The sequence below is a fragment of the Canis lupus genome, chromosome 11, assembly GCF_048164855.1.
Source record: "Canis lupus baileyi chromosome 11, mCanLup2.hap1, whole genome shotgun sequence".
Taxonomy (NCBI): Eukaryota; Metazoa; Chordata; class Mammalia; order Carnivora; family Canidae; genus Canis; species Canis lupus.
Genome location: NC_132848.1, coordinates 42,051,534 through 42,118,588, shown reverse-complemented (window position 1 = coordinate 42,118,588; position 67,055 = coordinate 42,051,534). Strand labels below are relative to the sequence as shown.

The 67,055-nt window shown below is 36.0% G+C and overlaps 1 long non-coding RNA gene across 1 annotated transcript; it reads right to left on the bottom strand.

The window, feature by feature from the left end:
* Positions 1 to 22,388: 22,388 nt before the first annotated feature.
* Positions 22,389 to 25,556, bottom strand: LOC140642270 (uncharacterized). Its single transcript, XR_012038759.1, has 3 exons — positions 25,421 to 25,556; positions 24,099 to 24,250; positions 22,389 to 23,164 (listed from the first exon to the last, which is right to left on the bottom strand). It is a non-coding gene; the product is annotated as an uncharacterized lncRNA (long non-coding RNA).
* Between the last annotated feature and the right edge of the window lie 41,499 nt (positions 25,557 to 67,055).

Here is a 67,055-nt window from a genome sequence, read left to right as displayed (position 1 = left end):
GGGGATACGTTCTCGGTGAAGACAGAATGAGTCATGTTGTAGCGGTAACACATTTTGATCCTACAAGTGAGGATGCTGACTTTCCCAGGAGACAAAGTCATGAAATGGGGGTTTGGTCAGTGAGGTGGTTGGCTGCCAATGTTTTGAGCCTGGGTAGATGCATTGGGGAGTAAGGTTGAAATTAGGATAGTCTGCATTTGAGGTTTAACTGCATTTTTGATTCAGTGTATGGCTTAATGTGACCCTCTACCTTTTCACTTTCCAACAATCTCTACACTTGGGGGGAAATGTGTGTCACCTGTTTGAGTCATCACCAAAGAATTATGAGCAAAGTGAAGAGATGGGGCGTATGAAAAATAAATTTTGTTATGCTTTCTTGTGGAATACAGTATAGAAATATGAATATTTTTTGCAGAAGGTATACTTTGATTGGAAGTCTGACATTTGTGCTTCATTCCCCTTCCCTGTCTGTAGATTATATATATATATATGGTTGGAGTAGTCCCGCCAAAGGCTTGCTTTCCTTCCTTTGGCTGCTAACCTAATCAAACATTCACTCTGCTAACAAAGGTGGAACCAGGAAAGTTTTTCTTGTATTTCAATTGCCACTTGAAATCAAAGACACAGCCTCCCTGGGATCATTCAGAATGCCTTGTTTACAGTTGGCATTTGCCCTAATGCATAGGTCTTGAAAGCTTTGAAAAATATACCAAGTCTTTATCTAGAGTAGGGGTTTCAGTTTCTGAATTGGAGTCTGCAAATATGCTCCACACAGTTCATGGTATTCACCAAATATGGTTTATAAAGGGTTAGGTTGGCACCATTTAGATGTGGCATGGATGCAAAATGTTCCTGAAGCTCCCCATCAAGGATGCAATTGTTTCTAAGTTTCAGAACTGAATGCTTCATTAAATGCCGGAGCATGTGACATAATGGGGTGCCCAGTTGCTAACTTAATATTTAGCTACCCAAATTCACAGACAAACACCTTGATGCTCCCCTCAGGTCTCCACAATTAGCCACGTTTGTTCATCTTTCCCAATACGTCTCAGTAGACAGAGAAGAATGCAGAGTTTTAATTTGCTAATCACCCAGTTGGATAGGGGCTGTGGGGGGAGATGCTAATCGTCTGCAGACATCTGTAATGACCCTTGGACAAAACCGAGGAAAACTAAATCAAAGCTTTGACAAGGGCAGGAGAGCGGAAACAGAAGCCCTAATTGTGGCCATGTGAAGTGCACTTTCCCTTTTGTATCTTTTGTAGTAGGATCGTACAATACCGTGTCAAGTAACTTTTATGGACAGCACCAAAAATGACTTTTTCCATCTTTTGGGATAAATGGTCAAACCCCATCTGTGAAATATGCGAAGAGAGACCGACATTATGGTGCAAATGTAGCAGACAAAGGGGTTTGGGCGAGCTTTTGCCAGTTAATTTTGGCTAACCTGCAGAAAGCCTATTGTCAAGCCAGCCATGCTTCACTGAGCTCCTTCCACTTTTGTTGTCATGTTTCCTCTTTATGGTTAAGTGAACCTCAAAACAATGACAAAGAAATATGCACTGAGTCACATATTCTAAGAAATAGACTGTACTCTCTTCAAATCGAAATAACGGCACCTTAATTCTTGGATTTTCCACATTTTCATTGGGAAAGCTCCTATTTGGTTTCTTTGACTCTCTATCAGTTCATGCAGTTCTGCCAAGGGGGGAAGCTTTGCGGGACACTGGCACTTTAGCACTTGAAATATTAAGATGAACAGAACAAGCAAAAAAGGTAAGCTTGCTTCCTTGCAGTATTTTGAGTGTCTGTTTCTTTGCTGGTGAAGGTTTAAGTTTTCTTGGTGGAGAGAAGTTTTGTTTACTATCCATCCTGCGTCAAATAAACTATTCTTGTTGCTGTTTTTAATGGCTAAAGCACGGGAGGGGAAAGAAAGAAAAGGAAAAGCTAACGCCACTCCACTTACAAAACAGAGTAAAAAGCCATGGGTTTGCACTTCAGTCTAGTGGTCTCCTTATCAGAGGTGAGTCTTGTGTCCTCAAAAAAGCATAACTTACTGAATTTCCTAGGTTCAGGATTTATTATTTTTGGAGAGCTCCCAGTGAACTCGTTTTTGAGGACACAACTCCCGTTAGGTAATTCGATCACGGAAAAACATAAGCATGATCTAAATAAGCTTAGACTAAAATCAAAAGAGCTGTCAATTATGTGACTATTTCCGATTCTTTGTTGCACTTTCTTGTCGTGACTCAAATAACCCTGATAAATGGACGTTTTAAAGCATTTTACTTTAGAATGCCCTACAAACAGCTAAACTTCAGAGATGGCTTTTTTTTTTTTTTTGTAAAAGTTGCTACGTCCTCTCAGGGTGGATGGCTGACATTTACATTATGTAGCATCTAATAATTGCCCTTTTCAGGGTTGTCTCGTAGAGAAAGGATCTAATGGAGAGACGAATCTTTTTTACTTTTCTCCCCACAGCAAGTTCTCCGTTTTCAGCCCTCCAAAGTCTCCAGTATTGAGTTTTCTTGCTGGAGGAAAGGCAGGCAACTTTCTCTAAAACACTTTCTAAAAGCCCTCCATCAATACGTCGGTCCGTACCCTCCACTGTCTGGACAGCTCCTCGCCCTGTCCCTCACTGTGTTCCACCCCGGATGCTCAGCAGGTGCCTCTCCACATGCATCCTGAGCCAGTCGTCTTTTACCATCCCCAGGGAAATGCAAAATGCATCGATTTCTCCAGCTCTGTGTTATCTGCCCTACTCACGCAGGAGTAAATGGAGTTCTTAGGTGAAGGGCTCACGTTGCAAAACTTTTCACCTCTCCAGGAGTTGCACATGCCCATTTCCTTAGATGAGCAACAACAACAAAAATAGAAACTCAGTTTCTATCATAAGTATTTCAAAGGTTGCTTGGAGTATTTCTGAATTAGGAAAAGAAAGTTTTTTTTTTTTTTTAAAAACAAGTCTTAAAGACAAAAGCCGTCAAATTCAGATTTTGCAGCAAGTAGCTTTACTTTCCTGAGAGTATCTGCTTTGTGAAAAAAAAAATCGATATACAACTGGCAAATACCTATGAGGACAGCCTCCCAAAGAGATGTGGCACCCATGTGACCAACTGCATCTACTTTTGAGGGTGAAGAATCCAAACACAACATTCAGCATTACCATGTTGGTAGGCTCAGAAAAAAGGCAACACATTGTCTTTAAATTTCATTTGCTAATCTCTTCTAGGAAAGACATAGATTCATGTGGAAGTAAAAGGGCTGATAGCTTACTGAAGTCATGTTTTGAACTCAGAGGATGCTGCCATAGAATGGCAGTTCAATCCCTTTTAAGAATATAGAAAATAAAATATAGAAGGAAATAATATTCATAATGTTATTGTTTGGAAATGATATTTAATAAGACTACAGATACAAAGGTGTAATGAATACATATTTTTAATAAGGTTACTATGGATATATGTCATGTTTAATAGGATTGGAGAGTTCTCTGGTCCATGAACATGAGGTAACTAGGAGGGAAAATTCACACAAATGATCCATGACTTCTTATCTTGGAGTCAGAAATTCAAGGACTGTCCTGGTAACCTTTTTAGTAGCTTTTCTCATGATTATTTACTTTGAAATCTGAAATTCTATGTTTCCCGATAAAAAAAATGTACATAAAACAATATCTGAGCTAAAAACTGTTTGATGAACTGTCATCTGCAGTATTATTCTTTTCATAGTTTCTAGGTGTATCTGATGGAGATACAAAGTGAAATTTCTAAATTGTACTATGAAAAGATTTTAGGGAAGCTTTATACTTCTCTAAAATATGGAATTTCTACAAACTTTGGTTACTATGAAATTTAATTAACAGCTTCTTTAAATTTTAGGAACATCATTTGTATTTCTTTTTCTATACCTCCTGTATGCAATACTCCATGGTAATTTTCTAAGTGTTGTAAGTTTATGTGTTGGGGTTAATTGAACCTAGAGTGCAAGAAGGAATCAGGGGAAAAAACTAGGTTAAAAAAATGTCAATTTCACTTTTCAAAGGGACTTAGCATTAGTTTATAATAGGGAAAGCATTACAAAATAGTGGAAATGAAAGTACTGTGAAGATTGTGGAGCTGTACTGGGTATGGTCCAGCATCATCTGCTCTTAAGATCTCACATGGGTAATTCTTTCCTGGTCCAGCTCACACTGTACACCCTCTGACTTTCCAATATTTGACCAGAGTTGATCACATTACTTTTTTGATGAATATTTAGGGTTTTGACTGTTTTACTAGATAACTGACTTAAAATAATAAAAGTTAATTTCTGATTTCTTTTTCCACTAAAAGCAATACCTGCTAATAAAAATCAATGTTTTCTTTTTTCCAAAGTCAGCTTACTTAATCTGGAACTTAAAGAGAGGGTATGAATATTACTTAATTAACTAGCATTCTATACGTACATGTGTATTAATATGAGAGTTTATACAGAGTATTATATTTGGGCAAAATATAAGCAATTGTTATATAATATGTATTTGTGTGTGAGCATATGAATTTGCTAATAAAGTGTCTCTCAAAGTTTCATACACACACACGTTTCCTAAGGTTTTAATAATGATTACATACAAAGTCAATGATCCAGACCAAATCACTATTCAATGTAGGACATGAGGGCATCCTCTTGTATTTAATTATTATCATTGGGAATAAAATTAATCTAGAATGAATAGAAATGTGGGTTTTGTTTTTTATTTTGTAACTTGTATGTAATTTTCCATAGATTCCATCCATTACCTTACTTTTATAAACTATATCTTTATTGCTCTTAATTTGTTTTTATACAATAGGAAAAGATATAAATACTGGTATGAGTATGATTTTGATCTGGATTTGATTATATATCAGTGTGGCTATCTGATATAAAGATGAGAGATAAACACTGTCATCTTTAAAACTGTACCTATTGTACAGAAATTTTGTTACCTATAATCTTATTAATACACTCCAATTATACATATGCTTAAATCTCATTAGTTAATTGTAAAGATTTAGACTTTTCTGAGCTTTGATTTTTCTATCATTTAGCTTGTGTTATTGATACTCTAATATTTAAAAAATCATAGAGTTTACACTTTTGCTCCTGAATATTCACTTAAGTAAAATATAATCATTGAAAATTAATTGGTGGAACCCAGCTATTCCCACCATATATGTAGGTATGTATAAAACTATGTACCAAGACTTTCAGTAAGCAAAAGGTAATGCAGGAAACCTGCTTTAGGGAATAGGAAATTAAATGGTTAAAATTAACTAAAAAGTAATTTTTGTTTCATGGGACCTGGCTCTCCTGATTTCAACTTTCATATGTATTTTGTCTTTCAAAGAAGGCTTACTCTATGTAGTATTTAAATGGTCTAATTCATCTCCCTTTAACCTATTGTTCATTTATTTTATTCAATTTATTTTTATAATTATTTTATAATTAAAAGTACTCCCGCTCTATGTGAGAGTGTTATAACTTGAGTAAAGCAAACACTAACTCAAAGAACAACATTAACTTTGGACTGAAACTAATCATAGAACATTATAATCTCGAAGCATGATTCCTAAGGAGGTTATTACAGAATGAATAAGTTGATTATGATGGAAATTTCCCTCCTGGTGTCATTCTGGTCCTCACTTGCATACACTGCAATAGAACCTCACTAGCACTCATGTTCTTCAATATTTGCTGGTGTAACAATTCACAATCGCAGTCTCAACAGTGATGGTAACACTCAAATGAAATTGTTCTACATAATTTCATGATATATGAAAGAGATTAAAATAATTGAATTGCTTTAATATATCCCATTAGTGCTTGAGATATCTTGATTCGCATTTTCTTTTTAAGCCATATAAAGGGTAGTTTCTGTCCTAGCAAAGCAGTCTTTCATGAAGTTGGGGGTTGGGTAGAGTGAGTCAAGACACTGAGAGAGAGGGTGTGAGGAAAAGAGAGAGAGAGAGAGAGAGAGAGATCAGAAGTTGACGTGTATTTGAGGGGAAAGAAATGATAGTCTCTGGCTCTTTATACGAACCTGTGGGTTTGGATGAAAAGACATCGTCCATGCAAAACTTTAATTTTACACTTTAACTATTAATTAAAGTACAAAAAGCCAATTTTAAGGGAAAACAACCCACTTGTTTTGCCCTTTCATATCTGTGTTTGGGGAATATAAATGTCAAGGAAAAGACACATACTATTCATCCATCTTTTGAGATTACTTGACAATCTCAGTGGTATTAGCCAGTGCATCATACACCTGGGCAATGTTTAGAACTAAAATAATGTGTGTTCTTCATTCAGAAAGAGGGTCCATAATGAAAGCTTTGTCTCCTTTTTAACACAGAGAGATTACAACTGAGTGACTATTTGCTAGTATGATAATTTGGATTTAAGATCACCCCACTGCACCAATATCAGGATGCAATTAATCACATGACGTCCAAAGGAGACTCAGCACAAGAGAGAATTGAGAAATGAGTACATTGTAAGTCTTGCTTAATGTCGGGGGAAAGAAATGTGGTGGGACTCTACTCTCTATGACTTGGCTTAGGAATGTAGAGCTGCTATGGCGACTTGCTGCCAGGATCATGTCGCATTTACAACACCCACAATGTTGTCTTGACAGAGTTTGCCAGATGATTCTGACCCAAACTTCAAAGGCTAAGAAGTACTCTCAATCATAGTAAACAGCATTAATATCCACACCGCCCCCCACGCACACACAGAGGAAATCATTACATGCAAATGCATCCAATTCTTCTCCGAAGATGTTTCTAACCACAATGATTACATGGCAAAAATCAGAATTATCTTAAAATCCAGCCTCTGTATGGTAGAAATCGGATGAGACACACATTTTTCCTCCAGGTGAATACAGTCTTGACATTACAATTTTCTCTTTGAATCAAAAACTTCTACTGAAAAGAAATGAACCCATGTGAGCCCGACTTGGGTGAAGAACACTTTACCTGAACTTTGCTCTAAAAGATTATTCAGCATTTTGACTGTGATAGATAACTGTTCTTGGTCAGGCTTCCTGTGTTTGCATGACACCCTTCTAGCAACGGGAGCAGGACAGAAAGTCTCCATGTCCTTCCTTCCAGTCCTTGGACAATAGAACTGCTTCCATGACATTTTGAAACATTTAATGTTTTACTACTACCACCACACATTTTTCTTTGAAATGAAATCAGATTCAGAAAAATTGGGTGAAAAGAACTCAAGATGTGCATACCAGACAGCGAATAAAGTAATTCCCTTTAAGTCTGTGATATTGCCACTTACCTTAGCAGTCTTGATTCTCCTTCATAATGGTAGTTGCTTAGGACTTAAAGCCACAGAAAATATAAAATACCTATGGGACATATTCCAGTACTGTACATTAAATTTGAGGATTTTACATGTGATAAAGTATGTCAGTGTTGCTTACAGGGAATTCCAGTGATACCTCAGCTTTCTTGGACTTATTATAAATCCTTTGTTGGAATTATTGTGGCTGGTTCAATAATTCAGATTAGCCCTCATGTTTATTAATGCACTACATCTGTGCAAACAACATGTCAAGCAGAGAGTTTATTGTAATTGCCTGAGCAAACAGAACCTGAAAGAAGCAATTTCCAGTTACAATGTGCTATGACAAGTAATGAGGTAATTGGCATTCTGTCCTGATTACTTCCACCTTCTTTTTCATCAGGTCTATATTGTGTGTGATAGATAGTTTTATAAGAAATGAAGGTGTTTGATAATATGGTTCGCTGCTGCTTAAGGTTAGTGATTAAAGACAATCATCATTTTCTCTCAGAGATCTTATTAGCTTTAACATTATTTATTCATATGTGTAAGAATGTGCCCAGGACCCAGCTCCTCGATGCACTGCATGCTGTTAAAATGTAAACGCAAACTGCCACCAAGTGAATGCAGAGCATGTTCTAGGTTTCCAAGCATGATGGGACACGGCAACTTTTGGCAAACGGAATCGACGCACTAACAGTGTGGGTTAGAATAATGGCTTCGAGCCTGCATCTGTAGCCAACATTCACCTGCTTTAGAATAACAGAAGCAGAATGATATTTAAGGGCAAGATGGCAATGTGGTGCTGAATTCTCATTTCCAGGATTTTATAACTTTCTATAAACATTACCCTTTGCTTCTAGCCCACAGTGAGGAAAAAGATGGAATGCATCCCATTTCTAGACCCAACATTAATAGTTTAGAAAGTGTCAGTCTCAGATTTTTTAAAAGAAAAAAAAGAAAAAAAATGAGCAGAAGGTATTTTTGGGAGAAAGGAAAAAAAAAGTTTTATTTTTGTTTCAAGGGAGTTTTCCCCCTCAATTTAGAATGTTCGTTCTTGGCACTCTCAATCTCTGGAGGAAAAAATAAAGTACAGTCCGTTTAGTTGAAGAAAATGCCTTGGGAATGACCCACATTTACTCTCCTTATGCCATCACTTCTATGCTATCTTTACATGTGTGTTTTCCCAGCTAACTTACCTCCCGTCACCTTCCAAGCTTCCACCTGGGCACCCTCCCTGTGCACCCTGATTCTGCTCTCAGGCCTCTGCCCATCCTCTACCCACATCACAGGGACAGGGAGATCCTCATTCGCATGTCTGTCTTTCTGGCCAGAGACTATGAACTCCATGAGGACAAAGAGATCCTGTCTCTAACCTGCAGGCAGTGTAGCCTGTGGACAGTGATGTCAACTTTGGAAGTACGCTGTCTGGGATGGAACCTCTAGCTCCGTCACTCACAAGTGACATGGAATCAGACCAGTGGCACAATTTCTCTAAGGTTTTATTGATGCATTTGAAACTCTATTCTTTTTTATTATTATTATTTTATTTATTTATTCATGTGAGAGAGAGAGAGAGATGCAGAGCGAGAAGTAGGCTCCATGCAGGGAGCCCGACATGGGGCTTGATCCCAGGACTCCAGGATCACACTCTGGGCCGAAGGCAGGTGTTAAGCCGCTGAGCCACCCGGGAATCCCCGAAACCCTGTTCTAAGGCTCTTAAAACTGTGCCTGGCACATGTAGACTACTCAGTTCATATTTCATGAATGAACACATGTGGATTTGAGACAATTCATCTTTCAGATTTCATTTTCTAGAAATACTCTGTGTTCCCTGATATTAGTAAGTCAAGCAAACACAAGTCAAGCAAACATGGGACGTGAAATGTTATTTATAAATATTGTAGATTCTGAATATACTCCACTCTATAAGGTTGCTAACAGGAGACATAATGAAAGTGGGAGAATGTGTATATAAAGAAAAATAAATTGTAGCATTTCTGTGGTTTACCTCCTTACCAAGGACCTAGAAGGCATCCACACTCTGGGAAGCTCGGTGGCTTATCAGGCTAGAGTTGAAAATCACAGGAAACCTTCAGCAGCTGATGACCTCTCATTAGCAAGATCATAGGCTGCACCACCTCATGCGTGTCTTCTACTGGAGAAGGGATCTTACTTCTGTCCCTGGTACAGACGTATAACACAATGACTATTGGGGTGAATGAAGGAAGGTCTGTATGAACATCTCCATCCAAATATCTGCTGGTCAGTAACTGATAACAATCCATATCTTCTGATGTGAGGGGCCCCATCCAGCCACTAGCAATAAAGAGAAGTCTTCCACTCACTCATTTGCACATTTCAGTACCAACTGAAGTAACTTAGTCATTTTGCATACATTTTCATTTGTCCTAAAATGCAAAGAACTCTACAGAAAGAAAACTAAGAGAAATCACTTCTGCCTCAGGAGGCAGAGGGACAGGAGAAGGGAGCCAGCTTATAGGACAAGACTGTAGAGGTGGAATAAAACCCTAAGGAGGACAGGCATGGTTACGGAGGGTGAGAAACCACACCTGTACACACAGCCTTGTTAGCGCTATCTTTTCAATTTATTTTTAATTTTTTTCTCTCTTTTATCAATATATTTTTAAAGATTTTATTTATTTATTCCTAAGAGACACGCAGAGAGAGGCAGAGACATAGGCAGAGGGAGAAGCAGGCTCCCTCTTGGGAGCCCGATACAGGGATTCCATACGAGGATCTCAGGATCATGACCTGAACTGAAGGCAGATGCTCAACCACTGAGCCACCCAGGTGCCCCTATCAATATTTTTTTTGAAAGTTTGCCATGTGCCCAACCCAGCACCTAGCAATAGTACCTACTTAATAAAAAGCTGTTTTCAACGAATGGATAGGTGGATAGGTAATAGATAAAGGTTGTGCCAGGCACTGGTACCCAGATATCTTATTGTTACCAAAGACGCTCAGAGGGGAAAAGTCCAGAGCTCTGTTTAAAGATACCATTGATTGCCTGTTAAAATGCCGTGTGGTCCTTTATTAGTGTCCACTTCTCTGATGTAGGATAATAGTAGCCACCTAATTTGGAGATTGCAAACCTAAAAGGAATCCGTCCATTGTTCCAGTAGAATGGTAGCTGAAAAAGAACTGGCCAGCCTCCTTCCCTGTGCCACTAAGAAAATGCTCAATTGAGCTCTCCCAGCCTAGAATTGGAAAATCAAACATGGAATGCTGACTCTTGCTTGAGAAAACTGGGGATGGTGGGGAGGACCCTCCACAGGATGGAAGCTAACTTGTGCTCCATTTTTCAAAAGCTTTGAGAATATATGATGCATGAGGTGACAGGGCCAATGGAAAGTGTAGAAAACTTTGCCAATTTAGACAGATTTCATTGAAGTAGTAAAGAGTTGTGTTAAATATTTTGATAAGATAAAACTATCAGTCCATATTTTGTGGCTAACACTATGTGCATCCCAGAGGAGAGGCACACAAAAGAGAGGGAGGGTTCAAATTAATTAATTAGTAAGTGATTAATCAATTAAGGAACTGAGAGGCCAAAACAGTGGGCAAAAGGTGTGGTCATTTGCAGAGAGTGTGGCTGGCCCTGGGCAAGTGTATTATCCAGCATTTATTTACCACTTATTGTGTACTGGAATGTTATGTTTGCACTTGCTAAAATGTTAATTCTCACATAAAGTCCTGTAAAAATTGAGGCTAAGAAGGTCTGAGATGGAAAAGGCTTTATCCATCCCCAAAGTCCATGCATTTTGAAGCATTCCGCATTTCCCCTTTGGAGGCGTGTTAGAACACTAGAGGAATAGCTGGTCGGTACATAAAGGACGGGAAGCAGAAAAAGCAACAATAGATGAGTTTGTACAGAGGCCTGGCCCACACCAGCCCTCCGTGGGGATCTGAGAAGGGGCCGCGGTGCAAGGTGCAAAGGTGAGCCGTGGCGGGGCTTTTGCTGGAAAGAGACTTTGACAAAGGTAGTGCCTCAGCTCAGCAGGGTCTGAGTGCAGGGAGCTTGAAAGCAGAGATCCAATGATCCCAAAATAAAAGAAGTGAGCGAGAGGCCAGGGACACAAAGAAAAGTGACCTCGCCTAGAAGTAGCTCTGTAGCAAGAAAGGACACAAACTTGACCTCACAGATCCTGAGGCTGGCATTGATCAGAAAAAGGTCTACAGCCTCCAGAATGGGCTGCTGTTTGAGCTCAGTGGGCCACTAAATGCAGCAATGAGTCTGAAAAGACACAGACTGCCATTGATTACAAGAAGCATGCTGCGTTGGCACATATCATTGCAAATTTGGTGGAATTGGAATTAATTTCTGCAAAAAGGACAATTTAAAAGGGAGCTGTATCTATCCCATGCCCAAGAAAATTGCTTGGGGAAAATTTGAAAGATTTTCTATACATAGAATTAAAGGAATATAGCATAAGAATACATTTTATTAGTTCAAATTTCCAAGCCCTTGATTCAGCTAAAGAATGAGTAAAAACATTAGTTCTGGCTATTGTCTGCAATAGTTAGACTCCTTAGTGGAATCATGAACTAAAATTGTATTTAAACGGTGATATTCTTCTTTAGTTGCCTGTGACTAAGTAAAAAGTAGCTTTAAATGTATTTTAATTGGATATTAAAATCCACTAAATACTTCAAATGTTGAAATGTACAATCAGGAATTTTCTTTAAAAATGATTAGCACTAGCCCTAAAAGTATATACAACGAACTTACTAAAAATTCTGTTCTAACAGGTATTACCTTTTTAGAAACATTACACTGTCAACCCTGGCTACATACAGATTCACTCAAAAAAGAATACAGTGAAAAAAAAACTATATAAATAAACAGGTTTGACCAAATATCTACAGCTAAGCCAGCCGAATTGCCAAAACAGAAGAGCTGTTTTATTTATTGCCCACTTTTTCAAACACTCCTTTAGTCAGTCAACAAACATTTTGTAGCATGTCAGTAAGTTTGCTAAAGGAAGATAATGAGATCGACTCTCATCTACTCACTGTCTCACTTGTTCTTATATGTCTACTTAGTCCAAAAGTCCCACAGAATGTATGTTCTTCATAATTCTCAAATGATCTCGTCATATTTCCGCACTCACTAAATTAGTAAGTCATCACTTCTTGTCTAGAGTTCTGGCAGCTTCCTAACTAAACTAACTAAACTACCCTCATAGCGGAAGAGAGGAATGACAATACAAGATGGCATGAATCCATCTTTGAATTCCACACGATTCAGTATGTCTGGAAGAAGAAGACAAGCAGGCTGGTGGTGCAGCAAGCTCTGCAGAGGTAGAAGGGGGCTAAGTAGGCAAGTATTGTGTTGGCGAAGCTAGGAAGTTGAAGTTCTATTTTGGATGGCATATGAAAACACTGAGGCTTTTCTCATCAAAAAGGATGAATCTTGCCATTTGCAGCAACATGGATGGATGGACGATATTATGCTAAGAGAAATAAGTCATACAGAGAAAGACAAATACTGTATGATCTAACTTATATGGGGAATCTAAAGAACAAAACAAATGACTAAACAAACCAACCAAGAGCAGAATCAGACTCATAAATGTGATGGTTGCCAGAGCAGAGGGGGTTGGGGCATGGGCAAAATGGGTGAAGGGGAGTGGAAGATACAAGCTTCTAGTTATGGAATGAATAAGTCACAGAACGAAAGGCACAGCATAAGGAGTATAGTCAATGGCATTATAATAGGATTGTATGGCAATAGACAGTAGTTAGCTATACTTGCGGCAAGCACGTGGTAATGTATAGTTTTGAATCACCGTGTTGTACACCTGAGACTAATGTAACATTGTGAGCCATCTATACAGCAATTAAAAAATAATTTAAAAATAAAAAGAATGCTCTCAGTTGAAGACAAAAAGAAAACACTGAGGATTTTAAACACAGGAGTGGAATTATACAGCCTACGTTTAGAAATTCACATGGTGGATCTCTGGGTGCATGATGGAGTTTTTAATTTTTGAAGTATCATACAAACTCAAGGTATGATTAATATTAACTTATTTTCCTCACTATTCTCTCTTGAAGTGAGGCATGCTGTCCTTTGTATTATTCCATTTTGTTTTACTTGATTTTATAGTGGTGTTTCTAGTATGAGTTATAATGCATATATTAGGTGGGCAAAATAAAGAAGATCCTTACCTCACATAAATATCAGTTAATATGAGTTAAAAAGTTAAATGTGAGAAGGGAACACATTACAACCTCTAGAAGGAAGTCCAGAATATCTTTAGGTGTGCAGAGTGAGGAGGTTCATGTGTAATCCACAGAAAGCACTAACTTACCTTACATTAAAATCAAGAACCTCTATACATCAAAAGGATAACCATAAGAAACTGAAAAGAAAAAGGATAATAATTATACGGTTTCACTCATACAGGGAATATAAGAAATGGTGAAAGGGATTATAAGGGAAAGGAGGGAAAAAGAGTGGGAAAAATCAGAGAGGGTCACGAAACATGAGAGACTCCTAACTCTGGGAAACAAACAAGGAGTAGAGGAAGGGGAGGTGGGCAGGGGGATGGGGTGACTGGGCGACGGGCACTGAGGGGGGCACTTGATGGGATGAGCGCTGGGTGTTGTACTGTATTGGTAAATCGAACTCCAATAAAAAATATATATACATATATATGTATATGTATATATAAAGAAAAAGGCACAAACTGAGAGTTGATTTTAGACACATGAACTAGTACGTCAGAATACCTGAATAACTCTAGTAAATTCACATAAAAATCCATAGAAAAATAAGCAAGAATGTAAGTCAGTCAGCATTTCAAAGGAGAAGAAATATGAAGATCAATAACTATAGGTGAAGACATTTGATCTCCTTAATAATTGGGTAAATTAAGTCACAAAGAGATACAATTTGCAACCACCAGATTGTTAAGGAAAAAAAATAAAAGTCTAACAATGCCAAATGTTGGCAAGGATATGGAAAAACCAGAAATTCTAAATGCTGCCAGTGGGAGTGAAAATTGGCATAACCTCTGTGGAAGCAAATTGGCATTATCAAGTTAACTCCCACACATGCATGAATTAACATGCTAGAAAATGTTTACAGCAACATTGTTTGTGAGACCAAAAATAACTAACTCACTCCTTGAATAAATAAATGCATACAATTTCTATAACTACATCATGAAATACAATATAGCTGCGAAAACGAGTGAACTAGAGCCACATGCCACAAGATGAATCTTAAATACACAAAGTTGAAAAAAATTAGCAAGTTACAAATTATTCCTCATTACAAAAGGATGTAAATGGATAACATCTTCTACGAGCTTCAGAAACAAAGTAAGTAATACATGACTTAGGGACATCTGCAAGTTTCACAAATCCATCAATGTATGCCATTATTATTAGTAGTAGTATTAATTTAAATTAAGGATTACATTTACCTCTCAAGGAGAGGTGAGAGTTTGGGAATTGGTCGGGGAGGGCCATGAGGTTATCAGTGATAATAATAAGTTTCAGTTTCTAAAGTTGAGTGTTTTAGTATAGCTTCATAAATTACATATATGGCCCCCATATTCTTTCACATGGATCAAATTCTTCCCAGTAAAAATATAAGGATAGAAAAAAGTGAATGAACGAGTGATGTTTAGTACTTCTTTTCTTCTTTTTCTAAAAGATTATTTATTTATTTATTTATTTATTTATTTATTTATTTATTTGACAGTGAGAGGGAGAGCATGCACACACACACGCATACACACCCGAGGAGGGTGGAGGAGCAAAGGGAAAGGGAGAGGGAATCTCTAGTGGACTCAGTGCTGAACTCAGAGATGGAGTCGGGTCATGGGCTCAATCTCAGGACCCTGACGTCAAACCTAAGCTGAAATCAAGAGTCAAAAGCTTGACTAAGTCACCCTGGGACCCCAGTATTTCTATCTGATAAAGAAAGTAGTGGCATCACAATTTAATCTGAGATATGGAAACAAGTCTATGAGTTTATGTCTCAAATGACTAGCCAATTCTCAGTGATTTATCACCTCTGTCTCTTCACCATTGTCTTGGTTTAGATGTCATCATTTTGTTCACAAGCCTGATATAGCTTTGCCTCCGATTCCAACAACACCAGAACCAAACACCTCTTTAAAAGGTGCAAAACTGACGATGACCTCTCTCTGTCTCTCTCTTTTTTCTTTCCCTTAGAGAGAGAGAGAGAGAGACAGGGAGAGAGCATGAGTATGGTGAGGGGGCAAAGAGAAAGGGAGAGAGGATCTTGAGCAGACTGTACACTCAGGGCAGAGCTCAATCTCATAGCCCTGAGATCATGACCTGAACTGAAATCAAGAGTCAGAGGTTTGGAATGCCTGGATGGCTCAGTAGTTGAGCATCTGCCTTCAGCTCAGGGCCTGATCCCGGGGTCCTGGGTTTGAGTCCCTCATCAGGTTCCCTGTGGGGAGCCTGCTTCTCCCTCTGCCTATGTCTCTGCCTCCTTCTCTGTGTCTCTCATGAATAAATAAAGTCTTAAAAAAACAAAAAGAGTGAGAGACCTCACCAACTAAGCCATCCAGGTGCCTCCCATCTCTTTAAAAGTCTTCAGAGTCTCCATGGCCCTAAGAAGGAAGCCTAATCTCTATAACATGACATGAACCATATCTTTCTCCCAGAACCCAATTTCCACTCACTCTTCTAGCCTCATTCCCATTCCCCACATTTCACTGGCAAGGAGGCTCCAGCTACAGTGATAACATTGTTGAACACTTGTACATTGCTTCCAAAGCCCTGGATACCCTTCCAAGCACTTTATGTATATTAACTCATCTAATCCTCGAAACAATTTTACGAGGTAAATACTATCATTATACTCATTTCACATTTAGAAAACAAGTCCAGAGAAGTAACTCATCTAGGCTGTAATCGAAAGTTAAATGGCAGGGCTTGGATTTTTCTGCTTGGAATGGTTGACCCTTTATTTCTGACAGTTTGCCTGCTTGATTCCTACATGGTCATCCAGACTTACATTAATTTAAGACTTTTCTGATCCCACCCTTAATACAAGAGCAGATGTTTTGATGTCTGTGTGTTCTTGCAGCACCTAGTACGTGACTCTGACACAAAACTCTGTCATAAACACCTCTCCAAGATTTCACTTGCACCATTATTACATTGTCAATTCCTGGCACACGGTTGTACTCGGTACACACTGATTAAATTCATGAATGAATGAAGGCTTTCAGCTAAATTGTGACCCTTTCCAAATTTTAGAGAGTCTTATCTTTTCAAAAATAGTATTTTCTGAATTTCCTATGACTTAGCAGTTCTAAATGTTATTATTCTTATAAAACAATAAGAAGAGTAAGGCATTTAGAAGCCATGCAAGCAAGTTCTATTTGAACGTGTTCGTGATTCACTGTGTTCATATCAAGTTATGAGTTAAAAACATCATAATAAATAAAATAAGCTTGAAATGATAAAAAAGGGGACTTAAATTTTCCCTTAAATATATTTAATGTGGTCTATTTTCTGCAGGTAAGTTTAGTACTAAGTGACTTAAGTTATTAATTATGGCCAACTGAACTCTCCTAGAGAACTAAGTCATCCACTCTAGCTGTAGAGAAAAGGTTTAAGATCATAACACCAGGAAATAAAAAAAGGTTATGAGTTTGCTCAAGTTCATATCACCTTAATTGGAGTATTTGGCTGACTGTGTTCTGTGTAAGGGGCCTCCTGGCATTGAGTGAGAGGATTTTTGAAGCCATTTAACACTCACAGAAGTCCTTGGTAATGGTTATTGTAAGTAAAGGGATAGAAACCTGCAGTGTTAGTCACAAGGCTTCAGACCTGATGCATTTGCTGTTGTTTTCTATCATTTCAATTTAGTGTAGTATTTTCTGATTCAAGGAATTATCAGTACTTTCAAGAGCCTGGAAAATACCACCATGCCTGGAACACAGAATGGGCTGTATCAACAGCAAAACACAGCCCAGTCTTCTTGGGTAGGGATGCAAAAAATTACCATGGAGATAATGAAAATCAGGCAATCCACCTAATGTAATCTTTTGGTGATTCTAAAATTAAGAAGTACCCTATAACTATTCCCTCAGGTAAGTGCATATGTCATTACGAGCTCTTTGTAAAAATCATCGAAACATTAAAAAACAGAAAAGAGTGAAAATCAATCTTTTACTTATTCCTTGAAGTCAATGAGGCAATAACTTTCTCTCTCTTGCTCCCTCTCACATCCTTTCCCCTTCCTTTGTATTCTTCTTGTCAAGAAATTTAGTTATTTAGTTCCATTGGATCGTGTTCTTGTTGCCTGATGTAATGATATGGAAAAATGGAAAGATGGAGGGGAGCATAGGGGATATTGATAAGTGTATGGAATTTCTTAGAAAACATCTAAGGGGAAATATACTTTCAAATGAGTTGTAAAAAGAGGAGCATAGCTATTCACTTAAAAGTGTCCACTGGAAGACGTCAAGCAGGTGGGGGAAACAGGCAAGGAATTGCTAGAACTTCATCTGTGCTCACATGTGCACCGACAGCTGGGCTAGTGGGAGATCAAGAGAACACATGTCTGCAGAAGAGACTGAGCAAGTACATCAACATGACCTGCAGACCCATGTGCCCCATTTGAAGAAACTCATTTGCAAATCTCTCAATAGTTTCATGCCTTCCTAAGGCGTTAAAATGCTCCATTCAGGATATAGAGGTCAAGGAGGGAATCCAGGTGGAAAGCATGTGCCAAGGGCTTTTGATCATTTCTGATAAAGAAGTAAGAATCACTGGTGATTGCATTTAAAACATTAAAACTATATCAAAGCTTCAAATACCTCTTTATCTAAAACTATAGGTCATTGCAATGAATTAAAATATTCTTTACATTTAAAATATGTTTCTTGTTTAACTATTTCTGCAGTTTTACAATATGTAATGTATTCCAAGTACTTTGGCGATCTTTATTCTTTAACATTTCTAGACACGTGACTCTATTAAAATTAGGATAACATCATCAAAAAAGTCTTTACTTTGTACCTACCAGGTGCATGGCACTTTGCTGAGACAGAATTTACTACTATTTATAGTGTGATATTGCATATAATATATTTTTAAGGTCCACAGATAACTATGCTGCCTGCCTGTGTTGTCAATAATAGAAGTTCATGACATTTGATTTGAGTCTTTGTAAGAGGCAATGTTATTCTGATTTAATAGCTTCCATCTGTTCTTCTCATTTTCATTGCTCCTTTTACAGTTTCCAAATTCCACCCTGTACCCTCCAGGGAAATTTTCTCAAGCATTGATTCTATTCATCTATGAATTGGAGGAGGGGGGGAGCATTCTTCTGCAGCCTTATGGTTTTGTTTATTGATCTTGATTGTTAGGCAACTTGTTGACATGCAAACACTTGCTTTTTTATTTCTTATATATATATTTTTGTGTGTTGGTAAGTGCTTGGTGTAATTGCAAAGACTTGATTCCTGGACAAAAGTTGTGTTGCAATGTTCCTTTACAAAGTTTAATAGAGAAACATTCCATGAATAAAGATACATAGAAAAGAGACCCCTCCTATATTATTGTTTACTAAGTAAACAAATAATCTACAACCATAAAACAAAATTACATGTTTAAATTTGTCTGAAATCAAACAATTTGAATCTAAAGCTTAATTTACAATTATTAAAATGTATTGCAACATTGGTCAAATATTAGCCACTGGGAAGGCTCATAGCCATATTGGCAACATGTGGCATTACTTTTAACCTTTTCATTTTGTAAGTAGATACTATATTTAAATTAAACTGGATAAAAATAAGTGTAGTTCTACCTCGACATTATATGCCATCTGATTTCATGCTAGATCTCTGAAGTAAAAAATTGAATGTACATTATTTTTACTCTGCTATAGCAAAGGCTTTACAATTGAATTTATCTCCCTATGGTTAAGAAGTAAAGGAAAATATGATAACGAATATTTTACAATGACCTATTATTTCTTTTTTGAGAAGCCATGTTTTATGATATACTGATGCTTGAAATGCTTTTGGTCTCAATATAAAAATCTCAGGTGGAGAGGTGCCTGGGTTGCTCAGTCAGTTAACCATCCAAGTGGTGGTTTCAGCTCAGGTCATGGCCTCAGAGTTTTGGGATTGAGTCCCACATTGGGCTCCGCACTCAGTGCAGAGTCTGCTTGTTCCTCTCCCTCTGCTCCTCTCCTTGCTTGCTCTATTTCTCATATAAATAAATAAATAAATAAATAAATAAATAAATAAATAAATAAAATCTTAAAAAAAAAAACCCTCAAATGGAGGGGGTGTATAGGTATATTTCAAATTAACAGTTAAACGTGCCATTAATCTCTACCTTTGGTAAAGCATTCCCCATATTTATTGGCTGCAGAGTAAGATTAATATTTTCAGGCACACATTTTGGAGAAATTTACCAGAATACAAAAAGAGATATGACACATGGATGAAATCGACTGGGTTTAGGTGATAGGAACTGTCTTTGTGGAATCGTGGAAGAACCACAGATCCATATGGAGACCTGGACTTTGAAGTTCCTTCTGGGCTTCTCTGATTGCCATTTTCATTCCTAAGGGTCATTTGAAGTCTAGCCTGGCCTGAAGCCCTTTCACCCTAGCTTTCTAGACTCTGACAATAAATAGTTGTATAACCTCACAAAGTCAGGTTTTGCTTCACCTGCTTCATCTGAACACTTCCTTTCAATTGAGAATTTCAAAATTGAAAATCAAATTGCTGCTTCATCTATTATTTTGCAGTGGGTTCCATTTTTATTTTATAATATTATTCTCCAGATATTTTGATAAATAAAATAATTGTCCTAGCAAACCATCCAGGGCATTTCTAATCCTGTATGTTCTCTAATATGTCCTACCTGTGCTTCCATTTCCTTGCTCTGCATTTATTTACTATATTAACCAAACTAGATTATTTCATATATACTTTTACCCTTGTCATCTACTTAAGTAGATTTTAAGTTCTTTGGTGCAGAAGACATGTCTTTTTCTTCTCAAAACACGAGGCATGGTGCCTTATACATAGTAGGCTTTAAATACTTGTTTACCATGAGGAAGCTGCAAAACAGTCATTTGTGTCTGCATTTATGAATGTATTCATTCATTCCACCAACATAATGAAGACCTATTATATGCCTGCCATAGGCAATGCTTGAAATGTAAATAGATACAACACTAAATCCAGAGAATCCAAACAGTTTACACAAAGTTTGAGGTTGTAGCTCCTGAAACAGTGAAAATATTATTCTAAAATAAAAGCTGTAATAGATTCTAGTTGAATGGATGTTCTAAAAAAAAAAAAAAAAGAAATTTAGATACCTAAATCCTCCCAAATCAATTTCACACCTCAGCAACTCCTACAGGTTACGCCTGATTAATTACTCAACTAGATCCTCTATTAATCAGTTATTTCTCACATTTTGAGTAAAAGATTTTTAAGTTCAACTATAAGTTTCTCTAAATAATTTAATTTTTGAAGATTGGTTTTCTTTATCGCTAGCATGATGTTAAACTACTGTTTTTCTTTTGTTTGTATATTAGTCATTGTTGTGGTAAATATTGATTATACATTTCTCTGCCTTAAAGCAGTTTTTTCTTTCTCTAGTACAGATGTTTTAGATGCTCTTTTTTGAGCTAATTGATGTGTGTGTGTATGTGTGTGTGTGTTCTTGGACTCACTGTTGAGTCATCCATTAAAATACCCCAAACAACAAAACAAATTAAATGTATTATAAAAGCTTTACTTTCAAAACTCACCTAAAGTACAGACCTAGATACTAAGGCAATTTGTTGTATAACAAAATTATAATCATTGCTGTCTGATATTGACCACCAATCTCAAAGTTCCATCAATTTTCCAGCTCATTCATATTTTATTTCATTTTATGGATGGTATTTTCTGAATTTAAACACAATTTTATTTATTTAGATATTTAAAAACATTTATTTAGTTCCATTGAATTTTTTTTCTTTTTTCTTTTTGTTCCATTGAATTTTTATTCCTGTTCATGCCAGGTTAGTAATACACTCAAATTTTAAATTCTAGCACATGACATTTCCCTGTTATTCTTATTCTCATGTTATTTTCAAATAGGTAATGAATAATAATTTTAATAAAATACCAATTGCTTTGACTTTCTACTGGAAGATCTACTCTAAGTTACCTTATAATACTTTTTGAAAATAATGTTTATTTTTTTAGATTTATTTATTTAGCTTGGAGAAAGGGGGACACAAAGTGAGGAGAGACAGAGGAAGAGAGAGAAGGAATCCTTAAGCAGACTCCCCATTGAGTGTGGCGCCTGATGGAGGGCTTGATCCCAGAACCCTGAGATCATGACCTGAGCTGAGACCAAGAGTCTGACACTCAGCCAACTGAGCCACCCAGGCCTCCCTGAATATGCTGTTTTATACTAATTCATATCACTGAATCAAGTTTCTCACTAAGATTATTAGAATAAATTTACATAGTAATATTTATGAGTCGGCATTTAAAAAATACGTATTCATTTATTTCACAGTTAACTTTATGACTTGCTGGAAATAATAGCCATTCTTTCAAGAGTGGCACACATTCTTTCAATGGCTGATACACATTATGTTTTGTTGGTATGCTATGTTTAAAACCAAATTTTTTTTAAAGATTTTATTCATTTATTCATGAGAAACACAGAGACAGAGACAGAGACATAGGCAGAGAGAGAAACGGGCTCCTTGCAGGAAGCCTAATGCGGGACTCAATCCCAGGACTCCAGGATCACCCCCTGAGCCAAAGGCAGATGCTCAACTGCTAAGCCACCCAGGCATCCCTTAAACCAAATTCTTATCTTACTCTTAGATGTAGGTAAAATCCACTTTTTTAATTTGAAGGAAACCAATACTACTTGATTTTCCCACTAGCTGGTTCTTTCAATATCCTTAGTGCTAACATTTTGTTTTTTGAATGAATTTCTATAATTATTTGCTGGAAAGATTTTTTGTTGCTGTTTTTTTTTTTTTTTTTTCTGAGAGAGATGCCATACAGCCTTAAATGATGAAATGTACTAAAATATACAAGAGACTTGGAGATGTAATGGGAGAGGTTGAGAGGAATTCCATACAGGATGATCTTCACATATGAATAACAAACTCTTTTAAAATGTACTTCTTTTTCTCAGTCCTATAGTCACAGTCTATATGCATATTTTCAAACTTTTTGTGCTAACAAAGATGATGAAACCAACCCATTTTAACTGGTTTTAGCATTAGAAACTTGAATGCATTCGTAAGAATCTTCACAAAGGAAAGAAAATGAGTAAGTCAGGATCTCCCAAAGTATTATCAAATCCATATATGTAAACAGTAATAATGTTGAGTATATGCTATATGGTAAGCACAATATGCTGAGTACAATAAACACTTAACAAAGAGAAACTTCAAGACTCTTGTGATAAAAGTAAAATAACATAAATAAGTGTAAGCATTAATAGTCAGTCAATGGCCTGATATTAATTATATAAGTTTTATGCCATTTCATGTAGAAATTTTGACCTTTACAGAATATTCTATAATTAAGGCAATATGATGTGGAGGATTTTGAGGTAAGTTTTACAACAGAAGAACAACTTATACCAAAGTATCATTAAGGTAGCCTATATTAATATTCCAGAAACGTTGAGCACCATTACAAAACATTCCAGGAGAGTTCCAGTGTCTGTGTTGTCAGGTTTTATGAACAGTAAATTGCCTTCACATCCTTTCTCACTTCCAGTACCAGTAGCCATAATTCATAAGCAAACTGTTACAGTTGTCCAACCTTGAAGTAAAAGAACAATTTTTGTGTTTACTGCTGAAAAGATGGCAAATGGTTTGGCTAGTGACTCAGCAGAGGTACTGATGACTATTTGTGAGTAGTCTGAGGATGGGGCACATACTTCACTGAATATTGCTAAGTGGGATAGAGAGGTGAGATTCTTACAAACAAACCTGTCTGCGCTTCGAGAGAAGGTGGAAGGTAACTGAGAAGGCTGGCCTGTAAGTCACTGACCTGTTGTGACCAGTATCGACTGGAACATTTTCTACAATTCTATTCACTGTTTACCAATTGAATTTTAAAAAAAATAAGATTTATTTATTGTAGAAAAAGTAAGCGAGTGGTGAGGGCCAGAGGGGGAGAGAGAGAATTTCAAGCAGACTCCCTACTGAGCACAGAGCCTGATGCGGGGCTTGATCTCACAACTCTGAGATCATGACCTGAGCCAGAATCAAAAGTCAGATGCTTAACACATGGAGCCACCCAGGCGTCTCTCAATGTTTCTGAGAACTAGAACCTCACATCTTAATATGAGGATCATGACATTTTGCTTCTCAGTTGTATTTAAAGAGCATCTGATCAATAGTTATTTGGGGGAAACTTGTATTCTGTGGGCTCTCTCGCACACACATACACATGCATATGCAAACACACTCTTCCTCTCTCTCCATCCGACTCCCAGCCATAAAGCATCTGCATCTGTTACTTTCTAGAAACATTTTGCATATTCCAGTCATTTTTGCTAGGCTTTTGTGTTTCTTAGTTGCCACAATTTCCCCCTTCTTCCAGCCACAACCTCAGGCACTTCCTACTAGGGAATGACACCAAACAACATGTCAAGAGCCTTTCAAAATTGCTGCCAGACTTTAGTGACATTCTTACAGCATATGGAGTACTGATGTGCTGAAAATATGGCAGAAAGCTACCTGATGCTTACCGTGTCAGGAAGTTCCAGTCTGGCAGAGGGTTCTGGTTCAGATTTGCAACATAAACAGGACTTTAACTGTTTTTTAACAAAGCGTCTAAGTAAAAGTTACCAAAAGTGTCCTTTTCAATCAGTTCTTCATTCCAGCTCCCACCGTCCAAGCTCTGCCAATAGAAAAGGAAAAATTCAGAGAAAATAAATATTAAAATTATCCCGAAGCGATCTTGGCTAACAGAATAATTTAGTTATAATTTAAATGTGCTGTCTGTTATCTTAGATCCAGACAACATCATGGGAAAACTACATGCTCTTTCACGTGAAGCAAATGTCTCATAAAACACGACACTCATAATTGCAAGAGAAAAAAAAATATGAGTTAGGAAACTCAGTAAATACCCATTCAGAAAAACATGTAGTAAAATAATTATTTGCTTAGCTGGGATATACCTTTGAACTCCTTATTGAATTAGTTATTTCTTCAACAATATACATCATATATGCATGAATATATATATGAATTCACATCCATACTATGTGTGTGTATACAGCACCTTAATGGTTTTTATTATTTTATTTGAAAATTACAATCATATTAATAACATTTAGAATAACATCATATACAACAGTTTCAGGCAGATGTGCTCCTGTATGTTTTCCAGGTGGAGATAAGTTTTCCCATTGATTCTATATTTCTGAAATTGAAATATTATCTCTTATGACAAAAAAACATAAAGATTGAAATGAAAAATATTAGAGAATGACATGGGCCTAGATCTTGTCCTTAGAATTCAGTTTCATTATAGATTTAAATCAATAACCTTTCAAAAAGCTCTTGCTTTATTAATATAGTCATTTAAATAATACTCCAGGCAGTCTTTTTGTTTGTAATACAGTTTTGGACAAAAAAACAGGTCATTTTAATAAACACTGAGACTTTGAACAGTTTCCTAAAGTTCATAAAGCTTTGGCTTTCATAAAATGCATAATAACAAGATTTATTTCATAAATATTTCTTATGAACTAAATAAGATAATGCATATGTATTTAATAGGACAATGCTGACATGCTCAAAAATACGTCATCATTTTACTTAAACTGTTTGCTACTTTTTATTGATACAATTTTATCTGAAACAGATTTTTGAATGGTTGTTAACATTTCACTATTTCTATGGCAAGCAATGATTAGATGGATTATTAGAATGTTAGCTTCTCTCTCATTCATGTGGGATTATCCTCAAATCTTATTTAAAATTCTCCTATGGCATTTCTGAAGTTGGTCTCTGCCAGTCTCTCCCCTTATTCCCAAACCTTAATTAGCCAAATTCACCTTACCTTGAACATCCTGGTCAAATCTGCAGTTGGCCTCATCAAACTTTTGAATCTATTTTCCATTAATTTTTAATATAACCCTTTCCCTCCAGAGGTCTACTTTGGAATAGTGACATCCTAGAATGAAGAGTAAAAGTAGTTATTTCGAACCTCAAGAAAAAAATAGTTCCCACCATGTATAAATTGTTCTAGCACAGAAAGAAATAAAAATTGTAACACCATTTGTAAAATTACTGTTTAACCATGATACCAAAAATTGACCGGAAAAAAAAATCTGAAAAACCTTGAAAACACACTGTCCTGATAAAACACATTTTAACTAAAATATTAGTAATAAAATAAAATATGTAAAAAGATTAATACTTCATTGCAAATATAATTTACTTAGGAAACAGGTTAAGCTTGTTTATTACATAAGCCAAAAATAATGACATTCATAGTTACTTCAATGGTGTAAGAATCTGCCCCAAATGTTTAAAATTAAAATAAAATAGTGTAAATATCACCTATACCTATACTGGCACTAGAAGGACCTGTTCTTGGCATGAAAGGTACCTAATTCCAAAATAACACATTGTATATACTCAGTGGAGAGGGAAAGACGAAGAGACAGAGAGAGAGAGACAGAGATGAGAGATTAAATTATGAATAAAGGATGGATGCCTGTTTTCAATGGAGACAATTGCAATATGATATATGAATGAATGAGGAATATAACCATTGTAAAGAAGGAAACTTTTCACTATTTACAGACATCTTCTTTATCCATTTGAAAAACTTAGGAGAATCAACAGCAAAAAAACTCACAAAATTATATTAACAAAAAAGTTCAATAAGAAGACTGACCACTAAAAAATAAATGAAAAGTCAATAGATTTTCTAAAATGAATTGGTGTTTGCCATGGAAGAAAATTCCATTCAAACCTATTACTAAATATAGACAATCCTGGAATCAAAACAAATAGGAATTATTTGTATAAAAAACCTACAACTATTTGCTGAGGTATATAAAATATAATGATGAGTGACATAAGACCATTCATTCACAAGAAGAGTGGAGGAAGGATGACGGAGAGCTACCAATTTGTTTCAAATTAATGAATCACTCTGCTACTTGACATAGAAAGAGAAAGACCAGGGTAGGAAGACCCAGGTTCTTCCCTTCCAATCAATCTCTTATCCGTATCCCCCATTGGCCAAACTGGCCAAACATAACCAGAAATAACAGGCAAGTGTACATGCAGCCATCCAAGTGGAAAGGAGACAAGACCTGGGAGCAAACAAACAAATGCACATTCATTTTATCACTCACCCTTTGCTATTTTTATGCTGTAGTTTTGTGACTTTACCCTTTGCTATTCTTCTACTCTGACTAGATTTCAATCCCATCAAAACAAGTTTATGTTTTTCTCTTAACATGATTCAACTGTAAATAAAACAAATATGCTCTGAAACCTTACAAAAAGGGGATCCACATGCTATTATTCACAATACACACTTCTGGGGGTGCTAATTCCTCTTCAGCCAAGATCCCACTTGAACATGCTGTGATCTAAAAACAGATTATTAAATTAAACACTACCGACATTATTCTTATAAAAACAGTTCAGTAAAAGGGAAGCATTGGTTAATATCTACAAAAACACACACAAAATTATGAGCTCTTGTTTTCCTTCCTAGAACTATGAATTAGCCTGAAGTTGTTCTCTGTAAAATTCCTTTTCCTACCGTCACATTTCCCTATCTTTAGCCAGTGCACACAGATTCTAGAATCTCAAGTGAATGTGCTCCCGTAGATAAATTTGATATGATCCAACTTTATGTTCCATCTCCTTGGCTTTATGCCCTTAAAAGAAATTCCACACATACTTCTTAGATATGTAACATAAATTGTCACAGTGTTGTAATTATTTTGCACTTGTATTCCTGTGCCTGTTGGTTCTGATTCCGGTTATAGGTCTGAAATGAAAAAGAGACAGTGAATATGAAGCCTGAGGGCAGACAATAGGACTTTTCTTGCAAACAGCTGTTGAGGTGGGGTCATGTGAGGTCTTCACCTCCAGAAGAAGAAAATCACATCTGACAGCCGCTTTTGCTGGAAAGGCAGGCTCAGGGTAATTTGGAGGTACAAAATTCCCAGAATTTTCTGAGTCCACTCAAGTGACCACATCCATGTCTTTCTCACTCCTCCCAAATCCAGATCCCAAGCTCTGCACAGAAGACATGGTGAGGCTTTGCCTGCAACTTGGTTTGTGATTCTGCTACAAGGACTATCAAGATACGGGGCTTGAGTTTTTTCACTATTTCTGTACTACAATTTTAAAAAGTAAGACAATTTTAAGCATTACCAAAATTAATTACCAAAATGACAGTTTGGCAAGTTCTATTGTTCTAAGAAAAGAACTAATTCTCAGGTTTGTAAATTTAATGTCACAATGGTGAACCTTCTAAATATTTTTTAAATATTCATAGAATTTCTTTTTTTTTTTTTTTTCATAGAATTTCTTAATGCCGACCGTTTTTCATTGCGTTTGCTCTGGGCGCCTACTCTTTACCCAGATTAGCCTTGCCAGCTGTTTAATAATGTTAGTAGTGTTTTCAAAGTCTTTTTTTATTCAGTCCTTTGGAAGGTAGTCTATTTCATTAGTGACCACTCTATATTATTTATTTCTGTCTTTTTAGTTGCTTTAAGTTGTGGTCTACATTCTGACTTCTTGAAACAAATAAGATTATTGATTTCCAACTTCATTCTTTTCTAACCTATGCATTCAAAATGACTCTATGCATTATTATAGCATCATACAGAATTGATATAACATGTGTTTATCACAGTGCAGATTCTAATTTCTATTTTCATTTTTATTTCTTATTTAATCAATGAATATTACTTAATTTTTAAAACTTTGAGATTTTTCTTAATAGCTTTTCATCACTGAGATGTATTTTAGTTATATCATGTCAAAGAACATAGGTCATATAGTTTCTGTCCTCTGGCATTTGTTGTTTAATGGGGCTAGCATAGGGTCAATTTTGGTAAAAACTCCGTGGATGTTGACACATACTGTGTAATTCTTTTGATTTGGTGTTTTACGTATTACCAATTAGGTCATACTTGTCAAAAACACTGTTCAAATCTACACTTGCCAATTTTTTTGTCTGATTTTTCATCCTATTACTGGGAAAGGGTTGCTAAAATAATCCACTATATGGTCTTTGACTTCTTTTTGTTTTGGAAATTATCACTTTATATACTTTGATGGCATATGCTTAATTATACATAACTTTAGAGTAAGTTCATCTTGTGTATTGAAACTTTAATCATCATCAAGCATCCCACTTTATACTTTACAATTACCTTGCCTTAAATTATATTTGTTTGAAATCAGGATATCTACCTAAGCTCTCTCTCTTTCTCTCCTCTCTGAATGAATCATCAATTTATCTTTATGTGAAACTGGTTTATTTACCCTCACCTCTGAATATTGTTGCCGGATATATATTTCATCTCTTATCAGTTTTGGAAAATTCTTAACCATTATATTTTCTTAAACAGCTTCAGTCCTGTTCTTGTTCTTTTGAGACCATAATTACATTTCCCACATGTTAAGCCCCTTTCTGTGTTGTTGGTCGTTTTTCTTCCTGTGTGATTTTGTCTGAATTTTTATTTTATCTATCCTTCCAATTCATCATTTGTACTTTATCATTATTTAGAGCTCTACTAAATTGTATTTAATCAGTCATTAAATCATCTGAGTTCCTGGTTCCAGCTTATTGTATGTGTATTTATTTTCTACTGCTATACATACTTGGCACCTTAAAACAACACATATTTATTAGCTCATGGTTCTGTAGGCTAAAGCTCCTGATGGATGGTTTTGATTGAATTCTCTATGTAGGGTTTTATGGGATCAAAATCAAGGTGTGGGCCATACGGGGCCCTTATCTCTGGAGAAGAATCTGATTCCAAATTCTTTCAGATTTTTGGTCATTTTCAACTCCTTGCTGGCAAAAGACAGAGGTCCCCATTTCATTTCAGCCATCAGATGAAGGCTTTCTGCTCCTAAATCATACGGATTTTTGACAAATGACCCCTTCCAACCTCAGAGCCAGGAATAGCAAGTTGACTCGTCCCCATAATTTGAATCTCTGACTTCTTTTTCTGCCACTTACCAGAGAAACTTTTGCTTTTAAACTGCCCATGTGATTAGGCTAGTCTCACTTGGCTAACCTCCTTAGTTTAAGATCAACTAGTAATATTCCTAATTGCATCTGAGAAGTCCCTTTAGCCATACGTCCTAATGTACAGGAATAATGCAAGAGGCCATCTAGAAATCTGCCTTCCATAGGATACTTCAGTTATAGAATCTCCATTTGAGTTTTTCAACTTTTTTTTTTTAAGATTTTTATTTACTTATTCATTAGAGACACAGACAGAGGCAGACACAGGCAGAGGGAGAAGCAGGCTCCATGCAGAAAACCCATTGTGGGATTCGATCTCAGGAGTTTGGGATCATGCCCCGGGCCAAAGGCAGACACTCAATCACTGAGCCACCCAGCTGTCCCTGAGTTTTTCAACTTTTGATAAAATTCTTCAAGTCTTTCAAAATTTCTTAAACATGTTAATTAGTCATAGTGAAAGAATGAGGATTATTACTCCAAACTACAGACAGTCTTGCGCATGTTTCTGTTATATTTTGTCTTAATTTTTGGTCATTTGTTGTCTTTCCTTTTCTTTTAAAAAATTTTAAATATGTATTTATATATGTATGTATATATTATGTATATATTATATACATAACATATATATTATTGAGTGACTAGAATTGTGTATGAAAAATTGTAGATTTAGTTTTGTGCAAGCTTTTGTGGACATGTTTTCACTTATCTTGAGTGAGTATCTAGGAGTGGAAGTACTTGAGCCATAAGGTAAGTGTATACTTAACATTACAGACAGTTGCTAATTTTCAAGTGGTTCTATTGTTTTACTTTTCCTGCAACAGTTAGAGTCACGGTTAGTCTGTATCTCTGCCAACACTTGTTTTTGTCAGTATTTTAAATTCTAGTCATTCCAATGAGTGTGTAATGATATCTCATTATGCTTTGGCTTACACTTAAGAATAAAGATGTAAAGCACATTTTCCCATGTGCATTGGTGGTTTGTATACATCCTCTGCAGTAATATATGTGAAAATCATTGCTATATTTATTTTTTTAATATTCTATTTATTTATTTGAGAGAGAGAGAGACAGTACGCACAAGTGGTGGGGGGAAGAACAGAGGGAGAAGCAGACTCCCTGCTGAGCAGGGAGCCTGATGTAGGGCTCAATCCCAGGACTCTAGGATCATGACCTGAGCCAAAGGCAGCACTTAAAGGATTGAGCCACACAGGTGCCCCTTTATCCAGTTATTGAATTGAAAGGGTTCCTTATACATTCCAGATACGTGGTTTTTTCCAGATATGTGTATGTCATGTGAAGTATGTGAGTATTTTCTCCCAGTGAATGTCCTTGTTTTTCATTTTAATAATGTATTTTAAAAAGTGATTTTTAAAAATCTTGATAAAGTATAACCATGTTTTTCCTTATGCCTTTTTGTTCCCTATCTTAGAAATGACTGCCTACTCAAAGTCTGCACAGATAGTATCTCATGCTTTCTTTTAGAAGTTTTTCTAGTTTTACGCTTTCCATTCCATTTGGGATTACAAACCAATCCAAGTTCGTTTTTGGCACAGAGTTTGTGGTAATATGGAGTTCAGTTCTTCTAGGTAGCATTGGGTTGTCCAGAGCCATTGGTTGAAAAGACAATCCTTTCCCTTCATTGAATTATGTTGGCATTGCTATCGTAAATGACTATACATATGGTTCTATTTTTAGACTCAATTTCGTTCATTGATATATAAGTTTATCCTTACACCAGTACCACTCACCATTGATCACTTGAGCTTTGTAGTTGATCCTGATTAAGTAATGTCAATCTTCTAATTTTGGCTATTCTAGATTCCCTGCATTCCTATATAAGTTGCAGAATCAGGGGCACCTGGGTGGCTCAGTCTGTTGAGCATCTGCCTTCAGCCCCACATCATGACCCCAGGGTCCTGGGATCCAGCTTTTCCCTCTCCCTCTGCTTGCCACTCCCCACTCTCATGCTCTCTCTCTCTCTCTCTCTCTCTGTCAAATAAATAAATAAAATTTTTGAAAAAAAGTTGCAGAATCAGCTTGTGAATCTTTACCAAAAGAAAGAAAAAAAAGCCATGAAGTATTTTCTTTGAAATTGTATTGAATCTATGGATACATTTTGGGAAGATGGTCATTTGATAATATTGATTCTTCCAATCAACAAATTTTATCTCTCCATTACTTAAGTCTTTCCTAATTCTTTCTCTTTAGTGTTTTATAAGTTTCACTGTACAATTGTGTATTTGTTTGTGGCAATGTGTCTGATAGTCCTTCCTTGAAAACTTGCACTAAAATAGCATGCTATTCACTATCTAATTATCCTTTTTTATTTTTCTTCATAACAGTTATGTTATCTATCATTCCATCATACATCAAATTGTTCATTTTTACTGACCTCTTCACCCCAGGAGAACAAGCTCCATGAGGGTGGATCAAGTATTTCTCTCGTTACTGATCTATTGCCAGTGCTTAGGAAAGTTCATGGTTCATACTTGACATTGAACAGACATACGTAAAAAATGAAAGAGGATTTTTACTCTCACTACACTAAAGTCTGCTCACAGGAAAACTGCCTTGTGTCACCTCTTGTATCTAGGACCTAGATTTTTCTTTCACACTTAATCTTGGACATCTCATATCTGCCTTAGGCCCATGTATCTCTGTGATCCATCATTCCCTCCACCCTGATGGGCCTGTCTTTGACAAATATTTTCAGAAAGTGAGCCTTTCCAGGGAGGGTCATTCTAAATCATTCTCTTAAATGTTGATTCTATTTACTTTATCACTGAAGAGCAGGAGAAAATAGGGTTTGATTTCTATTATTAAGATTATTTCGGATTATTCTACGTATCTACTTTTGTTTTCTACAGGAGTGAATTGGAACTCTTGGCTTTTTAGTCTGTATCAAAGATGTGTTCTCTTTCATGCTTTAATGATGGGTTCTTCAAGGGCACCTGGTGGCTCAGTCAGTTAAACATCTGCCTTTGGCTCAAGTCATAATCCTGGGGTCCTGGGATCGAGCCCTGCATCAGACTCCCTGCTCATTGAGGAGTCTGCTTCTCTCTCTGCCCCTACCTCTGCTCATGCTCTCTCTCCCTCACTCTCTTTCATATAAATAAATAAAATATTTTTAAAAATAAAGTACTTAACTCATTAGTTTGTTACATTGGGCCTAATTTAATAGATTAGTTTTATGTATGTTTAAGTGACACACACACACACACATACACACAAACTCACGCACACACACTCTACTTTGAGAAGTGTCTACTATAAGTCTCCAGGACTTTCAGTTAAGTACCATAACTTTCAAATGGCTATATCTTCAATGAGGTATAAGAAATAAAAGCATGTAACACTTTAATTCGAAAGTATGTGCTACTTACTCTGATCATAATGATAAATAAAGGATAGCTGTTTACAAAAAGTTACTTATTAAATAAAATGAATAAAAATCCATTTAAAGATAAGTCAGTTTAAGCTTTATTGTTTTTTTAACTTCTAATATATGAACATTGTAAAAGTGGGAATGTAAGTGATGGTGAATATGAATTTTCCTTTAATTTCCTTTCTATATCATTAATTCTGAATTTGCCAGAGACAAAATCTATCCTGAAAATGATTTCCTTAGAATCTTTGGTATATAAACTTTGTTTATCAACTTTAATAATAGTTTCTCAAGCCACAAAACTATCTCAGAATTAATCTACACCTGTGTTTCTAACCAGGTTCCTACTACTCAAAAAGAAAGTGAAAATACAACACAAATCACAAGCATTTTATTTTTATAAAAAAACAAAAGTGCAGTGGACCAGAGAATAAAGTATAGAATCCAGTCATATAACGAAGAGGTGATTCAATGCAAGGATTCATTATATGTGTGCATACTTTAGAGTTACATAGAAAAGATTTAGAATAGATGTTAAAGGATATTCCGTTACCTTTGCCTCAGTGATATAAGCCATGCATTTGTAAAACTGATAATAATATAGAGACAGCATAATATAAAGGACTAAGGAAACATGTCTAGCCTCTGTTACTGTCTTCTTGAACTGAATTTCCTTTCTTTTGTAGAAATTGAGCTGAAATAGATGGTTTTCAAATATTTTTCTGTATTGAAATTTTATGTCAAGCTTTGGCAATCTCCATCAAAAAGAATTTTGGGGATTCCATTATTTTACACAGCTTCCAAACATTAATTGAGAATGTGAATTTCACTTGGGGAAGCAGTTTTGCTTCATTTGTTAATTTTTATATCCTCAAAGCCTAGCAGAGACCCTGACGCATAATAAACACCTAATAAATATTTGTTGAGTGAAGAATGAGAGAACTGACCTAATAAGCCTCAAATATTAAATGAGGAATAAAAAAACAAAATGAAAATTACCATGATTACAGAGCCTCAAGTTCTAAAAATTCGGACACTGTTAACCTCTGATCTAAAGAATTATAGGATTTTTAGGGATCTCTGGAAAATTGTGTCTTGCCCTAATACATATTAGTCCAAACCTAGGTTAAAGAAGAACAGGTGATCTTGGGTATTTATTTTCTTAGTACCTTAGTATTTTAAAAATAAAAATACACTTCTGGCATTTGACAAATGCTATCAGAGTGAATAAATTGGGAATTAATCATAGGTGGTCATTAGGGCTTGATGCTTGCTCGTCTATGTTGAGACCGAAATCAATCAAATGAACTAGCCTCTGTGCAAAATGTCAGTTGATTCCGGGCTTACAAACAATAACGCTAATAAAATTACTTTTATCGAGTTCAGATATTATTAAATTAATGAAATACATTGGGAAGGGTTTTAAAAATCAATTTTATTTCCATACTCATTTTTTAACTAAATAAAATTTACTTTAGACTTTGTTGTTATTCTTTCATTTTCCTGTTTGTTTTGTTGTTTACCTTGATACATTGATATTTTTCCTGCTTGATCTATTGCAATAACCTTTTAACAGGTTTCCCTGTCTTGAGGGTCTCATCCATTCAACTTAACTCAATTGGATAGCACTACTTCTATCTCCTCTGATCAAAAACCTGCAGGGACTCTCTATTACATAAAGAACAAAGTTCAAATTCCTCTCCCTTCAAGAAATGATCCCTGCTGCTCCTCCCTGCCTCTTAAATATATTTCAAACACAAGCATTCTCCCCATCACTACCGCCAACATCTTAGCTCAACTACCACTTGGATCATTGCAATAGAAACCTCCCTAAATCTGCTCTACCCTTTTCCTCCTCTACTTACAACATTGTACAGACACGAGTGAATTTTCAATTAAGCCCAATCATATCTTCACCCAACCGCCCTGCTTATTACAGCCTGATAGTGTACCTGTGTGCTCTTAAATCCATTCGCGATGTTTTCTGTGCTGCTCTTTATTCCAGGGCACTGTTTCCTAAGGCCTCTCTCCTCCTGGTTGGTTTCCTCAAGGTTGTGAAAAATGAGATGTCACTATCCCAGCTGTAATATCAGCTTCTGTCCAGTATCACTTCCTCTGTGACCCCAGGTATCGCCATGAAGGCCAACCATGGCTTTCTCTTGTTTCAGCTTCACCACACCACTTCTTCCCTCTATCCCTTCAGCAGAATGGTAAGCAGTGTCTTCTAGGTGCACCAAAACTATAAGCTGCTTCATTATCCTCCTTTTGGTTTCTCCACTTTCCTTTCACCTCTGTCATCAAGTCTTGGTGATAGAATCTTCAGTCTGAGACATCTGAAATGGTTACTGTTTTACTGCTGGAACCCTTATTGGTAAATACATCTTCTCATTGTATTTGGGATGGAATTCAGTGGCTGTACCATAGCCTTCGAGGCCCTCTGTGATCTGCTCCTTGCTATCATTGGTAACCTTACTCCAATTACTTAAATTACCTTTAATCATACCCTATATCTACCGCCAAGAAGACTCTTGCTTCTACTGAGTCCAGGAAAATTCGACTCATCTTTTAGCTCTAAACATGAATGAAATTCTTTACAGAAGAGCCTTCCCTGACCTACTCAAATGATTTTGTTTTCTTTTGTGCCCTAGATTGCTATTAACTGGTTCATTTTGTGGTGAACTGGTTAAATTAGTATCTTCCCTACTAAGCCATGAAACTCAAAGTACCATGGATCACATGTATACCAAGGGACTAGTACAGGGGTAGTTACATGGGTGACACTCAACAAATATGTGTTGAGCTCACATTCAAATTCACCCTTTGGACAATATTAAAAGTTATTGAGTGTTAGGAACCAAGGATATAAGAAATTCCTCTGCTGGTAGAGAAGAGAACTAGAAGGCATTAAGTACTGCGAAGGATGTGAATACAATGACATAGCAACATCACACAGATAACTCTAGCATGGCCTGGGGGAGGCCGAGGCAGTTAGAATGACCAAAGTTATACTGGTGAACTTGGGAATAGAGATATTTAAACTTGAGAGTCACAGTTGTGACCGAGGCAGTTAGAATGACCAAAGTTATACTGGTGAACTTGGGAATAGAGATATTTAAACTTGAGAGTCACAGTTGTAAATTCACCTAAGAATCCACAAGTATTAAAAACCAATGCCCATTCTCAAATAAATCAATTAGCAATTCTGGTGTAGAGCCTTGATTTTCTTTCATTACTCTATTCTGCAGGTAGGATTGAAAAGAACTGATTTGTTAAAGACTCGGTGTATGCAAAAGCATAGAAATGTTAACAGAAGGTGAGTAAATGAACTTCATACAGCACACATCTGTGTGGACTGCTGAAGAGATTATTTGAAGATGATAAAAGATAAAACCCCAAGAAGTAAGACTATAGCAATAAGCAAGGAAAAAAATTGGAAAAAAACGATTTTTTTCCAGTTTATATGTTATAACGATATAAATGGGACACCACTGGAAAACTTTAAGCAGGGAAGGGAGAGATCCACTCAGGTCACAGTTTGAGAAAGATCCCTGGATTAGCTGCATGGAGAATAAATTATCAGACTAGATAGAAAGCCAAATGTAGCCCCACGTAGATATGTTTTGGAGACTTGCCATGGGGACTCATGACAAAAATCCAGTGAGCTACATCTAAGGTGCATTTGTAAGGAGCTGCTTCTGTTTTAATTGTAAATTCTGAAGTCTTTGTGATAAAGAAATTCATTTCATGGGGCACCTGGGTGAGGTGACTCAGTAGGTTAAGTACCTGCCTTCTGCCCCAGTCCTGGTCCCGGGGTCTTGGGATGGAGCCCCAGGGTGGGAGGGATACCAGCTCAGCAGGGAGTCTGCTTCTCCCTCTCCCTGCCCCCCTTTGTTCTCTCTGTCTGTCTCTCTCTCTTTCAAATTAATAGAGAATCTTAAAAGAAAAAAAAAGAAATTGAGTTCCCAACATACATTTAAAATGAAGAACAATACAATTTTAGGGTTTTTAAACCTCCAACATGCTTATTTCACACAGTTCCCACAGCTTCAAGAGCCTGAAATTTGATGACACTGTACTCAGTGTAGGTGACAGGTGTGATGATGTCACTCACTACTCTTGCAACACTCCTGAGCACCTGAGTGTGCATGTATAGCTCACGGGACGTTGAGTGCATCTGATTTTGAGCCGCCTTCTGCTTTGTGCCATCAATTTGCAAATGAACGGTCAGTGGTGACATGGGGGGAAACCCAAGCCACTCTTCCTTTAGTTTCTTCTGGGCTTTTAGGCTCCTGAGGGCCATGGACCAAAATACAAATCCTGCTCGGCCAGGAGAGAAAGGGACGTGCACATCCCCCTAAGTCACTGTGCCTCAAGGCTAAGAAGCTTGAAACAGCATCCTCTGGCCATGCCCTTCGCGAATGAGGTCGGTGAGAGTCCTCCTGAGATTTCTGTCTGCAGTCTCTGGGGGACCACTGGTCCACAGTTCCATGGGGTTTTCAATGGAGAGACTCAGCCAGTTCCTCCAGCTGCGCTCCATTGAATAGGGCCACCCTGAGTAGTGACTTTTCTTCCACCCCCGTAGGAGACAAATAAGCACATGGCGTATTTGGACTGGTGAGTGCCCTTCTCTCTCTGTGCCCCATGTGGCCGGTTGTTTCAAGTGCCTCTCGTCCAGGCTCTACACATCAGTTAAGCCCAGCTTACTCAATTGCTTGCAGGTAGCTGAGTGTGCTGGATGTTTTAGATGGGACTAATCTCTGGTTCCCATATGGGGACAAGAGTATTATCACACTTCAGCCCACTAAAAAAAAAAAAAAAAAAAAAAAAAAAAAAGAAAAGAAAAAAACAAAACAACCACTCCTAAGTGGGGAAGTAAAAGCTTTGCAGGTGTTCTCCTCCCTAATGGACCCAAACACTGCAGCTTGTGTATACTTTTATTTGCAAAGTGTTTTTCTCTGTCTGCATGTTTAGAATAAGACTAGTATAAAGCACTGCTGTTTAATTACTAGCAGGGCCAAAGGTTTCATTTTAATTCGAGATTATTTAAATAAAAACATTATTTATAAGTGAAGTACTGTTTTCTGTCCAAACATGTAAGAATGCTGCTTCTAGCTGGGATCCAGTGCTGCTACAGAAGAATTAAGTGTTGTTTTTGTATTTGCGTTGGATTTTTTTTTTTTTTTAGAAATGGGATTTCTATTAAACCACTCATTATTTTAATCATGCCCAATTTTAAGATAAAATGAAACAGTGGAACACCCTTATGTACGAGTATTTCATTTATACCAATACTGATTATCTTATACACAAGCAAGATGTCAATATTATTGTTTTTCCATCTAGTTGATAAAACCACGTGATTGTCATCATAATCATTATCCTGATAAAAACATACATTAACACCACCTTCTATTTACATATTACTTGTTACTTTTTGAAGCCTATATACATTCATCATTAATCACCAAATATACTTTATTCTGTGCACTCTGTCTTACTGTGTCAGGGATTGTGGTCAATTTGGAAAAAAATCGGTAAAACACTTGAAATGCTTACAGAATAATATGAGACTACGATATCTTCTGTACCTTATCCTTCTATGTAATTATATACAGCCTCATTACCAAAAGTACTAGGCAGCTTACCAGATAATATGAAAATTAAGTCACAAGTTTTCTACCCTCATTAAGAGCAAGGGAAAGACCAATACAATAACTTGTAAGTGTTTTCTTTTTCAAATGTAATCTTCTATGATATGACCTTTATGTCCAGTACAGAAAACTTTTATGCTAGAGTTAGGATTTGAGTTCAAATTCTGTAGATGTATGAGCCTAGTGAGGCAGAGAGCAGCTCTGGAAAAGGACAGACGTATTTGATTCTGGTCACGTTATACTGGAACAAACGAAGGCTGAAGGGCCTTAAGGAATTTACCCAAAATCACTCACCAAATTCTATTGAAAACTTGTACCTTTGTTATTTATACTTACATGCGTATACAATATAGATAATATAACACAACTAGAACGGGAACATAAACTAGACAGGTAATTTGTACATGTTACAAGTGGTATAAAAGTTTTGAACTGACCCTATATATAATTGTCAATATTTCACTGATGGAGGAGGAAGATATTATTACTCTATAATGCAATCATGTATTTATTAGTATTTATTAGTCATTGAGTCACAACAGTAAGTGAAAGAGACATGCTCCTTCCTTCTAGGACCTTCAATTCTCATTGAGGGAGACTGGTAAAAGGAAATGAGTGGAAAAAGAAATATTAGTAATTGCAGTTTGGGAAGGTGTCAGGATGAAATCTATAAGGAGGAACAAGGAATAACAACAAAGGAGGCTGATTTTATTTAGTTAGGTCGGTCAGGAAAGAGAAGACTTAGGGCAAGGACCATTACAGCTGAGACTGAAGGGTTGAGAAGGTATTACCCTTTGTGAAAGTAGGGAAGCAGAGCTGGCATGTGCAAAGATACTGAGGCTACAGGGTGCTCACTCCAGCTGAGGAACTAAATATCAGTCTCCATATAGCATCCGGCTCTTTGTATATTTGCCTGTCTTGGCATTTATCAAAATGTTTTCAAATTGATGGTTTATGTGTCTATTTTACTCAACCTAGGTTATGAGTACCTTAAGGACACCTAAGCATAAAACTTACTTATTCCTACAAACATTGTTTGTAAGTATGAGTTATCACTGTTTTCAAAGATCTCAGGTGCATACTTTTGATAAACCAAAATGAAAGGTTTAAGAATTTTCTGGAAATACTAGCTTGTATATGTTATAATCTCATTTTTGGAAATAAGTGATTATGACTTTACACTTTAAAGTAATGTTATTAGGGCGGCCCAGGTGGCTCAGCAGTTTAGCGCCGCCTTCAGCCCAGGGCGTGATCCTGGGGACCTGGGATGGAGTCCCGTGTCGGGCTCCCTGCAGGGAGCCTGCTTCTCCCTCTGCCTGTGTCTCTGCCACTCTCTCTCTGTGCCTGTCATGAATAAATAATATCTTTAAAAAATAAAATAATGTTATTAAATATTTAAAAATGACAACCAATACAGATTCATATAGAAACTTTTGCAAAGCAAAATGAGAAAAAAAGTAGAAAATAATCAAGTTTCCTACGAGCCCTAATCTAAAACCATTTGAGCTTTATTTGTAACTTTATGAAATCTAGGCGCTTGGGTGTGCATGTGTCTGTACAGAGATATATAAATGTAGATATATACATACATATACATTATATATAATACACATTTAATGTAGAAATATACTGTGATATCATCTTTAAACCTTTACTTTTTTTGTAACATCCTATTTTCACTTAAAATGATATCCTGAAGATATTTACATACATAAGAAATCACAGTTACTGTGAGAATTTTAAAATTTTATTTTATTTTTTTTTATTTTTATTTATTTTTATTTTTTTTTAGAATTTTAAAATTTTAAAATTAAAATTTAATTTTAAATTTAAGAATGTCCACCAGTTTTTAAATGCTTTCTTTGTTATTTTTATTGAGGCTATATATTTTCTGTGTTAAACTTTTTCTGTAGTAAAAACATATTGGATCATTGTGTAATATTGAAGCAGCTCTATACTACTAGGATAAGTCATACCTGTTTATGGTTGATTTTTAAGTGCCTTAATTTTATTGGTAATGTTTTCTTTAATATTTTTATATCCATATCCTGAAGTAAAATTTGATAAACAGTTCTCTTTTCTTTTTCATTTTTACATGTTGATAGTCAGACTTTTTCTAGAATTCTAGAATGAATTGGGGGACTTTTTTCTATGCGTATAAATCTTTGTATGATAAAAATAGTGTCAATTTCATGATAGATTTCTGGTGATATTTGCCACACATTCTTTGGCTTTGGTATATTCAGCCTGTCTAGTTTCCTTTGAGTTAATTTCAGTCTTTAATCTTTTGTAATAAAAATAACTTATTTCACGTATAGTTTTAATTTTCAGATGTAAAATTGTACCCAGCACTGTGGTGGTGATCTTTCTTGTTCTTTGCTGTTTCTTTCCTTTTGCCTTTACCAAAATTGAAATTCTCTACTAGGTTTCTTGCGTTCTTTTTAGCAGTTGGTAATGTGCGGATTGAAGCAGTAGGACAGGGAGGTGGCAAACATATTAAATGTATTCAGTTGGCATCTCTTTCAAAGAAGAGGCATTGCCTACACCTCAGAGTAGTGCAAAGTTATTTCAGTATTATTGCCCTTCTCAATCCTCAAACCCACCGCTCCACTGGTTCCCTGGTCAGGGTGGTGGGAAGGATACATATTATAGGAATGTAAGTAGATGCTCTTTGGTCCCTTGAGTAAAGTACCCAGCCAACCACACATGTCCCTGCCTCTGCCTCTGATACTGGATTTCTTTTCCCCTCTGAAAGAACACTGACAACCAAATGCATTTGAATAGCCTTCAGCTCTGATCGGAGCTCATTGTCTATTTATTCATACCCATTTTACGATTGCCAAAAGGGTTCTAAAACAGCATGTTGCTTATATATGAATTAAGATATTGGGATTAACACAGGAACATACTGAAATGGCACTTCTAATAACTTGAAAGATGTTCAAGACTCAAAAATATCTTTCTTCTAAAAACACAGTCTGAGTTGCCTAATATTTTCTAGGACTAGAATTGCATAACAGAAAAAGAAAGTCAAGGGCAAGGAAGAGGATAAATTCTGTATTTGGAGACTTCTAAAACTTTCATTCCTTGGTCCATTTATTTTCTTCTGTGATAAACTCCTGAAATAATTAAACTATAATTCAAAAAGATATATATTTCAAATGTTGTCTTTCTCTTATCTTGAAGTTCTGTTTGATTTTATCACAGAGTACTTACCACAGGAATCGTTCTGGTAAAAATAACAATAACTGCTAACATTTGTTGATTACTTATATCTCAGGCACTACACTAAACTCTCTGCCTGAAGTAACCCATTTCATTCTCCTGACCACAATAGGAAGAGGGCATTATTAAGAACATCTAGGCATGGAGGGGTTAAATAACTTGGCAAGGTCACACAGCTAGTTAGTGGTGATCCAGAATAAAAACCCAGATAGTCCAACAGAGAATTGATGTTAACAATAGGTGGATTCATTTTGTGACAATTAAAGTTAACATTTTTAAGTAAAGTCTCAAAGTTCCCTTGGTGATATATGATATTCAAATTCTACTTATGATTATATGTCATAAAATCAAATATTGATCAGTGTGAATCAAATACCACTTTTATAACTCAAGTTTAAGAAGTACAGAAAGTGACTTTTTAGCTGCATTGTCAAGAATGTGGAAGAGAGGCAATACATTTGAAGGTATTTTTAAAGCCACATTGCTAATATTAAGTAGAAAAGTCAGTACCAGCCCTGAAACCTCAGAGGGAATGCCAAGGAGGTTTGGTTGGGAGTGTTGTTGTTATTCTTGTTTTTTTTACCCATGACATTACTGACTGCAGCTGTAAATGATCTTAAAACGTGCGACTCTGGCTGTAGGATTCTCTGCCTATATTTGCAATGCTCTGAGAATTTATTTTGTACAGTGAAGTTCATCATACTCCTGCTTCTCCGGAAAAAAACAAAACCCGAGGCAGAACACACCCCAGGTATGTCACTTTTGCTTTTTGTTGCCACACACCTCCCTAAGGGAGTAAGCACCAAGCAGGCTGTATCTTCTTAGTAAGCAAAGGGAAAAACATGTGATACATCCTCCTCTATTAAATGACTCTCCTTTTAGTAATCATTTATTCATGCTGTTGTTGATTAAGAAGACATTTTTGATAATACACAATGACTCCTTTGCTGTCTGATGAAACAAAGATACATAAACAATAACCCAGATCGTAAAATGTTATAACCTACTAGGTGACGCCAAGTCTTCCTTCTCTCCCAATTAGTCAAGCAACAGATGGTCAGTGGATGAAGTGGAAATTTAAGAGCCTTCACACAATTATATCAACTGCACATCAAACTATTTGAAAGGTAGTAGGATGATGTACTGCATCTTGTTTTAACCATGTTAAGAACAAGGTTTCAGATACTATTTTTTTTTTCCATATAGGAGGTCACCTAACAGTCTGGTCAACCCAACACGAGAACAAGTTTTAGAACTCAAGCTTAATGTCCTTTCTTGCACCAGAATGCATTCTATAAGCTCTTGTGACAAGACAAAAAACAGGGCCTGGTTGATGTTGACTTCCAATGAAGACTGAAGCAAATCTAATATTCTGGGACAAATTCCATACTGTGTGTAGCAGGAAGTCAGTGAGGGAGAAGGAATAAGCCAGGGGCTAGTTTCTCCATCACACTAACTCCATTTCCTGGAGTAAATCAATCTCACAAGCCTCAATCTTCCATCTACAATGACAATATAGTCTCCTGAGTCCTCTTGAGGGATATTTGAAGAACCCCAACTAAGGGCTGGTAAAGAATCTTTCCACTTTTAACATGCTGTCACTTTTATAATTCATTAATAACAATGTTATTTCTACCTCTATTCAGGAATAATTCTTGGTGATACAGATGTGCTATGTATGCATTGTGTAGAGGTAGCAAGATTGACACACAAAAATGTAACATTCATTATGTTAAAATGCATTTGAGAACTTCAGGTTGATTTCCATTTATCCATAATATTAATGTTAACATATTATTGTTAATAATATATCATCAAAACTCCCTAAGCAAACTGAATTATTTGTCTTGGCATAGATGTGGAAATTAGTGTCATCCCATTTGGTGATTGGCAAACTGTTCCTTAGATGAACACTCTTTTTTGTGACATTCTGTTTTAAGTGAATGCATTTATTGTTTACTTTTTCTCCCTTGGGCCAGATGTAAGATACTTGAAGTTAGCTTCAGATCTCAAATAAGTTTTTCTACCTAGTATCTAGTCTGACATTATAGAGACATTCACAATTAGTAGAAAATAACATATCTGTGATATTATTTTGGAGAAAAATAAAATTTGTAAAAGTTCATTTTTAAATATTGCTACTTTACTATTTTACATTTCTCTTTCTAGTAAATTTGACAAATTTGTGTGTGTGTGTGTGTGTGTGTTCTCCAATAATACTTCACTTAAAAAACAGGCAGTGGGTTGACTTTATTGGCTGATCAACAACTTTATACAACTGATCAATATTTGACATTAAGCTTGCTTTCTTCCTCTTTCTCTCTTGAAAACTCTGATCCAGATCTTTTCTTATTTTACTTAAATCTTTTCTTATTTTTTCATATTTAAAATAGCACAAACCATTATGGAAAAATAACAAAGAGTATAAAGAAGAAAATCACATTAGCCAGAGATAAGTATTTTTGTTCTGATTACAAAAATAATACATAAATAAATTTGAAGACTTATTAAAAGGATTAACCTTCACACAAAACAGGTGCTCTATTTTCCTAGTACAATGATTCAACATTAATATGTTACCACTTCTCTTCTTTACCTCCATTGTTTATTATTGCATTTTCTAGATTATAACTGCTGCTTGTTTGCAAGGATATTTACACATTTTTTCTCACATACAATCTCCCAGATAGTGATCCCAAATGTAGAAAATATAAAGAAATGGTGGGAAAACTTAGTACATGAAAATATACTAATAATTCCAGACAAAGTACTAGGGAGAAGCAATATCTAAGGAGAAGCCAGGAAGTCTGTAACCTTGTATTAACCATATTTTAGAAAGGGAGGCAATTCAGGAAAAACCTGGATTTAGAAGGCATTTATAATTTAATACACGTTTTGGCCTTTACACACGTTCTGTAGTTATTGCTGGGCATTTGAATATCTCAGGAACAAATCAACAATGCATTAAAATTAGCTATAAAATAACTACCGTCTTTGTATTAATTATGAAATTAAAATGCTCCAATGAACCTTGGGAAAAGTAGTCTTCCCCCACCACTCATTGCCAAGAAATAACAAAGGAGAGAGTTCATCCCAAAGAAATGACATTTATAGCAGAAATCATTGATGCTACAGTACTCTTGCAGATAAACTCTGCAGAGTTGGAAAAGAATAAGGCTATTTTAAGGGACTGTGTATCCCAAAACATTCTAGTAAAAGTATCTATGAAGAAATATAGTTATTCATTCATCAAGTAAAAGTCAAGTAACAGAAACATCTAAATAATTAATTTCTTAAAAGAAAATCTGCAAATATGATCTTTGAGTTGTCAGTTTTGAATCTTTTCTAAGGCTCCTAATGTTTATGTCTGAATAGGAGGAAACCTGTGTGGAGAAATTTTAAGGACCTTTCTTCTATTTTAAATCACCACTTTCATGGGGAAACAAATGGCTTTGAAAACCAGGTTGTGAGAAGACTTTTATCCAGAACTGACACTCTGTGTTATTTAATGGAGTTGGTTCAAGTATTGAGTATTCTTTAAAACCCTCTTGCATAGAATGCAAAGAGAAATTTTATTTGAGGGATTTATATTTGTATTTATATTTATATTTAGCCTCATATGAATATGATATGGGGAAGTAATTTGCAATTAAACAAAGAAGTTTATTTTTTAATAATTTTTTGGATTTCAAGTGCAGTGAATGCCAAAGTGTACCCTACATTCTATCACTTTTGGGAATAGGGCACTGCAAAGAATTTGTCTTCTTAGAGACCATCTAACTGATCCACTATAGAGTTGAGAATTACAGAGGGGCCTGCTTCCAATGCATGTCTGCCGTTAGAATCACTACTGGCTTGATATGTTGTTGATCCAATAACCAATGTGAAGAATCAACAGTGCAATTGGAAAATTCATTCAACTAGCAAATGACTGCTTAGGGAGATTAGCTGGACCCTCTTCTCTTAACTTGGCTAAGATCTAAATTTTATTAAGAGAGATAGAGTAAAGATGAAGTGCACTGAATCATTAAGCCGTGTCAGAATACATAAGACTTGAGAAAGAATTGAAGACAAAGAAGTTTGCAATTCCATTAGAATTTCTCCCAAAGAAAGGGGTGATATTACATGCTTATGAAAAAGTAATCCATCCATTTGCTTGTAAGTGCATGAAATTGTAGGTATTTCCACATACGTGGTTAATGTTTTGTTCATGCTAAGGAACATGTGCTTAGGATTAATCAGTGTGGAGACTTTGTTAGATTTCCTCATCTTCCACCACCTTCTTTTCTCCAGTATTCTACTTGTGTCTCCATACAGAAGGTCACACATGCTTAGCATGGGACTCTCCTCCTAACAATGCTCACACTTTTGGAGAGAACAGTGCACTAGTTACAGATTAATCAACTTAAAGCATTCGATTTTAAGCATCCAATTTGTTTGTTTGTTTTTACATGAAAAATCTCTACCATGTCTAAATGTCTTCATAATGGGTTATCTATTCTTCATACTCAGAATGCTGGATTTTTCACATGTATTTTAGAAATTCAAAGGGAGTAACATATAAAAAAGAGATTACAGACAAAGTTGAAAATGAAATATAACTACAGCTGAAAATTGTCATGCATGCTTTTCCTTAACTATTTTGATTAGTGGTTCATATTTTTATTAATAAAATAAACAAAAGTACTTCACTTTTCTGCTAATATTGACCTGGTCAGTATTTTAAGTACTCTCAAAAATTTTCTTCCTTTGATTATTAAGTTAGTCAATGGTAGCAGCCATTAATGGTAAACGCACATTACTTTTTCAGTTGCAAATGACAACGTATAAAGTAATTTTATATACCATTTGGAAAGATTTTGTCTTATTAAGCATTGGTGGACATTTAAATTTTCTTTTATTCACTTTTCCATGGATTCTTTATTTCAAAGAAGTCAGGGCATTTTACAAATAACTAAAATTATTTAAAATTACTTTCAAAATAACTTTTAACAGTACATGTGGGAGCAGAATAAATAGTTTTTTGTATCATAACCAGGACTCAAGTTATATGAGATCTCTTTCAGGTCTGAAAACATTTAGCTAGTTTGTTTTCCATCCCACATGTCTTAACTTCCCATACCATAGTCCTTTCCCTGAAAGCAATTACACTGGAATGGGCATGAGATGTATCCTACTATTTTCTGAAGACTCATGTGAGCATGCTAGGGAGAGAAAGTTGTGGCTTAGAAGTCAGGCTGCTGGAGAAATGGAGAATGTACCAGGCTTCTACTTTTAATTCCTTCCTCTTCACAGGATACTTGATAGTCATAATGAAATTGAATTGCTGGAATCACATGACCTATCTTAAAAATAGAGAAAGAAAGTGGGGATCTGGGTGGCTCAGTTGGTTAAGCATTGGACTCTTGATTTTGGCTCAAGTCATGACCTCAGGGTCATGAGATCCCCCTCCCTCCCCTGTGTAAGACTCTGTACTCACACCTGGTGTGGAGTCAGCTTGAGATTCTCTCTCCCTCTCCCTGTGCTCCTCCCCCATCTTGTTCTCTCTCTCTCTCTCTCTTTCTCTCTCTGTCAATAAATAAATAAAGTTAAAAATAGAACTACTCTAGAACCCAGCAATTACACTGCTGGGGATTTACCCCAAAGATACAGATGCAGTGAAATGGCAGGACACCTGCACCCCAATGTTTATAGCAGCAACATCCACAATAGCCAAACTGTGGAAGAAACCTTGGTGTCCATCGGAAGATGAATGGATAAAGAAGATGTGGTCTATGTATACAATGGAATATTCCTCAGCCATTAGAAATGACAAATACCCACCATTTGCTTCAACGTGGATAGAACTGGAGGGTATTATGCTGAGTGAAGTAAGTCAATTGGAGAAGAACAAACACTGTATGGTCTCATTCATTTGGGGAATATAAAAAATATTGAAAGGGAATAAAAGGGAAAGGAAAGAAAATGAGTGGGAAATATCAGTGAGGGTGATGGAACATGAGAGACTCCTAACTCTGGGAAACGAACAAGGGGCAGTGAAAGGGGAGGTGGATGGGGAGATGGGATAACTGGGATATGGGCACTGAGGGGGGCACTTGATGGGATGAGCACTGGGTGTTATGCTATATGTTGGCAAATTGAACTCCAATAAAAATATACAAAAAAAAATAATTAAATAATTAATTAATTAAAATCTCTTCTGAAAATAGAGAAAGACAGTTATTTAATGAAAGCAGTATGAATAACTAGTGATCCAAATTTAACTATAACTAGCAGATCTTATTTACTGACTTGCTTTGACATTAGGTCTAACGCTTAAGATTTCATCATTATCATTCATTTTGTTGAATTGGTGTATTGACATAATTAAATTATCATTCTACTCTAGAAAGTTCTAAGAAAAACATTTCCAGCCATACTGCTTACCTTCATTGCTTACAGAAGGTATCTGTTTATAGGCAAATGAAATAAGAATCTTTCATTTGAAGAAGAGAACCCAGCAAATGTATGGAGAGCTCAGTTGGACTTGATATCCAACTTAGAATTAATGCATTCATTATTCTCTCATTCTGGTGATGTTTAAGCTGACAATATGGTCTGGATCTATTGCTTGCTATCGTAAATATTCCCAACATTAAGGAAACACTTATTCAAATAACAGTATAAGCGTCTCTTTATCAAACTAAAGTGTTAAGGTTGAATAACTTTTGCATTTATCTGGATATAGTTACCAGGTTGAAAATATTGGAATAAACTACACTTGTAAAAATGAAATGGATTTTAAGTATAGACTATTAGGTATTATTTCTCCTTTTTAAAAGCTCATTACAAAAATAATAGGTTTTTGAAGCTATCGTTTTTGTTAACAACTTGAAATTTTTATTTTTCTGTTGGTCTTTATGCCTTGGTTTGTGGTTATAATAGGCTACAACCCCTAACTTCCACCCACAACATATATTACAAGAAAAATGCTAAATGACTAAAAGGACAAAATTGGCCTACCACATTTATTTACAGTAACAATCCCTTTACTATCTATTTTTTCTTAAGATATTATTTATTTGAGAGAGGGAGAGAGAGAGCATGAGCAGGGAGAGGGGCAGAGGGAGGAGGAGAAGCAGACTTCCCACTGTGCAGCTATGTATCAAGCCTGACATGGGGCTCAATCCCATGACCCTGAGATCATGATCAGGGCTGAAGTCAGATGCTTAACTGATTGAGCCACCCAAGCACCCCACCTTCAGTTTTAGATCATTAGCACCAGTGCTATAACACATTTTAGTTTGAGTGGTTTCATACAAAAGTACAGTCACTTATGGTTATTTATGCCTTGAGAAGCCACCCATTGTCTTTTGGCCAAAGTCTAGGAGTCACTGAGGAAGGTTTTAGTGTTCCTTAAATTCCTTAGAACACATATCCATTACTAATGTCAGCCAGCATTTTAATATCTGACATTGAAATATTTTTCCCTTTGCCATGCCTTTACAAATCCCAAATATTCAATAATTTTCATTTCATAGGATGATTATGAATTTATATAAATATGAATTATTTCTTTTGTCATGGGAAGGAGGTTGTGATATTCTATAAAAGCAAGACTTAAAGTAAAAAATGGTGAAAGTATTGTTTTACTTCTACCTCAAAAGACTTAAGGCCTTCCTTCTCCTGTGTTTATATTGCCTCTTTCACATGGGCATTGATCCCACAGAGAGATACTCTTTAGTACACAGGAGGCATAGAAGTCACAATGGTAAATGAGGGAATCATTTTCATGCACAAGGAGTAAAGAAAGTCAAAATGGAGGAACGAATGGCTTTTTTAGGACTTCTGTAAAGTAGAAATTCAAAATGCTGTTTGAAGTAAAATGTCTTCTGTAGAATAAAATAAATAAGTAAATTCAGCTCTTGGTCATTTCTTAGCATACAGTAGGCACTCTGTGAATGTTTATCAATGAAAGAGCAAATGATCAAGTGTGTTCACAACTCTTCAGTGCTACATCTTGAGTATGAAACGGTCATTGTCTTCTGATTGTGGGAGTTCCTTGGTTTCTCTTACAATTTGCTTGCTCTGCTTCCACTATTCAGACTCTCCAACTTACCCCCCTTTGCCAGACCTTTCCCTGCTGGTACCACGTTATGCTGAAATGCTTTTCAAGCTTTTTTTTTTTTTTCTTTTGGAGATTTTATTTACTTGAGAGAGAGAGGGAGAAGAGGCAGGGGAGGGACAGAGGTAGAGAGAGAGAGAAGGGGAGAGAGAGAGAGAATCTCAAGCAGACTACCTGCTGAGCACAGAGCCTGATGCAGGGCTCTATGCCAAAACCCTGAGATCATGACCTGAGCTGAAACCAAAAGTCAGACACTTAACTGACTGAGCCACACAGGTGCCCAAAATTAGCTTTTCCAACATAATCTTTCACTGTTATGCTGTGAGTTCTCTGAAAGCAGGACCAAAGCTGTATTTTTCATTAAGCCTTGTTTCCATTTGAGCCCAACTGCCCTTTCTCCCCCTTCCTTCTCTGTTGACTGCCAATCCTTTCTCATTATAGCCATATGAGGGGTTCATTTCCAACCCAAGTATTATTGTGTTAATATTTTATTAAAATGATTAAATGACTTCCCATTGCAATAAGGCAATATCTAAAATTATCCATTATCAGATCTTTGTCTCCTCCAGATCTATTGTGTACTTCTCATGCCTTGTGCTTTCGTCTTACTGCTTTTCTTTCAGTGCCTTTACTGTGTCAAGTTATTTTCTATCTCAATTCCTCCTCTCCCTGGAATGCCTCAATTTACTCCCAGCTCTGCCTGGCCAATTACAATTCAGCCATAAGATCTTCATAAAAGTGTTAACTGTGCATGGGAATCTTTCCTTAGTTTTCCTGTTTTAGTAAATTGATCTGCAGCACACTGTGCTTTTTCTTCTTATGAGTGGTTGGAATTTGTAATTAGATATTTATTTGTGTGAACCTCCTCAGATTAGGGTCCATGTCTTTCCTATTTAGTATAATAAAATCAGCTTTTATCTTAGTAGCTGACACAGAGTATATTCTTATGAAATATTTGATTAGTAAATAAATCTTGGTTTTGCTTCCAATTATAAACACTCTAAAGGAAAGAAGACAAAACCAAAAGAAGAAGGGGAAAAAAAAGTGGGAGGAAGAACAGTTGGTGAACAGTTTTAGAAGACATGATAAGAATTTGACTTTGAATGGTAACACAATTTCAAGTGTCATGTGCACTGGAAAAGTGAACGAAGGAAATAGAAGTTTGCAGATGCCTGATTGAGTCACTCCATACCCACTAAAGAAGAGCCTCTTAAGATGGGGCTCATCCATCTGCATATTTTAATGTCCATAGGAGATTCTCCTATGAAGCTGCCTTAAAGAGCATGCCCTGGAGGAAGCAGGGATCTCAGGAGGCTGACTGAGGAATCAGAAACACATCTTCTTACCTCAGAACATCTTCAAGGGACCAACAAAATACTTGAATGTACTGATTGTCTGAATATATAGCCAGATGTTTTAACTCTGTAAGCAATAGCAAATACATGCAAAAAAACATAAATAAATATGTGCTTACTAGTTGTTCACCACATTGAAAAATAAGCAATTTGAGGCTTTTGCCAATATGCAAAAGTACAAAAGGAATTGCTAGAATCTGCTTCTTCTACTAGTCTTCTCTGAACTAGACATAGGTAAACCATTATCCAATTTTCATTGTTCCCTTCAAGATGTTCAAGAGATACTATTACAGGGAAGATACTAGGATATTCTGTGCCTAATCATGAACAAAGTGAAAAATATCCTTCCAACTTAATCTAAACATTATTGACCTATTTCTGAAATCCTTTTTAAAATTCAATTCATTAGAGGGTTTAAAGGGTATAAACACCTTAGAAAGGGGCAGAGCTGCTGCCATATATGGTTACATGCTAATCATAGATATTAAGAATTATCTACAGAGCTAGACATTGTGCGATTTATATATAGTGCAATCAAACACTGGAAAGACCAAATGTCTGAATTAAAAATCTAGATATCCTGGTTCCTCATAATTTTAAAAAATTTTCCTGCAAAATTCTTTCTTAAAAAACAGAGAACTTGGGATTCCTGGGTGGCGCAGCAGTTTGGCGCCTGCCTTTGGCCCATGGCGCAATCCTGGAGACCCGGGATCGAATCCCATGTCGGGCTCCCGGTGCATGGAGCCTGCTTCTCCCTCTGCCTGTGTCTCTGCCTCTCTCTCTCTGTGTGTGTGTGACTATCATAAATAAATAAATTAAAACAAAACAAAACAAAACAAAAAACAAAAAAACAGAGAACTCAGGCACCCTGGGTGGCTCAGCGGTTTAGCACCGTCTTCAGCCCATTGCCTGATCCTGGACACCCGGGATCAAGTCCCATGTCCGGCTCCCTGCATGGAGCCTGCTTCTCCCTGTGTCTCTGCCTCTGTGTCTCTCTCTATCTCTGTCTTTCTCTGTCTCTCTCTCTCTCTCTGTCTCTCACGAATAAATAAATAAAATCTTTTTTTTTTAAATAGAGAACTTACTGTTACTACCTCAACTCCATAAGTGAAGTACAGTTTTTGTCCAATGAGGGGCTGAACTGTCTTTTGTAGGAGGAGAGGCCAACTGAATAGAATGCCCCCTGCAGGAGCCAAAATTGAAAATGGATCTTTTCTGGTATCCTGCTTCCAATAATATCAGCCAATCATGTCTACTTAAGTTGAGATAATTAATTCTGTGAGAGAAATTGCCAGCCTTGGGATGAATTTGGATGACAAAGTTAAACTCTCAAGGCAACTTTGCTAGGATTACTATATTAAGTAATGTATAGGTAAGGATTATTTATATAGGATTTGTTTCATTTCAATAGAATTCTGAAAGTTTTGCTTATTCTGTGAATCAGTTCTATGGGGATACCAGCACAAGGCATATTCATGCTCAAAATATGACTATTAAGAGAGAAAGTGATTTAGCAATTGTATTTTAAAACACAGAATCACCCTAAATTATACTATATGTATATGGTATATATAAGGAGTTGTGGGAAAAATGTGTTTAGATAGAATAATCCTCTTGTTCTAGCCATGCATTTAATTTAAAACATATTTTTTATCCTTTTAAAGAAATAAGTCATTTTTAAATCTACCATTCTTTTTATTTGAGTATATTAGAGTTAGTGCTCTCTTACCTAATATATATGTTTTGAAATTATACTATATGCAGAAGATTTCTTTCATTAGATGATTTATTAGAATAAAAACATCTAATATAGTCACAATCATCACTTTCAGATTTTAAAACAAAAAAAGCAAAATGAAAAATTTCTTTGTGGTAAAGTATTTACAAGATGCTAGAGAGACAAGGAGAACAAGAATACACTAGAGAAGGGCCTAAAACTGAAAAAGAAAAAGGGAAAAGTAAAGAAAGGAAGAAATTGCATGAGGAAATAATTACCAGTTGGATAGTTATCAGATATCACAAAGTCATTTAGAAAAATCAAACAGTCTAAAAGAGACTATAAAATCAGTAATTTTGGTTACCAGAAATAAAATTAAAAATACAGAATATCAAATTTTGTGGTAAAAACTGAATTTCAAAACATAATGTATTGGTTAAAAAAGAAACTAAACACAGCTGAAGAATCAATGAGTGAATTTAAAGATAAATTTGGGAAAATTATGGAAATGAAGCAAACAGAAATGAAAACATAATACAGTATTTAAGATGTAGGAAAGAAATTCAAACATTTGTGAAATGGATTTACATAAGTAAAAATAAGGAGAAATGGGTGAGCTATTAGAATATACATCAGCTAAAGACTTTATAAATGAGAGAAGATTTGATTCTTCATTTTGAAATAAGCCGCTAAATTCTAAGACAAGAAAACAAGAATAAATCCACTCCTAGGTAAGTTGATGTTAAGGAGAATAAATGCTAAGGATAACCGCAGAGTAAAGAAACAACTTTTAATAATAAAAGGATAGACAGAGGTTATTACATCAGCAATAATAGTATGCACTACGTAAAGGGATTAGCATTTTTCAAAATTTTCCAAAAATTTTCACACAGTGAAAATAATTGTCAGTTTAGTATTCTATACCTAGCTGAATTATTATATAGACCAAGAAAAACGAATACTTTTAGGAAACAAATAAACATATTACCACTGGCAGACCTTCACTTAAACATATAGTCCAGTAAGAAAATTGAACCCAAATGGACCTTAAGGATACACAAAGCAGTGTTTACCAAAATATAGTAATTGTTCATTAAACATAAATATGTCCTGATTCTTTAATGACATATGTATAAATATATATAAACAACAATGCCAATGTTTATTGAATGTTAATACACATATAAATTAAAAAGTTGAATAATTCTAAATATTTTCAGCAGAGCATACATAGTTAAATTCAGAATTTATTAAAAGAAGACATGTTAAAAACATAAATGTAGGGCAGCCCAGGTGGCTCAGTGGTTTAGTGCCGACTTCAGCCCAGGGCGTGATCCTGGAGACCCTGAATCGAGTCCCACATCCGGCTCCCTACAGGGAACCGGCTTCTCCCTCTGCCTTTGTCTCTGCCTCTCTCTCTCTCTCTCTCTGTCTCTCTCGTGTGTGTGTGTGTGTGTGTGTGTGTGTGTGTCTCATGAATAAATAAATAAGATCTTAAAAAAATAAGTGTATCCACTGAAAGACTGGAATATAATTTCGAAATTAGAAGAAGAAAAGTAGGGGCACCTGGGTGACTCAGTGGTTGAGCGTCTGCCTTTGGCTCAGGTTATAATCCCGGGGTCCCAGGATTGGGTCCCTCATCAGGCTTTCTGCAGGGAGCCTGCTTCTCCCTCTGCCTAGGTCTCTGCTTCTCTCTGTGTGTCTCTCATGAATAAATAAATAAAATCTTTTTTTTTAAAAAGAAGAAAAGTTAAAGGAGGAAACTAAAGATAATTCAGTAAATTCATTATAAAAAATGAAGAAATGAGAAAAATATATACAGACGTGATCAAAATGATGGCAAATAGAACAAACATAAATTTCAGAAATAAGTATCTATATATATGTGTGTATATATATTTAAAGTTACAATAAATGTAAAATGTAAATTATTTTTAAACTAGTATTTATGAATCTAACAAATTTCATGTAAAATTTTCAATAGATAGCTGTGAAATATAACAGCACAAAAATGTTTAAGATGAAGGGTAAAATTCAGAAAACCCACAAGAAGTTAGTAAAGATTTATTAATATAAGGTCAAATATCAATTTGGGATAAGAATAAGGAAAAGAATTACTGTAGATATATAAATATGTAATTATACAGAAACAGTTTTGGGGTTTTTGTTTTTTGTTTTTTGTCTTTTTAGGAAACTGTTCTAACAATGGACCTGAAAATATATGACAAAATATCTCGTAAATATCTGGAACCTGGAATGCTAGCTAAAAGAATGACAATGTAACACTTCCAACAACTAATAGCACAGAGACAGTTGAACCTGGATAGTTTTCAGTTTCATCAGAAAATACAGGAATGTGCATCATGACTAAAACAAGTACAAGTTCTCTTTTTATGTTTCAAAGTCTCTATAACATTTAGAAGTTTTGCTTCCTTTACAACTCCAGAGTTGGTAATTTGGCCACTTCAGTTTTATTGATTTTCTGTGGTTATTTCCCCCTCCATTTTGTTAATTTGCATTTTATCAATATTGCATCTTTCCACTTATTTTTAGATTTATCCTTTTATTCTATTCAATTTTTAGCTTTCTAATTTGGCTGCAAACTCATCGATCTGAGCATTTCTTGTTTTCTTGTATATGCATTTGATGCTGCAACTTTACCTATAATTAGATTTATTTGCATCCTATGTATTGAGTTCTAAATAGTTCATAGTTTCTGTTATAAATATTATCAGGAAATCTTTTTCACATTCCTGATGACATACATTTTCTTTTCTATGATGTATAGATTCTTTTTGTCCTTGATCAAGATAGTTCTTGGTACATATTTCACGTATACTTGAAGTAATTATCCATTATTGTGTAATTGTGGGTTATTCACTAGATTGACTTTGTTAATTTTTAGATTCAAATTCTTAGCTGTCATCCTCATGATTATTAATAATTTGGTTCATGTATTCTGTGAGTTTCTCCTAGGAGAGTTTACAACTTTGCATTGAGTTTTGTTTTGTTATTTACTAATGAAGCTGAAAACTGTCCAGGTTCAACTGTCACTGTGCTATTTCTAGGTCTTCAATTCTGTACCAGGTTTAATAACTCTACCTATTGTTACTTTCTTTCTACCATTTGCAAAGTTAATTTTGCATTGACTAATGAGCTAGATGAATAAAGATAACTTCAAAACTTCTAAGAAGAAGTAGAGGAGATTTTCTTTATGATTTCCATACATGGTCAGTAGGATTAACAACTACTGGCAATATATAAATAAATTGGAAATGAGAGGTGCCTGGGTGACTCACTTGATTACGCATCTGCCTTTGGTTCAGGTCATGATTTCAGGGTCTTGAGATTGATCCCAGAGTTGAGTTCTGTGCTCAATGAGCAGGCTGCTTCTCCCTCTCTCTCTCTACCCTTCCACTCCCCACTCCTGTGCTCTCTCTCTTTCAATAAAGAAAATATTTTTTTAAAAAATGAACATACCATACAACTCAGTAATTTGAAGTACTTATTCGAAGTACTTACCATAAATAAACTTTCAAAAGGTAGAAGCACTGTTATTGCAGCATTGCATATTATTTAAAAAAAAAGGAAAAAAAAGTCCAAAACAAAGAAGAGGGAAAGTAGACCACAGACTAGTCATAAGAAGACATACTGCAAAGCACTCAAAGAGCGGAATATCTTAATGCAACATGTACAAATCTGGAAGACATGATATTAAGAGAAAAAAACCTCAGAATGAAAAGTTCTTATAAGGAATCATGTAAACCATAAAGGCAGTAATTTAGTCTCTCTCTCTCTCTCTCTCTCTCTCTCTCTCTATATATATATATATATGGACTAAAACATTTGTAATATGTTATATATATGTTATATATATGTTATATATATATTTAGTAATATATAATATAAATATGTATTTAGTAATATGTTATATATATTTAGTAATATATAATATAAATATGTATTTAGTAATATGTTATATATATATTTAGTCCATATGTATATATGGACTAAAACATTTGCATTAAAGTATAAAATATGCACCTAATTGATGCATGCCATCCTTGGAATAGGTTGCTTCAAGAGAGGTGGAGGATAAGTAGAGAACACTTTGAAAGCAATTGTGTCCATAATGATTATGCATTAAATATGTACATTTGAAAAAAAAATAATAATAAATATGTACATTTGTATTGCATGGGTAATGGGTACATGAGCATTTAATTGTTTTTCTATATTCTAGGATATATAAATATATGATAGGATTAAAATAAATCAAATTAAATTAAGCAAAGCCTGGATTTCAAGTGACACAAATAAAACTTGAGAAAGTTAAAGCTAGCAGAAAATTTGTTGACTGGGGACTTAAAATTTATGGGCAGCAGGCATCAGGCATAGATGGATCCAAGTACTCAAATAATATCATAAGTAGTCTACCTTATTCTCGTTCTGTCACTGGGGCCTTAATCCTATGTGCTTTCTTTCTTCCTTCTTTATCTAAGTTCTTCTTGTCTTATTTCTTTTTTTTTTTTTCTTGTCTTATTTCATTCTGCCTACACCTGTCCATGTGATGACAAAGATTGTCCCAGGTAGCTTCCCTCTTCTAAAGCCTCTGCGTCTCACTATCTCACAAAGAGATAAAGCATTAAGACCAGCCTCTCAAAATGGCACTAAGTTGAGTGGTTCTTTCCTGGACAAAGATTGAGTGGTCTCTCACAGACTATGGTGAAGAATTGGGTTGGTACTCAACTAGTACGCATTAGTCAGACCATATTGATTATTTATGGCTAGCATCTCATGGGTTGGTAGCCTATCTCAGCAGTTCAGCTCATGTGCTGCCTGGTTCTATTTTTATATCTTTTGGAATGGGGTAATTCCATTGGCTGGCTTGTGTAGGTGGTATGTGAGGTAGGAGTTCTGAGTAGTCATTTAATGGAAAGGAAAAGGGAACTCCCAGAGGGAAGTCAGGCATGGCAGACAAAGCAAATGATAGCATCAGGATATACCGAACAGTAAACTGACATAAATCCAATGTTAATATGAAGCTTCGATATATTCATCTCAGGATTTGATAGATTGACAACAAAAAATAAGGATGGAGAAGATTGGAATGAGATAATAAATAAGGGAGGACTAATATGTTTGTATTATGTGGAGGACACAGCTTCTTCTCACACTTTCATGAAAAATTAATTGTGCTATGAATGAAAAAATATCTTCAAGAATATCCCACGCTAAAAGTTTTGCAGGCTACAACTTCTGATCAGACGCTATTACAACTAGTTAGTATTTTACAAAATTGACAAATGCCCAAAGTACATGGAAAAAAACTTAAAAATTGCTCTTTCAAAAAACTCTTAAGCCAAAAGGAAGTAAGTATATATCTTCAAAAATAATGAAAAGAAGCATTTAAGAGAACACATACCCCTGACTGGATATGATTTTGCCTCCAAAGCCGTGCTCATTATTCTAAAGCTTTGGTCACTAGCAGCACACCATTATTCCCAATCTTTGCCCACTCTCCAGGGCTTTGTATTGCTTCACTACCACAAATCCCTTTAAGAATCTTGTGGAAGCTCTTTCTCCTTGAAAAATGCACAGGTGCAGTCATAAATGAATTCATGTACACACACATACTCATACATATACACACACTGCATATATTTCAAATATACCAAAATCTGTGCATCCCAAATTAAAAATTTTTTCCTAAGGTTTTTGTTTTGTTTTTGCATCAGAAACAAACAAAACAATCCAGAACGTCCTTTTGTCCCTTTGACAAACCTTTAGTTATTGTCCTAGTTTTATGTTCCTGACCCTCGTTCCTTGTCTAGGTCTTTGCCTCTTTTTGTCTGGCAGGGGGAAATTCTTCATGGGAACCCTTAAACATGACTGGATTCTATTAAGTCCAGTTTTAGGAAAGGGAGTAAGAGGGCCAGTATCTTACTTTCTAACTTCAATTTCTATCTCTCTCCTGCATAATTCACATCAGAAATTCTTACAAGAGAGACTTCATTCTCTGCCCTCACTCCTTAAAATAAGAGTAACCTACTCTAAGTTCTCAAAAGAAGGCTCATTGTAACTCGTCACTCAATAAACCTAAAACTCCTAAAAGTGGGTTAAGTGTGTTAGATTTCATTCCCTGAGTATGTTATACTTGTGCTTAAGGAAGGGTTCTCAGAGTCCTAATACAGCTTTTGATTTTTGTTTATTTTGTTTTCCTGTGATATAATAAAAGATGATAAACTTATTTAATCACCAGAGGAATGCCAATTACAAGATAATTAGCGAATGGTTGAAATGAAAAGAACTGGCATTACCATGTGTTCACAGAAATGGGGAACAACTGGAATTTCCAAATATTACTGATAAGACTATAAATTGGTACAATCACTAAGGGAAACTATTTAGCAATATCTATTAAAACTTAGCACATTAATACGCTATGACCAGCAATTCCAAACCTAGATATGTACTTAGTATGCAAATATTCAGATGGAAGAAATGCAGAAATATTACATAGCCACACTATTCTATACTAGTTAAAAATAGAAGCACCTCAAATATTCATCAACAATAGAATGGATAAGTAAATCATGGTAATTTCACATAATAAAATGGACAATCTGCTACATGCAGTAACTCAGAAGGAACTATGGTGAAACATTACCAGACACAGTGAGTGCATACTGCAAGATTCCAGTGGGCTTTAGTGATGTTAAAAATGTATACACCATGTCTCCCTAAATAAATATATGCCTTCAAATGGAAGGAGTCAAATTTCTTGTTTAAAAATATCTGTCTCAACTTGACTCCTGTAAAGATAGAGCAGAGATACTTTTATGTACAGTTAAAACCCTGGGCATTATTTGTAAGACAAACACAAGTGACACTGAAAGGAAGAAAGAATAAGGCAGAATGTCTAGCAACCTCAGGACCAGAGGAAAACCTTGGTAGTTAAGGCCTCTGGATTTTTTTTCTGCTATATACATACCAGACATAGAGCTGAAGATGCCAGTAACCCTGACATGCCAACAGGCACAGACAAAAACGTCCCAACAAAAGTCTACTTTCTCTCTAACCAAAGGACCTCGAAAGGGGAAGACTAGCAAGGTAAACAAACAAATAACTACTCTACACCAGACAAATGTCCCAGAGGAGACTATGGTCCTGCCCCCACCCATGCTGGCAAAACCTACATGGAGACCCTAGACTTTCACTCTCATGAGTTACAACTAAGTGCCTTAATGTCCCACAAGGGATAGTGTCACAGGCGAACACATAGACAGACTTTCATCTCTAGCTAGTAGTGCACTCTCTCTCTTTCCATGGTGATAGTGGAGACCATATGAAATGCCTGAATTCCCATCCTCATTCAGCAGTAAGGAAACACCTCTGTACTCACTGGGGGTGGTGTCAGGGGACAACTATTAAAGAGTTAAGACTTTTTCCATTCATTGTCCAGCAGGAACAAGGCAACTCCCATCATAAAATCAGTGGATATCAGTTGGGATCCCCAAATCCCAACTCCACCCCACAATTATAAGGTATTTCCCTTCTCTCAGGAGTCAACAGATGTCAAATGGAGGACCTACTTCCACCTGCAAGAAATAAGGCAGTGCCCATCCTCCTCTGCTAGAGCAGCTAACAAAACTAGTTAAACAGAAATAAGATACAGGGTCTCATAACACAACAGGAAAATACTCATATTTACTTGTAAAATTCTTGTCATAATAGGAACCCAAAAGATCTCAAATCGAATGAAACAAAATAATCAATACATATCAATATTGAGATGACAAAAATGTCAGCACCGTCTTTAAAAAAAATATTGAGGCAGCTATAATAAAAAGAAAAGCAAACATTTTGAACATGCTCAAAAAAATGGAAAAATACAAAAACCTCAGCAAATAGAGATTCTAAGAAAAAAGAAGTAGAAGAAGCAGAAGCAGAAAAGCAATAGAGAAAATTCATGAAACGAACAGCTGGTTTTTTGAAGTGATTGATAAAATTGGCAAACTTCTGGCAAGATTGACAAAAAAAAAAAAAAAAAAAAAAAAACCACACACACACACACCCAAACAAGAAAGACACAATGACCAATATCATGAGTGGACCAGTGACAATCTTTGCACACAGAGTTACAGTTCAGTAATTATTATCATGCTTCGCCACTTAAACCATTTCTACTAGAACCAATGGTAACTGTGAATGTACATCCTAATTACTTTTGTGCCTCTGTATTTATCATAGCTAGGAGAGATATGTGTGTGCTTTATGTGTGTGTGTGTGACTTTAAATCTGATGGATGTCAGGCCATTTCTTAGGTCAGACTTTCACAAAGGGTATTAAAATGTCTTTGCATTTTACAGTCTGTGTTCCTATGGAGTATTTTTTTTAACTATTACTTTGTGATGTCCCTATTACATTAAATTATTGAAATCATTTGCTTAAAGAAGCTACATCAATGGTTGATAAGAATCAAAATAATGTGTTTCACCTTTAATGGCAATTCCAAACAATGAATTCTAATAATGAGCTCTTCTAAAATGTTAGGGATCTTAAATTTTTTATGAGAGCTACATTCTCAAAATAAATTTGTAGAATCCCAGTAAGGAGAACAAAGAAGTAACTGTCACGGACCTGCTACTTACTGAAGCCCCAAATAGTATGTGCTCAGTTTTTTTTGTTTGTTTGTTTAGTCTCTACACCAATGCTCAGGAATAATGGGGTAGGCATTCTTATTCTCATTAGCAGTAAGGATATTGAGATTTAGTGATACTGGATTTTTACACCAGATCTGACAACCGATAAATGCAAAAGTTAGCATTTCACAACCCACAGCCTTCAAATATATGAGACTGTCTCTCAAATAGTGGAGACAAATAACCAGGATGTTTAAATTATGTTATGTTACTTTTAAAAACTCTCATAAATTTTTGGCCTTAGTTCTATACACAGAAGAAATCTTGAGAAAACCGAAACTGGCTCTGTTGCTATGTGGCCCAATCGAGTGATCTCAGATGCTGAGAATATATTGGTATTCTCCCAATTTGTTCTTGAACGACGTCTCTTGAAATATTATCTGACAAAGATGTCCTTCTTTTTGTCTAGATTTGTCTCAATAGTGATCTGCTTGTGTGGATAGTGCTGAAAATAAGCTTCCCACCGTTCTTCTGGCCCCCTAAAAAGCTCAGTTCCAGCATGTCACTGGTGATTTATGGCTACTCACTACTTGGCATCATCAAGGGGGTAGAATATATATTTGCCCTCAGGAAATGAAAAGGAAACATAAATAAAAATCGCATGGTTGATTGGCCTGTTTCTGGTGAGGTAGGCCACACTGAATAGAAATCACTTTTTCTTCTCTTTGCGTAGCTTGCTCTATCACTAAAATAAATGGAATTTTTGTCTGGATGCCTTCCCTTACTCCATTTTAAAAAATATAATTACATCCAAAAGAAGGGAAGTCCAATTAGGTCGTGTGTGGTCAGCAAAGATCAAATTAGAAGGTGTCTTCCGTTGAGAGAAAGGGGAGACCATGCCTGGCCAGGGGAGTGCCTGGGCCTCGTGCAGCCACCATCCCGACATGATTCTAATATGTGCTGGAATAAGAACTGACTACAGCAGAGGATGTATGTTGAGAAGGAAAAGGACAAACAAACAAACAAACAGTTAAGTAGGTATATTACAGAGCATTGTGGGAACAATCCAAAATGTTTCAATACAAATGAATCAGCAAGCACAATTTAGGTTATATTTTCAAATATATGTTCTGATCACCTGCATTAGGAACAATGTAATAGTTGCTAAAGATACATCAAAAATGGTTTCTTATGTTTTGGTAATGCCTTAGTTTTCAAGATGTTTCTCTTACATTTCTTCATTTATTGCACTCAGCAGCACTCCAAAGTAAAAGAAGCCAGCACTATGCTTTTTTTTCCAAGACTGTAATAGACTCAGGCTTAGAAAAGTTAAGGATCTATTCACTTGGTTCCAGGGAGAGGTACCAACTGCTAGCTTTTTGCATTCTTCATGATGTTGCATGGTGGATGGATTCAGATGGCTTTCCTTCCCCATCTTGATGATTCTACTGTGGTGGAAATTCTCCATGTTGCAAGACAAGTATACAAGTATACTTTCCATTGCTGTTGCCTCCTTTGGGAAGGCCAGGTGGCAAGAAAATAAAAGACAGCTAATATGCTGACCAGCTACTATGGGCTTTTAGCTTTAAACTGTCATAAAGCTTATGAGGTAGTATTATATCCCTATTTTGTATACACATGCACAGAAACATACACACATATACACAGTAATAGTGCTAAAAGAGGTGACATACTTCCTCAAGAGTGGACAGCTAGGTGGTGGAAGCATAATGGCAGACTCAACTCTGCTATGCTTTTCTGTACTTTGTTCTTCCCAAAGGCATTTGTACAAAGCTTTCCTATAAAGGATCATGGAGAGGGAATACAAATATTTTTATTTTACATTATTTTTAAATTTGTTATTTAAATTCAATTTAATTCACATACAGTGTATTATTATTTTCAGAGGTAGAATTCAGTGATTCATCAGTTGTATATAACTCTCAGTGTTCATTACCTCAAGTGCCCTTCTTAATGCTCATCACCCAGTTACCCTATTCCCTCACCCATCCTTCCGGCAACTCTTAGTTTGTTTCCTAGAGTTAAGAATCTCTTACGGCTTGCCTCCCTCTCTGTTTTTTTTTTTTTTTTTTTCTTATTTTTTTCCTTCCTCTCCATTATGTTCATCTGTTTTGCTTGCTAAATTCCACATATGAATGAGATCATATGGTATTTGTCTTTCTTTGATTGGCTTATTTCATTTAGCATAATATCCTCTAGGTCCATCTGTGTCATTGCAAATGGCAAGATTTTATTCTTTTTGATGGCTGAGTAATATTCCATTGCATATATATACCACCACATCTTCTTTATCCATTCATCTGTCGATGGACATCTGGGCTCTTTCCCTAATTTGGCTATTGTGGACATTGCTGCTATAAACACTGGGGTGCATGTGCCCCTTCGAATCACTATGTTTGTGTACCCCTTGGATAAATACCTAGTAGTGTAGTTACTGAGTCCTAGAGTCTATTTTTAACTATATGAGGACCCTCTATACTGTTTTCCAGAGTGGCTGCACCAGCTTGCATTTATAAAACCAGTATTACGAAGAAACTAAAGCTCAAAGGAAATATGTCCCCCCTAATAATGCTTGTGCTCTTTTAGATTATTCAACATGATCTAGAACTTATGAGTTGAAGTTTAAGAAGAGCCCCAATGTTTGCTAAAACCTTGAGTAATGTTAGTCTTAAGACTATCAGCCATTCTATAAATTGCCTCAGTAGCGTTCAAAAGCTACTGAGCTTTTGGGTTCTCAAAAGATATCCAATTAAAGCCCTAGGAAATCATAAAAACATACTATAGCATAGTGTGTGATCAGATAGAAATTACCAAAGAACATACAGTTTTAGAGAAAAGAAGTGTTCGTTGACTGCAGTCAGCTGCTTCTCACGTGGTAGGGATGCAATAAAAGGCACTTGTACATCAAGAATTGGTGGTGATGGTGGTAGTGTTAGTAATTGGCATGGGCAAGTTGGTTTCTCATTGAAGTTCTTTATGTACAGGAGAGGAAGTGCTCTCCCCTCCATGGAAACAGGGGTTGGAGTAGTTAAGGGAACAGGAGATTGAAAACCATCTTTTTCTTCATTTATATTTTAGTTTAATTTTACATCTATCATATTGGTGTGTTGGTATCTTCTGTTGAGAGAAAAATTGGATGAATTTCATGCTAGAAACTCTTAAATTATCATGGTAACTACTCAGAAAAATATAGACTGTCAGAACAAAAGGAAAATTTAAGGAAGCATCCCATTTATATTTGCTAATGTCTCATAGGTGGAAAGAAGTAAATAGACTTTTAATAGTTATCTTTGACAGTATTGCTTCCCTGGGGAATCTATCCACAAAGGTCACCCATGCTATTCCTAAATTATCCATCCATTTATGCAAAGATCAGGACCACTAATGATTTGCAGAGTCAACAAGAGCAGCATCCTTCCTCTCTTCTTTTTCACTGTCTCCAAGCTATCTCTATTCATGCCCCCTCTTTATTTTTTTAAAGATTTTTTTTTAATTTTTATTTATTTATGATAGTCATACAGAAAGAGAGAGAGAGAGAGGCAGAGACACAGGCAGAGGGAGAAGCAGGCTCCATGCACCAGGAGCCCGATGTGGGATTCGATCCCGGGTCTCCAGGATCGCGCCCTGGGCCAAAGGCAGGCACTAAACCGCTGCGCCACCCAGGGATCCCTATTTTTTTAAAGATTTTATTTATTCGTGAGAGACAGAGATACAGGCAGAGGGAGAGGCAGGCTCTGCAGGGAGCCTGGTATGGGACTTGATCCCAGGGTCCTGGGATCAAGGCAAAAGGCAGCCCAAGGCAGATGTTCAACTGACTGAACCACCCAGGCATCCTCATGCCCCTCTTTATTCTCCTTTCTGTCATCTGATTTCCTTCACTTTTACCATATGTGTGACTCCTCCTCTTCTTTGGTTTTGCATTGTCTGTGTTGTGATATGCACTCACTCATCCCAAATGCCAGAAGTTTGCTGGAAAGAAAGTGCACCTGATTACATTATGGAATGTAATCAGAAAGTCTGTCCATGAGCAAGATCCCATGTGTTATATTCAGAAGTCTCTCAGCCACTCCCCTGTTACTGTTTACCTTCTTTTTCCTATTATTGTCCTTTCTTGAAATCCATCCTCGGTGTCACCATCTGTAGTGTGGAAATAAAAATAACACCTCCTCTATCTAGTTTGTACGGAGGGAGTTACTGTTCACAAGTATGGGTTTTTAAGTTACACACCTGGGTGAATTTCAGAGTTCCAGTATTTACAGCTGTATGACTTTTATAAGTTACTTAAACTCTGTATGTCTCTATCTATATAATAACATATGAGAATGTCTTGTAGGCTTATTTTAAGATTCAAGGAAAAATTACGCTTGAAGTACTTAGCATAGTGCTAAGTATTTGTACACAGTACTCTTGTATAATGCTAAGTGTTGAGAGCCCTTTGTTGAGTGCGTTAATAAACAAAATAACAGCACTCCCCAAAGATGTCTGTCTGAATCCCCAAACCAATAAATACATCATCTTACATGGCAAAAGGGATTTATCAGTTGTGAATCAGTTAAATATCTTTAAAGGAAGAGGTTATCCTGGATTATCTAGTTGGCCTCAATATAACAACAAGGATTCTTATAAAAGGAGAGCATAAGGGTCAAAGTCGTGAAGATAGGAGATATGACAAAGGAAGCAGATGTTGGAATGACACTTTGAAAGTGAAGGAACCACTAGCCAAGGAATGTGAGCAGTCTACAGAAATCAGAAAGATCAAGGAACAGTCTTCGCCTCAAAAGCTCAACAAGGAATAGAGCTCTTCCAACACATTATTGTTAGTCCAGAAGATTCATTGAACACTTCTGACCTCCAGAACTAAAAGATAATATGTTTATGGTGTTTTAAGCCTCAAAATTTGTGTTAATTTTTTACAGAAGCAATAGGAAACAAAGATTAGAAAAATGAAAAATGTAATTAGAATTGTTCTCATAAAAAAATAGAATTGTTCTCATTATCCTCTCTATCACCTTCTGTCTATCCTTCCCCATTCAAGCTTGGCTCCTTATCTCCTTATCTAGGAGAGATGGTAAGGGAAGGTGGAAAAGAGACAGGGAGAACAAGAAGGACGCAAATGGTTGGATGCAGAGAAGGTATTCTACAGCTGTCTTTCTTTATCTAAGAGAAGAAAGCAAAGTCATAAAATCAAACAAGCCACCAGCAACAAAGTCTTAAAATGCTTTTGTTTTATTTTCTCACTACAAGACATCTAAATCTCACTTATTCCTCAAATCAACACGACCTGGGTTCTACGCAGACCACTCCTATAGAAAAAAAAAAATTTTGCCATCTAATAAGCAACATGTTCAAAACCTAA